Source organism: Mercenaria mercenaria, chromosome 10 (assembly GCF_021730395.1).
Source record: "Mercenaria mercenaria strain notata chromosome 10, MADL_Memer_1, whole genome shotgun sequence".
Lineage (NCBI taxonomy): Eukaryota > Metazoa > Mollusca > Bivalvia > Venerida > Veneridae > Mercenaria > Mercenaria mercenaria.
Window position 1 is genome coordinate 42,054,908 of NC_069370.1, and position 72,089 is coordinate 42,126,996.

Consider the following 72,089-nt stretch of genomic DNA (forward strand, 5'->3'; position numbering starts at 1 on the left):
AACAAAAGGAAGACGTCACAGGGACATGATGGTGAAAACAATATTTCAGTTAAAGCTGCAGATAAAACCAGCGTGCGTTTTTTTCTTTAAACAATGAACAAGTTTAACTTTGACGGACTAAATATATCTCAAGGTAAGCTGGTCAAGGATGACTTCCAAGGAAAGTTCTTGGAGCTGGTACAACCTCAAAGAATATGGCAGCATTTCAGGGACGAGTCACAGCTGTAGCTAAAACCACGAAGGCATATACTTCATTTTTCCTTCTGTGTATTTGACTCACTCATTGTCTTCTCCGGATTGCCTTGAAGTAAAGTTTGAGCTGGTACAACATACAACAGTAAGGCGACATTTCGCGGACGCTTCAAGATCAAGAGACAAAACCCCGGAAGAACCACAGCTGTATATAAAACCAAGGAGGCTCAATATTTCCTCTTTTCTCCTCGCAGAAAAATGTGCTTCAAGTGTTGTTTTTTTACGGACGTCATTTTTAAGACAGCTTATATTTGATATATGATTCATGAAAATGACTGTCCACAATTATGTGTACATAGTACCAGCGAGCATAACGATTCAACTAGCGTAGAACTTACTTCTAAAGCTACAGAATGGCACAGTTAACTGCTAAATTGGACAAGAGCATTCAGACAAAGTAGCAATGTCTTTATATATGTTTGACTTTCTGTTTTCTACAGACTTTCAAAACCACCTTATATTTGGTTTCTATGTTTATCCATCATTGTACGCAAGATAATTTCAACAAAAAGGAACAGCGGTCAACTTAGTGTTTAGCTTTTCTTATTTTCAGCGTATAGAAAACGCAAATTCTATTCCATGATAATTATTCTAGTATTAATATTCTTTATGAATCCAGAGAAGCATTTTTGTTAAGAAAATATTAATTACAAAATGAATGCAAATCTATTTCACATGTACCAAAAAATCACAGGCATATAGGTCGAGGTATTTAGTTTGACATTCAGTTGTTTTAGTGACAGTATGTTCAACTTAAACTTCTTTCTATGTTATGCTTTGCATATTGATCAGGCCAACTAACTTTTTACATATAAAATATGATGACAGTTCTAGTATCTTTACATTTTGTCTTGTTTATGTATGTATGATTTAATGTCCTCCAAAACTAAACGACTTCTATGCCGTTGTTACAAACTTTATTAATTTTGTCCCCTTGTTTTGAACAACTGGCTAGCCTAGCATACCGATATATTTGTGCCACTTTAAAGAAATCTTACTATATGCCAGTTTATATGAACATATAGAAAGGATGGGTGGTTAACCATTAAATTCTTATAGGTGGCATACATCCATTCTAGTTTTATTGCCAGTCACCATACCCTTCATTTATAACCTTTATTTCTCTTTGTTGAGGACTTTTACATGCGACATCCATCACTTTTCAGCATTACATAAAGTTAAAGAAATCCATTTCATCTGATTTAAAACACTCATTATTCAAACTTTACGCTCCCATTATCATAAATTAATCCTCATTGAGATTGTACATGTATGTGCATTTTGATTGTTATTTTGCCTTAAATGTCACTTTATTTTGTTATAGAATCTAGATATGAATTTATAATGCTTTTTGTGTCATACTTGTGTATATTTGGCTCATTCTCTAAACGTGATACCACCTTTGGCCTTTCTCTCGGTGATGCCTTATTTCTTATGATTCTGTAAGTCTTAGCCGCAACGAAGCGGTTGATTGTCCATTCAAAATCATGTAAATATTGCAATAAAATGTGTCCATTTCCTTAATTACGGACAAAACGAGATGGCATGAACCAGTAAGTTTTCCTCAACTCTCATAGGCGCTTCAGTGATTCTAAATATATCCTAAATGCGAATAAATGAACGACATGACCGAAGGGTTGTTGAAAAAAATGTTACTTTAAACGCCCGAAACACTCATGTGAAAGATGCCATTCTTTGTTATGTGTGACAGATATTAAAACTTCCAAACCATAAATGTCCGTCTGTATATTCAAACCAACAAACAGTTTACATTTTTTTTTGTGATGTTTAAGATTTAATTATGTTAGTTTTTTCATTACATCTCTAAACGTGGAACAATGGAATTATGCAGACTTCAGAAGGAAATACAAGCTTTTGGAGGGCACGTAAACGTTTCCTTAATGAACTTGCAACATATGTCGTTTTCATACAAGATTAAAGTCAACTTAATAAACTATTGGTATCACTTTTGTTTCATACATTTATGCGGGTAACATGTTTTCTGTTTTTATATGTTCATGAAAGGAATATCAATAGCGAAGTAATGAAGTTCATATTTTTTTTTATACTACATACAACTGCATTACTGTTTACAGACATTAACAAGTACACATGTAACAAATTATATCTACAATATATGTGAATTAAATGTCATGTGTTACAATATATAAGCATAAATGACACTAAAGAAGTAAAATAAAATGAGAAAATGAAATGAAATTAACAAATAAATCAAGAAATGGCCCCATAAATTTCTGCAAGTTTTCTCGTTAAACATAGCATTTTAACAAATGGAAAATTAAACTTTAAATATATTCGCATTTGCATAACATAAAACAAAGTGAACTGACAATAATCACTAAAGTTATCTGTTTTCGTAATTATAGACATTTGATGAGCCCCATTTGTTTAATTGTTAAGCAGGTATCAGCATAAGATGCATTAGCTGTATTATGCAGTAATATATGTGGATTTCATTGACATAAAATACAATGTGTAATGCAGTGAAAGCTAAAGAGACATATAAATTAGGTTTGTAAACAAGGAACATTTCTGTCGTTTTCATCTTCCATAGTCGAGCCCGTACACCAAGTTGAACTTAGCTGTTCCTCCACTGAGGAGTCAGTACACCAAGTTGAACTTAGCTGTTGCCTCTACTGAGGAGATTATTAATCATATTCGTGTAAAATATACAAAGAAAACATTTCAAAATCAATCACAATATTAGCATGAATACATCATACAATGTAAATGTACATTAGAATAGAAATAAGATCACAGTTAGAGGAGACTGGATATTGCAATGTCATAGCTCAGTGCTCCACATTTGGGAGTAATTTTCCGAAGTTCAATAGAAGTATCCAAAAATGGCAAAACTGGTTATTGATAAAGATTTGATAAAAATATCTCAGGAGACTCTATCATAAGCAAGTAATTGAGTTTCATAAAAATATAATCATTAAAACTACTACTTAAAGTAGGACTAAAAACGTCCTTCTTTTGACATTAGGTGGCGTTGTGGATACCCTGCATAAATTATTTCAAGCAAAATGTCTAGAAACAGAGCAGCTGTCTAGAAACAGAGCAAATATATCACAAGATTGCATGTAAAAACTTTTTTCTTAACTAGGCATAATGAATGATATAATTCCTGTAAAAAGTGTTTTATTCCGAAATAAAAGAGGAAAACACATTTTTTTCTTCATAACTGAGATGCGTTGTAATATTGTCCTTAAAGCAATTCGACGGAAATTTGTCATTAAGAGCACGTGTGGGGACAACGCCTTTTAATTAAAATTTGATTTGCATAGCGTAAGTATACCTATAAGCAACAATAATACCGCGGGTTGTAACGTAAAGAAACGACTGACCAGAGATAGAGACGTTTATACAGACAATGAAGATATTGGCGGTGTTATGGTGGTCGGTCTGTTTATCAAATTATCATAATGTTAGCGTGGAGGGTCTTGATCGCGTTACGAAGTCAAATGTCGCTTCATTCATGTTCACGACGTCCAAGATTTACGGGCTAAATGAGTAAGTCCCGCCGTATGTCTTATTACCTATCATTTTTACACTACCGTCAGAAAATAACGTCATCAATTAAACACTCTTTAATATGGTAGACAGAGATTGATAAGTGAATATGAATTTTATACACGTGTGCACACATACACATATATATCTGTATATTCTCATGTATCTTCCTATATGCCCCTCTTTCCGTATTAAAATGTACTGCACGTATCTATATATTAGTATTAAAACTACGTTCATTTGAAATATGTGTACGCAATGTATACTTGAGAATGTGTTACATTGGCGTTTGGAGTTTTCGGTTGTATGTAAATATTAGTCTTAACGAAATTTAACTTACGTGTAACGAAATTTAACTTGCATGTAACGAAACTTAAGTGTAACGGAACTTAATTTACATGTTACGGAATTCATCCTTATGTGTAACGGAATTTATGTGTTACGGAACTTAACTGACGTGTAACGGAACTGAACGTATATTGGTACTTATGTGTAACGGAACTTTATCTTACGTGCAACGCAGTTTTTGTATGTAAGTATATTATAACTTGTCCTTAAAGAAACGCATTCAAAACCGCACACAAATGCCAGCTGGTTGAAACCATTTGTTATTTACGAATGATGGGACAACTAGGTCAGACCATATGAAATATGTCTAGAATCATAATTTATTAAATTACTATTCATAGATAGATGGTGTATGTATTTCGTTTCCTTTAAGACATAGCTTTGTGTTTTTACCCTTGCGTTCAATGGTTGTAATTCAAATTCAACATTTGCAGCTGACACCCATTATTTTGACTGACTTCACGGAGACGCAGTATGACATGATTGTAAACTGCTTTGATAACAGTCAGATCCTGTTGTTTGTTTTCTTTGATGCCAGTTGTTGTGTTTCCAAACGCATGTATGTTTCAAATTATGAACACATATACATAATCATTATATCTGACAAAGGAAGCTGACATATCCTTTCAAGACCGCGCAGTTTAGTTCTCCAAACAGATGTCCATATATGAGAGTTCCTTATACTGCCTTCTATTACGGTCCTTAATCTTACTTTCAGTAAAACACGCAATCCAGGATGTCAAACTTATTAAATTATAAGAAAACAAGGTTCTGGCAGTGTTATACCATGCACGTGATTACCGAACAATTTCGCTTTTTTTTCTACCGGCGATCCCTTGTTCCGATTCAAAGAGACGAATTTTCCCAGCAGTGGACTGGCTTTTCTGTAATTTTCTCAGACTTGGTTTCAGTCGATCATATGCAGATAGTCAAATATAGATTGGCTTATTACTTCCATTCTTTTTATCTCTTTCAGAAAGCAATCTCGGAACTAACCCCTTTACCATTCCTCTCGTAAATCTACCCTGTCCAATTTACGTCCGACAGTGCAAAAGGTTTGGCGAGTGGCCCGAGCTTCAGTGAACAAGAATCCAATACTGGAGAAATTGATCTCCCCACTCTGCGTTCAGCTATATTTGGGATTATTTCTATCGATTTTAGACTTCCCCTTAAGACTGGTAATCAACTTAGAAACACTTAGAGATCGGCGCGCTGACCATTGCAAGAGTATAATAGCTATCTTATACTAATACAGTTAATATGTCTCTAGAGTTGGGCGGAACACACCGCAATAAGGTTTATAGGAGCTTTGGGGATAAGTTTTGTAAAACGTTTCGTGTAATAGAAGATTAAAACTTATCTCTTTGGCCAAATACGGGCTCCTCGTGTAAAGAGATAACTAGAAAATTAAGAAAGGCACAAAGTGAGGAACAAACGAAATACACGAAAGCCACGGACTACTTTCAAGTTTCCTGGTGATGAATGAGAGGTACCGGAAATTTTGGTTTCTTCCGAGGAGGATTTCTATTTAATCCTAAGCTTTATACCCGTATATACACATGTGTTTCATGCAAGCTGAATACATTGCCATGTTTATGTGTAATATATATATTTTCTCATAGAATAAGACACGTTTGGGCAATCTCCAAGACAAAAGGATAGCATGTTCTGTTCTGTTCCGGGTTTCATTAAAATTTTCCATTTCTAAGAAAAAGGCTATGTTTTGTTCTTTTCTGGTTTTTACGGATCTTTTTCTATTTAACCAGTTAAAACAGCTTTATGTTGAGATTCGATAATGACCTAGTATTTTCATTAAAAATGAAAGCAATATTTGTTAGGATGCGAATGTGCATTTTATTTAAACAGAATTATCAGTGATATGCGCGTATTATTAAACTTATTTCTAAACTGATATCAACGATTTGACATTTTGAAGCCCGATGTCAAAGGAAATAGACATTTATTGCTTATTCCGCTCCCTGAAAATAAACAGGCAGGTTGATTTAGATATCTGATTTTGAAATTTCTTGTTCTTGTCAGTCATATCCACCGTGGAAATTTTTTTTTATTCTACCGCTTTTTCAACCACGTTACATTCTGCATAAAGAGAGTATATTTATAGATATGATTTTCCTTTTTTGCATTTCTGCCCCTAACTATTCATTATTTATTGACGGAAATTCATTACGGTAACATGTTTGGTATATTCTCATAGTCTTACTTGTATTCAATTTAAAAAATGCTTCTAATTAAATAAATTGTAAATGTATTTGTAAAAGTGGAAGCAACAAAATAAAATCTCGCAATGCATATCAAAGATTTAAAATATTACAGGCATATGTGTAAAAAACAACAACACAAGACTGAAATATTAAGACTGCTTAGCCTTAAAACTGTCTTAAATGTTTAAACTTTGGCTCCAGCGAAACACTTTCTCTCAGTCCGTGACGTCTAGGCGCTCGCCTAACGTTTTTATGACAACGTACCCAAGCTATACAGGGATTCACGCTAATTTTTCGACAGTAAATGCTAGTTTTGTTTATGTCTCTTGTATAGCATGAGCGTTGAAGATTTATGCCTACATCCATCAATTTCAGTTTTATCAAGCGATGATGATAATTTTGTCGTCACATATAACGAAAACCAGGAGCTTCCGTGTGTCAAACACTGCAGCAACCACGGGGTTCGTGGAATAGAGATTTAAAGCCATATATATGCACCAATGTTATTGTTGTTCTTTGCAAATATCATTCATGAATTAAAATTTGAAATGTTACGGTACTTATATATCAAATACAATTAAATGCGGACGTATAAAATTTATGTTTGTCGAACCCTTTATATATTTATAAAGATTTTTGTTATATAAATTGGCATATTTCATTTTATTCTTTTTTTATATATAATTTTATGTAAAAAAAAATAAGACCAAAACAGTGTTCTAGTTTAGAAGTAAAATTTTAATAGGAAATATATATGTGCATTTTTTTAGGCTTGAAAGGCAATCTTATGCGAAAGGAAAAAAATAACATAATATATATCCAAAATATATAAATAATTACTCCATATATATTATAAATGAATAGCTCTTTTAAGTGCCATGAAAACAAATTTAAAAGAACTTTATGTAATTACTACCAATTAAACAAATAATGAGAAATAAAACTGCTGACTAAAAGGTTGTAACTTGCTATGTTTTTCCCTGACATTCATTTTATAAACATGATAAATCAGGATAATTTTAGGAGACAATGGGGACTATTAGAATATTATGTGATTTTAAAACTTGCGATATTTCACATTAATATGAAAACATCTAAAGTTATTAAAGCATCTATTACAACACTTTACTAGAAAAAAATATAACTAAACATTTTTGTTTAAAGTTATTTTATATGTATATGTTTATTAGTACGATACAAGAATTCAACCGTCAATAAAATAGTATATATATCTACATGCCTGTCTTACCACCAACAGATCCAGCAGGCTTACTGGAGGACAGCGGTTTTGTGCAGGTGTCAGCTCATGTCTAATTAATACTGTGAGGTATTCTTTGGTCGCAAGACGACATTACCTGTTCAGGTAAATTAAAATAAAATCAAGAAAATGTTCTTTACTTTTTTTTCCTGATATCAAATAAATATAAACATATTTTTACATTGAAATTCAGACATACGGTTAGCCGTATTTATTATATGCAGAAAGCACATTAAAACAATTTCCTGTCACTTCTAGAACTGTATATTTTATGATGTAGTTATGTATATTTCACCCTCATTAATAAAGAATCCAAAATCTTCTGAAAATCGGCAAACAAAGCTTGTTATATTTTTAATATATCTGCAAAAAAAAACACCCTAAAACAAATATAAGACAAGTCACTGGCAAAAGAAAAAAAACCACCTCCTTAGAAATAAAGGTCTAAAATCTTGATTTCATGATATTTTCTAAATACTTCTCTTAATTATAAGCCGTGTTAAAGAAATAAGTTATGATTCTAAAAAAAGACAGATAATACTCTCGTTCCTATATTTATCATTTAATGTTTTAAATCACACTGCAATGTTAATATATTCTATAGTTATTATTATCTTATTATAAGAGAATTGCAAGTTCCTACATTATCGATTCCATTGCCAGCGACTTTCTTGAAAAATCATATATTTTCATTCGTCTAAATCACCATTAAATTGATAAATCTCTTTTAAAGACAATTTGTAAGATCATAAAGAAATAAAAACAGGCTTTGCTACAAAACCTGTATAAATTCTCTAAAACAGCAATGAAAAAGGAACCTTTGCGATATAAAACTCTCTGTTCGCTTAGCGAGCTTATTTTCAGTTATAGTCGTTACCGATGTAGAAAAACTCTGTGTGCGATACGATACGCTCATAAAAGCCGAACTGTATAGCAAATACTGCGCGCTGATTGGCTGGCGCGCTACGGTTGTGACTTGTATGCAAATGATTTATACAAGCGGACAGTGGGCAAATGAACCACAAATCACCGGTTTTACTACCATTGGTATAGGTCATGTAGTCAGATATTAAAACGTATAGTAAATTTATAACAGAAAAATGAACTCTTATTATCCTGCCTCGCTTTTTGCGCAATATTCAAGTGAAAATCATCATATGGGTGGAAATGTGGGATATAGTGCTGGAAATTACGGACTCTTCGCTTCACGATTCGCGGAGCAAATAGGATACCATAACACAGGTTTTAACAGTGATCATCATCAACGAATTGCAAATACTTACCCGGCACATCAAAATCATGATTCTTCTTCAATTTACGGACGCGAACATGCTCTTCATGGGACTCCAAACGCGCACAGCGGACGTGTTCCGAGCTATCCGCCGGCCGATGACAATTCACACCCCACCCACCGTAGTTTTACAAACTGTTCAACGGCGGAAGGCACATGGAATGGTACCTCAAATTCGCCGGATTCAACACACAACAGTAACAGTCCGTATTCCTCTAACTTGGACGCACAAAACGGCAACTGTTCAGTGCTGCAAAAAGACTTAAAGGAACCTCAAAGTCCTGGTGAATCCTCGACGCCATATTATCCTTGGATGGGCATAGTAGGTAGGTAAACAAAAACTGTAATATTGACACAGTTGTGTGTGTATGTAACTTGAAGACATAATATTTAGGTTTATTTATGCTAAATTCTCGTTTAAATGCAATGTTCGTATACTATTTGATCTAGTGGTAATTGTTGTGTAGTATCGTGTTTAGCTTAGGGGTGTAATACGTTTTCAAATATATCAAAAAAAAAAAGACATTAAACTATCCTCTGAGCGTATCAACAGATGTTGACGTATTTTGAACTTTTGCTTATAATTATGCTTGTAAAAAGCATAAATGAATTGAAAAAAAAAATCTGTTACTTTTTATATATAGATATAAGCACAGTTTCATGATTTCTTCCAGTGTGTGTAATAATACAATATGCAAAATCTACATAAGTGATTAAGTGAAAGTGTATTTCTGTTTACAAAGAATCCCTGATATTTTCATGAAATAATAATTTTTAATGTTGTCACTTTATATATATAAAGACTGCGTTTTGTACTTACCAAACCTTTAAATAATCATTATCAGGTGAAATATGCACAAGCTGTTGAATGCTAATTTATACACACATCAAATTTGATACTTAAATTACTCATAACTACCAAACATTATGTTGAAATAAATGAATAATTTCATTTTTAACGGTGGGCAGGTTATAATTTATTTCTTTTTTTTGTAATGTTCATACAGTTTCCCTAAATAACCTAAATAAACGAGTTTGAAATATAATACTCCACTGTTACATAAAGCATATTGCCTCAACACATAGATTTCGTGCACGAAAAATACATTTTGTATGTTTAATGGCAAGATAATGTTTATATCCACCAGAACATAAACATCTGGGCAAAAATGATAACAAATTGTCAAGGGTTTTAGGCATATAAAAGCTCTACAACATTAATACGATTTTTATTACTTTTATTAAGACTTCAACCCTACTAATTTCTGGACATTATTACAGCCGTTCTGAAAGCCCGCATTTTGTGTAATAAGGGCAGAAGAGTTCTCATGTAACCCCGATGTACTAGGGGCTCATTTAATCCCCATGTTTTACGAGAAATTTGCTGATTTTATGTGCATCCATTTTGAAGACATAATCGCTAATTTAGCAAGGAGTCGTAAATAAGCCATAAACAATAAAAACAACATTAAGAACTCGGAATATAAGTCCGCCATTGTTGCAGCGTTATACAGTCTCTGTTTGGGTTGCTAATGATGGATTCTAGAGTTTTAATACCGAACGATGGACATAACTTTAAATCCAGAGGGCACGAAATAACGAAAAGGACATTTTCTAACGGTCAGATTTTTACCGCATGTCAGATAAAAGATTTGTACATATAAATATCATCCGATGGGAAAATGTAGACGTTTTAACGATGGCGGCGAAAATAAAAACTGTGTGATATTATAATGCAAAGTGAATAAATATATAGACTTTGTAGGAAAAGACTATTTATGCAGGTGTTGTAAGAGAAAAGAGAATGTATTTTAAGTTGACAACTAAGAAAAATAATCGGTCAAAACTGTTATTTGTTAACAGATGTATTTATCATTTATTTCTTTTAATCTGTTTGGTGTTATAAACAGACTAACAGTTAAAGCGAGTTTGTGAAAAATGCGAAACAGGTATAAATTTATGTTAATATTTTAGAGATAAAAACAATCTTTTATATGTACTTTTATATGTACTTATGAAAAACGTACATACACATTTGAATAAATTCATTCTGCACGTATAGATATATTTTATAAATAACCACAAACGGAACAAAATAGACAAGTAATGAATAATTTACAGAAGTGGTATGAATTGTAATACTATGAAATAAATTGCAAATAAGAAAATGTTTACAAAAAAAAAGAACAATTCACAATCGCTTTGGGTATAGTGTAATATGATCTTATCTAAATTTATTTTAAGTACAACCTAATCTATACAAGACAGTTAATGTAAGTTCAAAGGAAAGAGACAGAAACTATAGATAAATAGGCATTTTAATGAAAATTTGCTTGGCTATTTTCAAGTGCGCATTAGAGATAAAACTAAGCTAAACTTAATTCTAAAAATCGATATTTAGAAGAAACTTTGCGTCAGGGTCAGTTTGTTTGATTCTAATTTTAAGTCATGTGCAATTTTTTTGTCAGATTAGCTGTTAATTACGAAAATAATATTTTTTCGATTTTTATTGCTTTAAATACATTAAAATTCCTTTGTTGAATAATAAAAAATGGAATAAAACGCTATCTATTTATATTTTTATACTTATTTTTTTGTCCTCACAAAAAACAACACGTTTTTTTTTCTATATTAAACTAGCATCTTTTTCCAAAAAAATAAAATGAACATGAAAATAAATGGATAGGTCACTGAAAGATAATAGAATATATATAGGTCTTTAAAAATAATAAGCCAGGCTGTAATATTGATGTTAAAATATATATTAAAATTTGCTATTACATATTTGCTTTATCATTTTATTTCTTTTTCCCCATTTTATTCATTCATTTAAAACAGTCTATTTCAAATGAAAAATAGTATCTTATTAAAATGATAAATGTAAATAATAACCACGGCATATGTCTGTCGTTTACCCTATGCTGCCATCATACGGGGTGGAAAATTGAATCGAAAAATCAAACACGCATGCATTCGGGTGGCAATGCCGACCTAATGTAGCATGGGTGTCGATCTAGTAATGTCAACCAAATTACACCCTTGAATGTTTTAAAGTCATAAAATATTGATAAAATGTTAGTTTTATTATATCTCCGCAATATGTATTCCGTCATGTGTACCGTGTACAACATGAATTATTGAGGTAATGAAATATTTACTCATTGACTTCTCAAATATTATTACGAAGCATTTTGAAAGGCAGTATAAAAAGAAGTAGCACTTTACTTAAAAACTGTAAAATATTCGAAACAAAAATAATAATAAAAAATTCACAACAACTTCCAGGATGATTGCAGATAATGAAGTCAAGGCTGCACGTTTTTCTGTCTTATCTTAATTCCCATTTATAATTGCAATTGTGTTATTTAACCGTTAAACTATGCAGCGGAACTTCGCCCAAACACGTGTTTTACAGTGTATAATCGAATTTAATAGCTCTGATTTCAGAATCTAAACTACAGGCCGTAAAATATTTACTTTTATTACAACAAAACGTGTTCTTGTAAACGTAACACGTGCACTTTCATTAAATTTTACCCATGAAGAACACGTGCACATGCTTTAAAACAAATACTGATCCAACTGTTACCAGATATATGTATTTTTATTAACATTATTTTACGCAAAAGCATCTGTGAAAGTACAATCAGATTCACTTTTTTTCAATTTCATAAGCTATTTCTTCAGTGGTATTTCTAGTTGCTGTATTTGTTGGTATTTCCAGTTACATATCGCCTTTGAAAAAACACAACATATTTTTCTGCTTTATGTTTAATCAATACAAGGTAACACGCATTTGTTCTTCGTTATTATTTTAACGGTTGCCGTATAAGTTAATTTACATAAAAGTAAGTAACAAAAAAATCAATAAACTCGCAGAGTGAATGTTTTTGCTTTATCTATTTTCTTCCTTTTCTTTCAATATTAGATGATAAAGTCGCAGCGAATGTATTATCTGCTGTTCAAAAATTAAGAAATAAATCCTTTGAATTTTTTTTGCTCTGTCTCAGTAATGTAAAATGTTTACAAGACATAAGCGGTTTTTTTTTTGCTGTTTTCATACAATCTTGGTATGTATATGAAATTCTAGTTAGCTAAAGCTACATAAATTTGTGGGTAAATTACATGTACATCTATTACTTCAAGCATTGAACTGTTCTACGCTTATTTTTGTTCTTTTTATGTGACGCTTACTTTTTCTTCTTTTTTTTTTTAGATGAATTAGACTATATATTTAATATTTATGTTCTTAAACATGTAATATCTGTCTTTAATTCTTTTCTCACAATTCTGTATAAAAACACAGACATATAAAATTATCTCTCTGCATTTTTCTTTCTTATTATTGTTAAAAGAAGAAATAGACAGGATCATATGTGCAGAAAGCTGATATAATTTCTTACTGTTTCTTCGGAATCTTGCAAATAGCAAAAGCAATGTATATTTTCACATCTCATACCGCCTAGCTGTAAAATAAAGCCAAAAGGACCATCATAATATTCACCAAAAGTCGCAATAATATGGGGTATATGCGTTCAAATCTGAGTACTACTAAAGGAATATGGCCTTCCGTTGTTTTCGTTAATTGAAGGTGGGTTTTTTTTGTGTTTTCTGTTCTTTTACCTAAGTGAATTACCTTTTTTTTTGTAATTTGTAGTCACAAGTGTCTTTTTTACTTTTATCTGTGTAATTGCACATGCTTTTCCTTTTTGTCTATGCATTGCCTTTTGTCAGTGAATTCACATACTAAGTTTTCTTCTGTGTAGTCACATATATTTGCTATTTTGTCTACATAGCTACATATTTGCTTTCCCTTTGTCTGAATAATATATCTCGCCCTTCCGTCTATGGATTCACAAAATAACTTCTTTTTTGTGCTGTATACATGAATTGTTTTTATTATCAACATTTGTTTCTAGTTTATAATATCAAACAAACCTCAATTTTAATGTGGTTGATCGAGAAGCGCACACATACATAAATTACAGTTAAATATTCACATACAAATCATTATTATGGTTGCATGTTACTGAACAACAAGTGTGTTGATTTAGTAGGCCTACATATTATTAAATTTTATATGGCATAATATTCATCTCCAATGTAAATTAACTGAACTACACATTACAGAAATAATAAATAATACTTTAAATAATGCACTGGAAACTTGTAATTGTACGTTGTTACAACAATAGGTCACACACAGACTAATTCAACCACGGGGGCCTAAGGCACCAAAAGGACCATAAAGATGTTTTATGTGACTAGGTGACAGGCCAAGAACAGAAGGTATAAGAATTGTATGTGTCGCATATAACAACGAAGAAGCAGTTTAATATAATGATAATGTTAACACAGGAGCTGTTAGGTGTCAATAATTATGGCCATAAATTATGAAAATAAATCATATTTTGATATTTGGGTGTTGATTTTTCATCACTGGCCTGGGAAAATGTAATAGACTTTGTTAAAAATATGACACTAAAATGCCATATGATTTGACGGGTTTTGCAGTTGAAAATCTAAACATGTCAAAAATGAAAAATCATTTTGTAGCATTTATTTTGCAGCTGCTGACAAGAAAAACAAACTTGAAATTGTTTTCAGAGAATCTATATGCTCTTGATTATTAAGATTAAAAGAAGACATGTAAATAATTTATGTCAGCCATTTTTTATGTAAATTAGATGCTAAACAGTGCTTAAATACTCCATGTATGATGATTTTGTTTGACATAAACATTGGGTGATGACAGAAATTTACTGTATTAAATTCATATTTTAAGACAAAAACTAGCTAAAAATGGATGCAAAACATTCTGACAGATTTAACTTACAGTCAAAAGTAACGTTACGTGTTTGACCCATAAAAACTTGTAATGCACATATTTTTCAAAAATACAAAATTTATTAAAGAAAAATGTACTAAAAGGAATTTTCTAGTGTGTATAAAAGTTACATGACGATTTTTTTTAGTTTTAAAATATCAGAAATTGAAAAACTGCAAGAAGAAGAAGAAAATGTTAATGTTAGCACATGTAATTTCCTTACAATTGAATATTATTTTTTTTTTCAGAACATAAAGATTAGGCGTTGGGTTGTTCCACTGTAGGACTGAAATATGTTTCTCCAAGTGTACACAAAATAAAATATATTCAGGGAATGTCAAATCTGCTTTTATAAAATATGTAAAACATACAATTTTACCTTTTATTACATGTTTTTATTATTATTAATTTTACCCCCGTAACGTCACAAACAATATCATGACGTCACTATGTTAATGTTGAAGAAAGTAAACCGGTTCCTTGAAAATGTTAAGAGTTCTTTTTATATTTTAATATGGAGTGAAGGGCGTATAATATTTTATCGACATAAGAAATTTTCAATCTAACTCTGTATTGAGGTTAACTTCCGCGGTCAAAGGTAGAAATTCTATATACGTATATGATAATCGAGATATATTCCAACGTTATAATACAGTAAACCAGTGAAAGCAAAATAATAATAAAAAATAAATAAATCATAGCTCTTACTTATCATTAACATTTATAACTTCGTGTTTCACAATAATAGTTTAATAGTATGAAATGTCAACGTTCTTCAAAAGGTGCTTGTCCCAATAGTGCCCTTAACATTTCAATTTCTCATGATTAAATTGATAATTATTTCAATATTTTGAAAAAGAAGTGGAATACATAAATGTAATAAATCATAATAACAATGTAAAGATCATGCCGATAGTTTCATCGAGGTCTAAACCTTTGGAAAAGTGAAAACAAAGTGCTTTTTAAAAGGCGATCACCTTCCACCCTTGTAATTTAGTATATTTGAAAAAAGAACATAGTGCACGAACGTACAAAGGCTGCAAATAGATTATAATCTGTACAGGTCTTTTCACCATAATGAGAAAATCACAAAGGTCAACAATAATCGTGTGTAATGTCATTTCAAATGCGAAACAGCAGAACAACAGATTGCGTGCAAAGTGGAAATATTTGGCAAAAGGGATTGCTTGAAAATCGAGTAGACACCGTAGGTGTAGGAATGCAAAATGTTGATATAAAATATTTATGACGTAGCAAGGTTATAGCGAGTAGTAACTAGTGATTATTGCTTATTATTTTTGTGCAACACAATCGAAGCTATCTGGCGTAATGATAGGTTGAACAGTGGCATGCTGGGACAAGATTAGCGAGAGTCAAAAAGTCGGATATGATTTAGAAAGGAAAGAGAAATGTTCCAAATATCTTGTTAGGAAAAAGTTACAAATGAGCCGCACCATGAGAAAACCAACATAGTGCATTTGCGACCAGCATGGATCCAGACCAGCCTGCGCATCCGCGCAGTCTGGTCAGGAACCATGCTGTTCGCTAACGGTTTCTCTAATTGCAATAGGCTTTGAAAGCGAACAGCAAGCTGGTCGCAAATGCACTATGCTGGTTTTCTCATGGCGCGGCTCAAATGCCATACATGAATCAGCGTTCGAATGTTCAGCTTCATAAATACATCTTCAGCATCATGGTTGTTACATTGTTATTATTATTGTTGTTGTTATTTTGTCAGTATGGTTAAATGTAGTTAGTATAATGTGTGCCATATTGTGCACAGCATCTTCAAAGCTTAGTTTTCTTCTCGTTGTCAATATAGAAGTAATAAAATTTATTATGTGCAATACTAATTAATCATCATATACAGTGTGGTGAAAATTCAAGTGATACTGCTGGCTAAATGGAAATATTTCTATTTGTCATTAGACACTACAGTTGGAGATTGTTTCAAATCGGCCAGCATCCCTTCCTGCACCTCTTCGCATGTTTTTATGACGTCATTTGGTACGCAATATTACCAGCTTAAGGATAATAGATTGTTAAGAAACATGACTACGGTTTGTTCTCAAAAATGTTCTATTCCAGACACGAATAGCCACTTTATCATATCTTACAGGTTATCTGTGATGTAGTTAAACAAAATCAAGACCCGGTACACATTGTTTTAATGCACCCTTAAAACACTTCATTATACATCATTACACAAATGTTCTACATCCGGACATCACTGTTGGGCAACTATTTTTTTCTTCCGTCTAACATTACTTTCCCATTTTTAATAAAAAAAGTATCACTTATATGTTCAGTTTTTACTTGGTTGTGCTTTTTGTTGTGTCAGAATAACAACACTGAGCTGAGATGACAAAATGGTAGTACTTTTGTTGTTTGCCACTGGCGTAAGCCTTTTATATATGTGTAAACATTGATGAGTCAGGTATTTTTTAATGCTTTCTGTGTTTTAGATACATGATTGACGTACAAAAGATGTTTTAGGGAATACTGATTACAGTTCAACTGACCCCTTTGATTATTTTGTCTTTACTTTGTCCTTGCCGTGTAAATTCATTCACCCATTTGAAATATTCCAACACATATTTATTATTATAAAACGAAAAGTGAATGGAATGAAGACATATTAGTGTTGCTTGTACACACACATGTAATTAACACTATCAAATACACTTTGTTAAATCAAAACTAAACTTTGTGATACTTTAACCCAGTTTATGAACCAAGGAGCTGCCTAATTAAATTATTGATTTTATGCCATAGGCAAATATGTGAATAATTTACACACGTAAGGCACACGTTAAATCAACCTCTCATTAGTCAGTACACGAAACACATAAATGATAAAGATATACAAGAATTACCATGTAATGGACACAAGAAGGGAATAAGTCTAAGTGAAGCAATCTATAAATAAAACCCAGATTGTAAATCCTCTTATTGAAATCGCTCCGAACAAGACAAAGCTTGCGTGACACCAAGTCGTAAGAAGAAAGTTGAGCTCTCCGCTCGATTGACAGATTTATATTCAGTATGCACGTCTAGAAGACACATGGCAATCAAATTTCTACTTGATGCCGTGTTGAATATAATATGAACGCATAATGTGTTCTTGTAAAACGAAATGAACTGTGTTACATATAAAACTATCGATTCTTTCACTTCTAACATGAAAATCTAATTGGTTTTTATTCTACTGCGGTTTAAGAGCAATAAAAAGTCTGGACTCGTGCAGCGGGTAAGAATTTAATATGGTAATGACTCAAAGGGACGGAAATATTCAGTGGTAGAACAGAACTCAAAGGACCAGTTGTATCCTATGGTAGAACTCAAAGGTACAATAGTATTGTATGGTAGAACTCGGAGGACAAGAGTATTATACGGTACAACTCAAAGAGACAGTTGTAGAACTCATGGGGACAATAACAAAATATTGTAGAACTCAACGGGAGCATAGCATTATATAGTAGAATTCAATGGGACAAAAGTACTATATGATGGAACTCGAGGAGATCATGGTAATACTAGTATATGGTAGATTTCAAAGGGATAAAAGTATTATGTATTAGAACTTAAGGGGACAGTAGTATTATGGTAGAACTCAAGAGGACAATAGTATTACCTGATCGAACGCAAGGGGATAATAGTATTATATGGTAGAACTCAAAGGGATAATAGTATTATATGGTAGAACTCAAAGGGATAATAGTATTATATGGTAGAACTCGAAGTGACAATAGTATATAAAGGACATCAATATTAAATGGAAGAACTCTAAGGGACAATAGTGGTATAAGGTACGAACTCACAGGGACACAAGTACTACAATAATAGGCATACTTCAGTCACAAAATGTCCAATTTTCTTATCTTACCTCAGGAATTAATAGGGATCTCCAGGATGTAGATGGTTGTAGAGATATATGACCAAGATATGTCTATCATTCGCTTCAAGTGGCATTAAGTCTGGATCTGTGTCTGAACACGTTGCTTTTATTATCTTACACTTTTAATCTATTAGAGAAACAATGTCTTAGAAACATTTTCTAAACAAATGAAGAGCATATTCTAAAACATTCTTCCAGACCGCTTATCACAACAAGCAAATAGTTCTAAAGAGTCAAGAACTCCTTCATAAAATATATTGGCATGTATGTATATGGATGTTTTGTCTATCTTACATGCAAATAATGTCTGGATTTGGACAACTAAACCAATAAGTGGCGTAAACCCTTCTGCAGTTACAGATTTATTTTATTTCTAATTCTTTCAAAGACCCTGTTAAGTAATGATTCACCTCCTAGGTGTAGAACTAAATACCTACATACATTAACCAATTGAGAAAACACATTATACGTTCATTTAATGCGTTTCAACTAAATGCTATAGTCTATTTTATATAGTAGTATTTTCCTGTACTTCTTATTTTTTCTTTTACATACAATACATACAATAATAACATATGATATCACTCCTTCAAATATTGTGACAGAAACTTCATCTTAACATGTTTTGCAAGCACAGGTGTTCACCACATTTATGCATTTGAAAACTTGATATTTCACATCCATTATATCTTAATGTTCTCTATAGAGGCTTCTTTTTAAAAAAAAAAAAGCATATGGCTTACGATAGTAAAAGGCTATAACCATTATAGCGAAGCGTCAATTATAATTCATCTTTTTCATAATGTGTGTACAATTAATGTTAAGAATTTCTGAATACCTTGATGGCAAGATCACCCAGCTTGTCATACGCTTCTCTTTTTGGGTAAAATCCCTGTTCTTCTTGGCTTATCCATTTTCATCCCGGCCTAGAGTTAGGTTTTCTGTGGATAAAAATAATCAAAACCGAATATTACCTTTAACTTAACATTATATATGTAGTATTTATGTTACTTCAAAAGTAATTCAATTGTTAGTATTGTAGAAAATAAATCAGATCAAAATAAAATAAGAAACTTTTTATTGCGTTGTAGGCGAACTAGGTAGAAATGTTCTCTTCTGTGTTAGATACGCATTAAAAGCCAGACGTGTATAGTTTTTACCGAAGTAATACTGATATTTTTAGTTGTGTTCTTATGTTTTGAAAAGCTTTGTACTGTGGTGCTTATATGCAGCCTACCGATTTACCAGGATACATGTATCTATGGAGCCAAAATCAAACTTCGTGTTTTGCTTTATATGAGTCATCTACAATATAATTATCAAAGTAAATGTCTTGATTATTGCGGTGTGTTTATAACTCTTTGATCAAGGTGTATGTATACACATGGGTAATGATTTAAACACTTTCCATGATTTAAACTCTTTCCAGATAGTTTATCAATGTAAATATACACTGTAGAGTAATCAAGACTTATTTTGATACAGGTCGTGTACAGAGTGCAATGCAACAGTGTGTAATGATTTTCATTGATGTATTTACGTACGACTTTTTATATTCACAACTGAACCATAATTTATACAAAGGCTAAATGTTTTGCATTATCTATCATACAGTCAAACTATTTTAAGTTATATAGAATTATATGGTGTATAAATAGCAAATGTTTATACTTTTTATTTTTTGGTTTGTATGTTTGCATCTTCCTCCTGTGTGGTGTGTAGATTTGTTCATCCACCATTCAGTTGTGTTGAGGTACCACCGCACTGCTTTAGAACCACCTCATATTTCAAAAATAACGTCTTATATTTTAAGTTTTGAATTCAGATCTAATTTTGCATGATAATGAAAACGGTCATGTATTCTCCTAATTTTCCTGATTTTGCTTTTACATTCTGATAGATCTTAACACCTACTGTTACGACCTTAAAATGAACATGATCCAGACTTTGAATTTGTGCTCTTATGACTGAATGGTGGCATTCTGATTGAAGTTTATGTCACAGTTGTACCACTGAGTTCCATAAGCTGGCTTCCATACCTGAAGAAGAAGAAAATCATTTACGTTGTCGAATGGCTATTTTGTTAGATCTGGAAAAGTCTTCTTTCTACTGAATCCTTTAGATAGTATTGCTTGAAAACCACAAACAGATGAAATATGTTAACATTAGAAGTGGAAATTTTGTTTGCCACCTAAGGAACAAGCCGGGATAACGCCAGTCACGTTCTTTTCACGTTGTAAACACACCCTCAAATAAGATGAAATAAACACAAAAACAAAGGTTGATTTATTTACATGTCTAAGCGAGTAATTAAGATCAAAATTAATTAAAACATAACTGATTATTTGCCAGTGTAATGAGACAGATAACCTAATACGTTGCCATCCCTTGATAATTTAACATCAATGTTATTGAAAGATGTGGACAAGGTATTATATTGAAACAAGGGAAAAGCTGTGTCATGAAAAATGTGTTTCTTACATGCCGGAGTAGATAGTAAAGCCCTAGAACTATTCAAAAGTCATTTTGCTGGTTTTGATGTTTAATAATTAATCATTCTTTCAACGTCACAAACCAAAAAACAAAATTAAGCATAAATTGTTTTCAAATGGGTTTTTAAAACACGTCTAATTATATCACACGACTCGATGAGCGTTTTTCAAACTCATTGATGCAAAATACCGCCCAACAATGTTATCAGTAGTTGAAAAAATGTAAAAATCCTTATTCAAACCAATCGTTGCAATTAATTATTTCCTGAACATACTCAATAAGCGAAATGTGAAACCAAATTATCTATTGAATATCTAGGAATTACAAATGCATGCTGAACGGTGACATTCCCAGGCTGTTTATACAGCATGCTGTTTCATTGCAGTTCATAATCGCTATATACATGTTTTTGCACTTTTATGTGCATATATATGTGCATTGTATTTGAATTCAGTCTTTTTTTTTTATTTTTCTTTAAACATGGTTCAAACAGAACGGAACGACTGTTTTAATTGAATTGAATTGAATTGGTAAATATGTCGTCCATAAATTGTTTCAGTCTTTCCTTCATAAAAAGTATGACATTCTTCACTGAAAAGGGACAAAACTATTTGTTATTACCTATTTAATCATATATATGGTCCTTACTAAAACAACACACACACATGTACAAGGGGTTCGCCTGTTGTTTGATTTTGACCTTTAAAGCATGCACCTAAACGTAAAATTTGAATACATCAAAATTTGCCAAGCAACCCGTTCACAAATTTTAGGTACAGGTCAAGCGACTGATCTTTGGTTCAGACCCCATCAAGAAGTATAGCTGCTTTTTGTCTTTCGGAGGACGTTTAATTGAGGGACTGTATACATGGATGCTTTACATCTTGCACGTGAAAAAAAAAAACAGAGGAAACCTTTGGAACAAGTGCGTCTTCTGTATTTTGCACTATACTTCACACATAACTAATATTCATCGCATTGAATCACGTCTCTGCGCATCCGAGTTCCCCATTACTAAACTTACATACAGACAAATAAACTCTCAATATTTGTTAAATTTGTGAAAATGAACTTAAGCAAAATTGTGAAAGTGGACTTTAGGAAAGTCATCATTATCAAAGATTTTTTCAAGATGTAAACAAATTACACCGCCTTTCACATTATGTCTCTATGTCATTATATATACTTAATACGACACTAGCATGATTCCGTATATATCCAACTTTGAGTAAATGAAAAAATATTCAGTTCTTTCCCCCAGTATATTTAATATAATACAGTCAGTATGTTTTGCAAATAAGTGCCTTCGTTCTTTGAAGTTGGATCCATTTTTACAGACTAATTAAAGATGCCCTTATTCATTATGCATGATTTAAGACTTTGTTTGTTTATTTGTAAATTTAAAACACACATAATTTTCTACGTCACCACTTTGCGCGTTCCATGTTTGCAATTAGTGTTGTATTACGTTTTGTTACATCTCTGTCGTGAATGGAATGAGCATTTCTATATAAAGAATAATTACTAGTGTTCATCGTAAATAATTCAGCTAGAGTCAATTATATCGACATTTGAAATAAATCAGGTTGCGTGAAATCAATATTACATCCTATGTACTGGAAACCAGAAATGATTCAGAAAGTCAACTTGAAAGAAAGTAATCTTGAACTGGCGACACCAGACATAATGAAAACATAGCATAACAGTTGAATTTGAGGTTTCATAGAAATCGTATAAATGGAACAAATAAGGAAATGCGCTTTGAACAAGGACGTAGTTTAAACAAAGACATTACACTCTCTTGGGTACATATGGTTCAGTTTGATTTTGTATTATTCTTATAGTTTATATAATGTGAAATTAGGAATGACCTTTCACAAGGAACTGGGCCTTCTACAATATATAATATACAAAATGAACTGAAAGGGTCTTGTCCGGACGCTACTTTTCGTCTTTCAGTGAACCAGCTAGCAAGCGCAACCTTTGTTCAAGTTTATATCAGTTTATTCCAAAACAATAGTAGAGGAGGTTTATCAAAAGTAAGTGGACATTTTACAATATATAATATACAAAATGAACTGAAAGGGTCTTGTCCGGACGCTACTTTTCGTCTTTCAGTGAACCAGCTAGCAAGCGCAACCTTTGTTCAAGTTTATATCAGTTTATTCCAAAACAATAGTAGAGGAGGTTTATCAAAAGTAAGTGGACATTTTACAATATATAATATACAAAAACAACTGAAAAGGTCTTGTTGTGGCACAATTTTGCGCCTTTCAGTCAACCATCTAACAAGCTAAACGTTTGTTCCAGTTAAGTGTCTATCAGTTTATTCCAAAACTATAGCAAAGGAAGGGTTTATACTGGCTGATACTTTATATTAACAGTTGATGACTCGTTTCATAGATTTTACCATGAAATGTAAACATTTAATATTACAAAAGATGATTTGATAAATCAAACACAACCACTAAATAAAGCTGAAAGTGTACAATTGATCCTATTTACGAGTGGACAAATGTTCTCATATGGAAATACAATGGGTTTAACAACCTCAGTCGAGATGATGCCACGCACGGTAAAACATATCGTGTCATGACACCGAGGTCCATTCCCAATGGCGTGTAAGGTTTAGCTTTTGACGTGATCACTAGTTTGACATTATAGGATTAGCTTACAGGTCAAGTGTACCCTAAACGAAGAAAAAAGGCATAATTTGTAAATATATATATATAAAAAAAACGACTGGAAATGAAAGCACCTCAAATGTGCGTATAAAAAGTGCTACCCACTGCAAGTAAATGGTTTGTGGCCAAAAGAACATAATTATGGACTATATTGAAAGTTCAGTATTTTAGATAAATCAGCTTAGCCTTTTTAGATAAAAGACTTTTTAAGGTTTTAAACGCCGGGTCCTACCTGGCTGATATTGCGGTGGTAAAGCCATTAAGCATATTTAGAGAGTAGGCTGGGCTTATCTGACAGATGATGGGTGATAACACTGAAACTATCTCTAGTAAACAGAGCCACGTGTGCTTTTGTATATTTTTCAGATCTGAATAAATTGTAGTAAATACTCATCTACAAATTAAAAAGCCTATGTATCTACAAGGGTATCTACAAATATTTTTCATTGTTGAAATACTAATAATTTACATGACTGGATGAAGTTAAGAAGTTTAAACTTAACTTTGCTTTTGTATCAGTATCAGAGCAATGGTACACAGGAATTAGCATTTCATGTAATAAATATTAAAATGTGGAAATATTTATGCTTACTTACACAATTCTTTGAAACATATTCCATAGAATTTTTGAATCTCTCAAAGTTATAACAATATATGTCAGTATGTGTATTACATAATGAATGTTTGAATATTTGTTTTTACATCTCCCAGAAATTGAATTTTGAAACTACTGGCTCTGATATCCATATTTAATATGCATGTAAATTCTAACAAGCTGCACTAAAAACATACACCTGGTGACTAAGTATCCTAGGAATGTTTTAGTTCAGCTTATCACAGTGACCAGAATACCCCCATTTTATAAAGTAGGGTACTTAGAGTAATCAGACCTGCTAATTTTACTAGTACTTATTTCAGTATACCAAAAATACTCATCTGGTTGAAAGAGCTATATATTTTAACTGTAACAGTTTCAAATTATACAGTTACTGTTCATTTGTTTGAAGTAGGTCAATACTCAAGGAAGTCAAATTACCTTCTAACCTAATGGGTCAACCAATGTTTTGGGAACTAGATATAAATCACTTTTATCTACAGCTTTCAGGTGGCGTAGCTAATTACTGTGATGTGCGCAATACAGGGATGCTGGGGATTATTTTGAAGGTTAAATCAGAAAGTGAATTATCATTTATGGAGTAAATCTAGCTTGTTTATAGAAAAAGCAGAAGATTTTATTTCTTTTCTTTATCTAAATGCTGAATGGAGTTATTTTTTCATCTCCCGCCATCTGTCAGATAAAGATGTTACTCATGTAAACTTCCCTATTCTGTTATTGGCTGAAAGGGAGGTCATAACCTTTATGTGGGCTGGCTTTAGCAAGTAGAGGTAAATTTGAATTTCTAGCAGACAACAAAAAACTTTTTTTCAGAAAGGCAGTAATTACTTGATAAAAATTTACAAAATTTTACACACTGAATTCTGTCATACTAGAGAACATATGTTCCAAATTTCAGAAAATAAAGTTCACTAAAAGCAGAGATATTTAGAAAAAATATATCAGTTTTCTGTTGTTCACAGCACTGTGTTCAGCTGAAAAGTAGACATTTTCTGAGCTTGTCTGCCTTTTATACTTTTACCCTGGTGTTTAAAGGCGATCTTGGAGACAAGTTATGTAGTACGTTTGTCATAAACGATTCAGTATACTTTCGGCAAACTGAAAACAAAGGTATGGTTAGAATTATTGTGAGCAAATAGTAAGGTTGGCAAATAACGTTGGCAAAACTTTCTACTTGGCTCAGTCAACATTTTAATAAAAATAACTGTATGCTGAACATTATCTATTTTTTGGAACTGAAGTTTAGGCAGACTAGAAATGCTTGGCTGGATAACTGGAAATAACTTTTAGTAGAACCTAAACGGGATATTGCTAAGTTGAAATATTACTTCTTTTGAACATACTTCGTCTTTAAAGAAATAGAACCCGGGTTTTTCAAAGTAACTTAGTAGATAGTTTGAATGTAGCGTACAAAAGCTAGCTTTTTAATTTTGAGCAAGATATTGAACTCTGCTGATGCGAAACATGTATACCAGAAAGCAGTCTTGAGAATATTATAGACATTTTCTATCAATCTATCTTAGTAAGGATATTGAATCAAAAGGTTTTTAACAGGTTTTTATTATACAAGAGAAAAGTATGAAATAGGCATATTGCACTGATTTCCTTGCAGTGAACATAGTGGATGGGAAACAGATTTCAGTGATATATAAGCCTAGCTGAAACGATATAATATACTGAACAAAAAGTTCGGTAGGTCATACACAAAAACAGTTTAACACACTACAGGTCTTGAATAAATGGGGTGGTGAACAGGTTTCAATCGCATAACATTGAATACTTTATTCCTAGATATCGGATATGAGCCGGGCTGAAGCTATATAGTCAGAAAAAGTACACAGAACAGGCATGTAAAAAAACTGATTTTTCAGTGCGACACAAGTGGGGCGAAGTAGATGTATTGAACATAGCGGAATCTCAGAGGACACATGTGGACAATTAGTTCAGCAAGCCGATTGATCTTGTATCGTATAACAAATTTAAAACCATACATGCCACACATGACCTGTTGTGGATAGGTTAGCCGAGGTATAATAGGGGTTAAGAATATTTGTACCTTTTAATCGAAATTGAACATAAGAAATTTGTGCCTTAACCTATACTTAAAATTCATATGAGACAAGTTGGGAGGGGACGTTTGGTCAAAAAGATCACGCAATGGTCTTTTCTGCTCATACTGAATTTGTATTTTGATATTACTGTGGCTTAATATCATGTTCATATTCTACGCTCACTGACTAATTTGCGGGAGGAATCATTTTCCATTTTCAACCACCTGTTGAATCTTATTTTATACTGAAAAAGAAATCAAGTATGTTATGTGAAAGTACTAACTTAAACGTCTATATTTCAATGTATTATTGAATGCTAGGTATGGTGGGCATAAAAAAACAGGACGAGTTGTTCAAGTGATAAGCTATTCTGTCTTTTTTTTTGTTTGACATGTATTGATGTAAATGCTCATAAAACCAAACTATTGAATATGAGCTTTTTAAATAGAAAATCAAACGGAGTCTAGAATAAAAACAATTTAAAAAATCTGAAAATTTCGTGGAGCATAAACATCAAATTTAAAAATAAGCTGAAATTTAATATAAGTTTTAAATGGTTGTACGAATCGGAAGTAGATGATATAGAAGCATAATAGGGTTGATCCATGTTCAAATATAGATAAAGCATGGATTATCTAATTGACAACGCTGTAAAGGCCAAGATATGACGAGAAAAGATAATTTAGTTCGTTACAATTTTCACCTTCATATTTGTACCAAAGAACACTTTTGTAACGTTAGCACCTTACTTAAAAGGCCATCAATTTACACGTATTTGAGCTTCTAAATGAAGACAACCTGAGTGAGGTCTTTCATGTACAAGTATAGCAACAACAACAACAAAACAGGAGGTACATTTGGCAAAAGCGATTATAAAAATGCATTTGGCTAATGAACAGAAAAAGTGTTTCATATCTTAATTTTAGCGTGCAGATATAAGAAAATATTTAACTTTACATGTAGCTTATACTGACATAATTAGCATATACATGTAAATATATACAGTTAAACATAGACCACTTTACAGTCACAGGGTTTTTGGACTAACAGACCCTGTAATTGTGGATTTCAAGATATCTTAAAGTCCTACTTGTGAGATTTATGTGCATGTTTCATTTTCTTCTTCACAGAAGTTTGTTTTAATAGTATTATTGACGAAAAGTTATAAAACTAAATAAGCTATCCATCAAATTACACCGTTTTCGTTCATCTCTTGTGCATAGACAAAACACGAGAAAACAAAAAATGACTGCTCACAGAAAGCTGTTTTGTCTCACAAATCTACCTTTTTGTTTTATATCACAAGTGATCTAAACTTCATGATGATAAGTCAAATTTGACTTTTGAATGCTTGTTTTTGTTCACATAACACACTAAAATATTGTGATGATAACTGTTTTAAAATTAACATATCTTTTTTAAAAGTGAAAGATTTGAAAGGAAAGGACGATTTCCGTCCAGAAATAGAATTTAAGCCAAACGTTGGAGAAGAACACACATTTTACGAACATTCGACAACGAAAAAGATAATCGAACAAGCCGTGTGGTCAGCAATATTGCGAAGGCACTACAATGTTATTCTATTTTCAATGGTTTTAACTTCAAAGCAGTTGTGGATATATGACACACGATACATAAATCATCTTAACACATACACGGGGGGCCGTAATAATCGCATTTAAACTAAGCATAGTCATAAACAATGTGCAAATGGGTTACCTTTTAACTTCGTATTTGTTTTGTTGAAGTTTGCATTGATCTACGGATTAGGTTCGCGTGTTTTGACCAGATATGGCTAGGGTCTATGATCCTTTGTCAATAGAGCAAGAGTACCGCCACACTAATCAAAGTAGAGGAATATTTGATATATCAGATTAGACACGACCTCGAAATTGGATCCACTATTTTTTATACATATTAAGTCACAGCGATAATATATGTCTTTTTTTTCTATTCCGTTGATTTTTGTAGACCTGGTGAAAACATTTTAGCATTGGATTGTCGTAATGTGACTCAAATTTCGTGTACGAAAAATCTGCTTTATAATCAAAATACTGTATAGAACGCCGTTACTGTCGCTGGACAGAAGTATACAATGAGGAGTAAGCATGACAATACGAATAGTATCATGTGAACCTGTTCTAATTATTGTTCGAAAACTTTTCAGACTTTTTATTGAAGCAGTTAGTCATAATAATATAACTTATAGATTTAATGTTTAATCTATTAATAGATATACGTGTACATCAAAACCTATTTTGAAGTTTGAATTGTATTATTGGCTGCCAACTTCACGCACATTATTATTTATGTGTGATGTTTTAATTGCACCGAGTGGAGCAGAATTGCCCCTGTGTAAATTACAAGTACAAAATATTAATTAAAATCTAACACGATTTAATGTTTGAACCACTAATGAGAAAAAAAATGTCATGATGTAATGAATCTGCAGTATCTGCACGTGAAGTCTTTCTGCTCGTGAAGTCTTTGAACGTTGTGGTTGTTCTGTGAGTTTGCACTTTAGTAACGCAACTAGGGACCACTTTAGATCCTACAATTATAACGTTAATTTGTACGAATTCCCAGGTTACAACTCGTTCATTTGAACTTGTCAATTAATAACATAATGGTCACGTGGTTGGTATAGATTTCATAACCACGCGAGTTCAATATTCAAACATAAAATGCTGTTTATTAAAGAAATAAGCTTATACGATTTTACTCTATTTATCAGTAAAATGACAAAAGAATTTATTTGTGGTGGTGTGTATGTTGGGGTGGTGGGTACATTTATTAAAAAAATTGCAAAGTTAAGTTTATGCAAAAAATACGTCGATCAACACTGAGCATCGCTGACAAATACTTATTATGAGCGCAAATATGTGTCTTCCAAACATAATGAGTAAAATCTATGATATGTAGATAAAAAACATTAAGGCTAATGTAATCACCTCATGTAAATTTTCATTTTTTAATAAGAAACGTCATGGACCATTATTGTAACTTATATATCCCAAATTGTTCTTTAGGAGAAGTAACCACTTTCCTGAAGAGCTTGTTGTGTTTTGTATAATATTCATATCAATTGGCCAACTAGCATCAAACTTATTTTTCCAAAATATCATTTCAATATATTTTCAACTAATTTATGACATATATATTTCTGTAGGTGCTTCTGGTTATTGAGATATTAAAAGTCATGTACATGTAAAACAATTCCAAACATTTTAAAGTTGGTTATATAGCAGAATTGTCAGAATTACAAAATGCTGCTATTTTTTTAACCAAACACCCTAGATGAACCTTAAATAAAACAAATGAACACAACACATTTTTCATTCAAACAAACCTACATATATATTTTCTCTATATTTTCAGGTCCAAATTCCGCACAAAGACGGCGTGGTCGACAAACATATAGTCGTTACCAGACGTTAGAACTGGAAAAAGAATTTCAATTCAATCACTACCTCACTAGAAAAAGAAGAATAGAAGTGGCACATTCTCTATGCTTGACTGAAAGACAAATAAAAATCTGGTTTCAAAATCGCAGAATGAAAATGAAGAAAGAAAGACAAGCTATTAAAGAACTAAATGATAATGGCACACCCAAACCTAAGAACAGTAGCAGTAAAGGGTCCGACAAGGGAGATGACGATAAAAGTATAGAAAGTGACGATTCATCATAAAAACCACGAGTCTCGGGGAGAGAAAAATAATTACTGTCAGTCATAAAACACACCGGTAGTGGATAGTTTCATTGATGGAATTATCAGTGGTAGAAGTGAATGTTTTCGTTAGAAAACGAAAAGGATTATCGAGAAGTTACTGGGAAAACGAGAAGTAGGTGACCAGTAGAAAAGATACCCTTCGTGACGAGAAGAAAATTGTGTCACATGGTAAGACACATGACTAGTTAAAACGATTCTCGCGTGAAAAACGCGTGAAAATAAATATGGAGGAGTAAATGAATTGGATGGAATATGTTTGGTTTTTGACGATGTGATAAAAAAAGGGTGTGTTTCTGTTTTTACTGTGCACTGGAACTAGAAAGGGTAAAATTATACAACAGCCATGACCCCTATTCATTACACAACTTGTCCGTGATATTGCGTTCTTTTATAGCCTGTGTTCATACGAACACATGAGATGAGCACATATTTTAAGTAGTTTTTTTAAATAATTTTGAATGAACTGATGTGATTTAAGATCACATCTTATATGTATACCCAACACGAGAAAAAATGTCTATTTGGCAATTCAGCCAAATGTAGTACATGTATTTTACATTGCAAGACCTATTTACGCTAACCGAACTGTGTATAGAATTAATTTCTAATTCTCAGTCTGAAGTTCCTTTGTTAGCATTTATTGTTAACCAAATATGGCATGGCCTGTCTTACTTTTTCATTTTAATAAAAGGTCATTGTATCAATATTTGTACATGAAGAACCTGAGATACCGGTTATATTAAAATAGTAATTAGCTGAAGCGGAATTTTATCTAAACTTTCTTTCCGATAGAACCATGTGTATCATAACAATATTTTAATTACTGCCTTCATAGAAAGTACTAACTTAAGATCTCGTAACGATAGACTTTGGTCCTTTACAGATTTGTAAAATTTTCTTTAAAGCACATGTGCCGTTGTAGAAGATAAAACTAAACACAGTCAAACCCGAGCGAAAGACCATTCATAAACAGACACCGTCTGGCACTTGACATCACAAGTTTCTTGAAAAAATTCTGTGATTATTTTGAAATTATTATAAAGATCACTTTTCATACAGACCGCTTTTTGGCTCGCCAAAGCTAAGCTTTATATACACGTCTGATTGAAATGCAATGCATTTAAATTGTTCAGACTGCAAGCCGTTCCATTATAAGGATCATGGATGTGACTGGTTTGGCAACCGACTAGATAGTCATTTGTAAACATTTTTTTCTTAATTTCCAATTTTTCAGTTTCAATAGTATATGGTCTGAATTCATACTAGAATGGGCCGTCAGATTATTACACTCTATAAACAGAACAGACAGGTGAAAATATACATTACGTAAATTCCGTTTGTATCTTTTTAAATTTAGGAGTCATTACTACATTTAGAGTAAAATTTGAGGAATTGTTTATATTTTTGAAGCTTTTCATCAATACTTTGAATAACAAGGAATCAGCACAAGATGTGTTAAGACATCAACGTTATAAGATCCTGACTGACTGAATAACGAATTGTTAGTCAACTTAAGTTCAGCTGACAAATAAAACAGCGTTTCAGAATGCTTCCCTAGGCCCCAGAAAATATAATAGCTAAAGGAACTTCAAATTGAGGGTCAGAACATAAATCCCTCCACAATATTTTACTTTAAAGTGCTACTAATGACTTCCCTGCTTTTCACTGCCACTTCTTCAAGCTTTACGATCTCCTATATATGGGCAATATCATTTTGATTTTTTTTTTCATGTGAGAAAATACATGTATACTTTTTTCACATTCAAGCAATCATTGGTTTGACGAAATGGAAATTATTAAAATTAAAGGCGTGCATATATCAATTGGACATTTGTGCACGTGTTGTCTATGTTTTCGCAGTACCAAAATAAAAAAAGGAAGTAAAATGTTGGTCGACGGTAAAAGTGGCATTATTTCAATATTTGTTTTGTCCAATTCAGAAGATCAATTTTCGATATTGGCAGTTTTTACAATGATAAAAGATATATGTCAGATCGTAAATGTTAATGCAAAATTAAGACAGAATTGAAATATTCGACTAAAACTAACATAGCGTTCGGATATGCCCTGTGAAAATTGCCATAAATCTATTTCTCTCTCTTGCAATTTCATCGCTTTTCATTTAACATTATGTTTGCATTCCTTCGTTCGAGCTTACCTGTGTATATATGTAGTTTTGTTCCGGAAAAGCTTATAATCGGGTGTAAAACATTAAAAGTGCAATATATAATATGTATTCCCTTCTGTCCGTCATTTCACTTCAGTTTGAATGAGCGCAACATGTCTAATAACCATACGCAGTCATCTAATTTAAAATATTAATGACGACGTTTATTGAATGAAAAGTTGCATGTTCACTTTTAAAAAAGGCTTTCAAAAGAAAAGCGCCTTTGGATAATTTTAATTATCTGTCACATTTTCATATTTTGCTGTAACCTAAAGTATAAGTTTTGTCATGAAGCCACCAATGAATGAAATTCGAGAACTCACAAATCCTAAGAAGAATTAATAATAAACATGATATGTTACAAAAAGTAGGTTAGATTTGATCAATAGAAAATTAAGACTTTCTCAGAAAACCATGACGTGCTTAGAAATTGATACTACACTGTCTGTTTTGCACATGTTGCGAACTTTTGATATTGCATGTAGTAACAGCTATAATTATAATAACTTAGAAAATCATTTTAGTGATGAGCGAAACACTGAAGATTCATAAATGCAGCTAAGCTATTATTTCGCTCGCTAAGATAGTAATTAAGTAACGACAAGAAGCTGAAGTGTGTTCAAGCTTTTTTCACACAAATGGGAATATCATTGTTTTGATTACCGTAATTTTCACATATATGTGAATTATGCGGACCGTGAAGAATGCGGTTCCACATATCCTGCTGTAGCACTTCTGAAATTTATGCTAGTGCAAGCTTGTTTATCCGTTTTCAACTTTGCTTTTTTCTCTGGCCAGTATTATACAACATAATTATTGCTTAAAATTGCTCCTACACAACTAGGTTGACAAATTGCAATATCTTCATTTACACAGAGTTTAATGTAATATGTGGTGTTGTGTTAAGTCATCTTTCAGCTTATTGATTCAGTCGGGTAATGTTGGAAAGGCAAACAGAAGATACGTTAACGTATATTGCCTAACGTTATTACGGGTCCGTTACGTTAAATTAATAGAGCCGCGTCATGAGAAAACCAACATAGAGGGTTTGCGACCAGCATGGATCCAGGCCAGCCTGCACATCCGCGCAGTCTGGTCAGGATCCATGCTGTTCGCTTTTAAAGCGTATTGCAATTGGAGAATCTGTTAGCGAACAGCATGGATCCTGACCAGACTGCGCGGATGCGCAGGCTGGTCTGGATCCATGCTGATCGCAAAGCCACTATGTTGGTTTTCTCATGGCACGGCTCAATTACTTTTTTAGTCTGTAAAAGCAACAGCAGAATTCTTTGTGCTTCAGTTTTATCATAGGCAAGACATGTACACCATAGAAAAGACGAAAATGTGAAAAAGTGTAAATTGAATATTTTAAATATTTTAGGGTTTGTTTTTTTTATATACAAAAATGTATATGATATTGTTTAACTTGCTGTATAGTCAGTTGCTTTTCTTTGGAGAAATATAAGAAATACAAAACGGGTATAGATATAGTGTTGTAGATAGGCTGAAAAAAAATGATTTATTGTTTATTGTCCCCTGAACATTCAAAATACTTCTTTGTTTCATAAACTGCTTTATTTAATTCTGTTTCCGATATTTTAAATGCTTTATATCATTAAAAAAATGAGACACCTTACGAACAATAATTTTATATGGTATTTTATATGGATTAAAATAGATTTTAAAATGATGTCATTTCAGAACAAGGCGCACCTATTATTGAAATCGAAGCGCAAGGAATAGTTGCTAGGTGGCACGTTAACAGTCTCTTTTTTTTTTCAACCTATATTTTTTTTTTAATTTGTGCATTTTGCGACTATGACATGTGATGAAATATAAAAAGAGGGTAAATTGAATTATAGATAATCTTGGAGATGATTAAAACTTATACGAACAGCTGAGAGTATCTCGGCATATCGTTTGAGACATGATTTTTTATTTAAATTTATGTATAGGTGCAATCTCATTAGAAAGCAAAACAATTTCATTAAATGCCACATGTATTTCTTAAACGGCGGTAAAATAATCGAGACAGTTGAAATAGAATTAATTTGTTTCTTAAAGAATTATACTCTTCTGAGATTTCACATCGATTGCTGGTTTCTAAATTTCAAACTGTCAGTTTAAGAGAAGAAGAAAGTGCTGTATTTATATCAAACAGTTTTCATTGGTTACCAAAAACCTTAAAAACCAGATACTTATATAATTATTAACATACATGATAATCTTTTTTTTTAAAAAAATAAACAACAAATTATGCATAATCTATAATGGTACAGAGCTTTTCTATTTCTATTGCTTCTCTCATGCTAAGCATAAAATATGCAAATTCAAACACTTAAAGGGACGTGCTTCCTGTTAAACGTTATAGTATGAATAGTTTATACACCACAGATTCGTCCATACAATACACAAAACAGCCAATAGGAATTTGACATTTCATTAATGTGGAAAATTTTATTCACATGGTAATCGAGCCATTCTTTTTTGCTTTGCGACGGTTTTCTTTATATTTTAAAAGACTGCACGAATTTTTCGATATAAATGGACACGTTCATTTTTCTAACTAAAATAGTCCCATGGTACTTACTTTTCACTTCACAAATACTAACCACTGAAAAGGCTTTTTATGTCCTAATCTGGAAAGAGAACATTTATCTGGTGGCATGCCCCTTTAAAATCTAAAAAACCAATGTCAGAATTCACATGAAAAAAATAAAAGTGAAGACGTACCGTGAAATAGCGTTCTTACGATAATATATTAAATTTACATTTTGAAAATTTGGAAATCTGTTTTTATTTGTTTTCCGAATTTCCCCAACACGACATTTTTGTCTGCAAGGTAAATAAAAAAAACGTGTCACAAAAGTGATATTATTGATTTTATTTTGATATATTTCTCAAAATTTTATTCTTCACATAAGCTAGTACACAAAAGACAACTCGAAAATGTACAACAATCAATTTTTATTTCTGTGTTGCTGCTGAGAAAAGGCATTTCTATTTCAGCTGTGACGTCGGTCAATATAAATGACATCACTATGACATAAGACACTTTTAATTGTGACATGTTTGAAAAACAAGCACCCTGTAGCTTCCTACTTTAAAGGCGTTATCATGCTGTTATAAAAAAGCAAAATCATTTCACCTATTTACTTACAACTGCCTGCTTTTTTTGTGCTGTCTTAAATAGCAATATGCTATAAACTAGAGAAAAAAAACTCGTGCTCTACCATGATGGGGCCCTTCAAGTATTCTTTTAATACAGCAAGTAGCTGTTTATAATTAATAAAACTACACTGTGCAATATAATTCTTTTCGAATTGCTACCCAGGCCGAAATTAGAAAATGGAAGACATATTAAACTTACTTTCCAAGACGTTCGTGTTTTTTCAGGCTTCGTCGTGGACAAATTAACTTCAGAAACTATGGTTATTGTAATGTCTTTAATGCTTTTTAAGTAGGATTCTATGGGGACTTGCACTGATTTATAGTTCATATGTATTGATGAGTGATTTTAAATGTTTATATAAATATATATATTGTTGTCTATATATATGTCAGTTGTAAACTGTATCATGTGTTTACTTTGGTTGTTATTCGTATTTTGTGCTATTGAACGAAACGAGAATTGAGAAATGTTATTGACTTTTGTAGAAATAAAGTAAAAGTGTTACATAATATCTTATTTTCTTTGTTCTTATACCATTCTTATAATATGTTCAATATACATTGTCCAATATTTGATCAGACATATAAATAGGTAAGTAGCTTAAGACAGATATACTGATAACTCAGTGAAATAAAACATTGCTAAGCAAAAGAAACTGTTATTTTCAACAGGAATATTGCATTGACCGGTATAAAAGTGGTTACGTCATTATTGTCAGAAGGCTAAATATACCCAGTAGTCCGGAAGTGCGTGAAATAACTCTCTCCGTGACGTATTGCCTCAATTGTTTACATTTTATTTAGCGGGTTTTCAAACCATCAGGCAGTCACCTAAATGGTGTAGTGCAGAAAGATACAAAAAGGTATTTATCGAACTGAGAGTAAATACCTCATAAGCCCATCAGAGATACCCAGTTATTGCATTGTTCAAATAATTTCCCTGTGCGCATTTTACGTTGAAAATGGCGGTAACATTTTACAAACTAGGTCATGTATCAACAAGAGGGTCCTAATGTATTTGATGGGGAGGAGTCCACATTTCTCTACCGCGTCCAAACAATCAATTACTACAAGCAAAAACAAAAGATTTCTTGTATTTTTACATTTCTGCTGACAGTATATTGGTAATTAAACTGTCGAAGCAATATTGTTTGAACATCACTTTTTGCTGATAAAATATCAGTTACGGGAACTATTATATGCCGTGAGCATATTTAATGTGTAATAAATAGTTAACACAACAAAAGTCACGTGCCGGTAGCGTCTTTATTTCCTGTATGTCAAAAAGTACAAGTTTCGGTTTGACAAATTTTGACAATTTTATTAGTTTTACCCTTAGGTACATGAAATGGCATTTACAGTTTTTTTTCTTACGTTTGGCTACTCGTAAAAGATAATATTTTACAGTATGATGTCGACGTGTGGAGGCTCGTTAGCAGAAAATCATCTTGTTTTTGAATAAGGTCCGTAGGCTTTCATGGTTTATTTAAGGAGTCCCAAATAGATCATTATACCTGTGTGTGGCATCTTTTGTCGTATGCTGACTGCATTCTGCTGAACACGAGTCGTGTCATGTTTATTTTAAATGTTTACAAAACCGAAAATAAGACTTAGTGTTTAGTGTGTGGAAACTATCGAAAGTATCTCTGACACTATCTGATGAGCAATAACTTACATTTCAGCACAAACTCTACCTGAATGTTTTGTTTGTTTGTTTTGGGTTTAACGCCGTTTTTCAACAGTATTTCAGTCATGTAACGGCGAGCAGTTAACCTAACCAGTGTTCCTGGATTCTGTACCAGTACAAGCCTGTTCTCCGCAAGTAACTGCCAACTTCCTCACATGAATTATCAGAGGTGGAGGACGAATGATTTCAGACACAATGTCTTGTATCTAATCGTCACGGAGAACATACGCCACGCCCGGGGATCGAACTCGCGACCCCACGAACCGTAGACCAACGTTTTTTCCCTACTGAGCTAAGCGGGCGGTCTTTATCAGATCTACGAAGATATAAGACATGTAATAATTATTCATGATTCTTATTAATTTTTATGATGTGATTAGTTTTTTAGAATAGAATAGAATAACTTTTATTTCCAATTTCGGGCATGACAATTTTGATATGCACACAAAGTTCCAAAATAGGTATCGCTAACACTACAGATCAATAGAGAAAATAGAAATAATATGATATAAAGCAATGCCTCAATCGGGAATCGTTACAGTCCATCAGCTTGCCCAGAAATATTCGTTTGTATCAATTTAAAGGTAGATTTTGGAATACAAAAAAAAAACAAAAACAAAAACAATACTACACATATTTATACTGGTGTGCAAGATGTTGCGGTTCGGACAAGTTATGTGGACGCTTATTACGCACAAGGAAAAAGCATATTCTTCCAAAAAATCCGAAGTCAGACGCTCTGTGCACGTGCCGGAAGACCATATTTAATTCGATAGTATATCTCATTCGGTATGTATCGCATGTTACCGTAGAGGGATCGATCCCAAAGCGACGAAAACCGGTAGGATCGATTCCCTAATAAACAACAATAAGTAAACAAACATGCCAGTAAATACAAGTAAATACTACTGGTGTAACAAGCAAGAAAAAAACAACAACAAAAATGGTGGACTAGATTAGACAATATGTCAAACAAAACATCCTCTCGGTCAATGTATTCAAAGTGACATTTTATTTCGAAAACTCGAACTCCAATTCATTCACCCACCATCCGTCACCTTGAAAGAAGTCTCTATGATAACAATTTATCAATAGAAAAAACTTGTTTGTCCAATGTTGTTGAGTTAAAATTGTTGAAATAGTGTTTATAAAAGGTATAACTTGTCTTGAAATGATAACTATCCATAGCAGACTTACTGACAGATATACTAGATATTTTGACAAGCAGTTTCATGTCCTTTTTCGTTGGCAGAGTTACGATGTTCCTTTACATTACTGTTTGTTTGGAAATAACCCGTTACACAATAACTTTTTTTCCGGCAATCTAGCTGATATAGTTCAATCACAATAATTAATTATTTATTTCTACGCAAGTGTCGTTTACTGAAATAGACTATGATTTATATTCTAAATATATAATTTAGTTTATAGCTACTTTCTATGATTGATTATTCTAACTCTCTTAAGGTTCAAGAAAAGTGTTTTGATACCTCTCCATGAAATAGAGACGGTTGCTGTACTTTATGCCATAATCATAAAATATTGACATAATAAGGCAGATTAAATATTTTAAATACTAAACCGACTTTTTCATGCTTTAAAAATTATGATATTCGTCAACGGTTATCTGAAGGCAATTACCTTTCAAAATAAATAAACCGTAGTCGTTATGGAGAAATATTATTACTGGTTGAGAATGCTGCATGCGCGGATACGAAAAGAGCCGATAATGACTCGAAACATGAGTTCTTACCACAGGTACTCTGCGGCCCGTGTTGACTACCCGCCGTGATTTGCCCGCTATTACATATATAGTCAGCAAATAACCCGCGGCTTTCAACTTAAATGCTTCTTTAAAATATTTCAAATAGCAGAAAACGGCGGCGACATGTCAAGCCGTAGAGTACCTGTGATTCTGACTGCCCCAGTGTAATTTCATGACATGAAGAACTTAAAAAACAAATACTGCATCATGGGTAAATAACAGAACAATAGTAGACTTTCGTTTCGGACAAACTGTTCCGGTCAGTCGGTCGTTTTATTGACCTCAATATAAGCTTTTTATACCAATCTTTTTTTTCTAAAAATAAGGATCTGGTAGAGTTTTTGGCGACACGCTTAACATTAAGATTTATATTTAAACTATCATTCCCTTTACTAGTCGCCAGTAAAAGGTGATTCTGCAATGCAAGCAATTTCTTACTTTTCATATAGTACTCCCTTTATATATAAGTTGGTTGTATTTGTTTTTATTTCTAAAATTAATGCATAATAATTAAACGAATATGATGGTGACATATGAGTGTTAAATGTCTGTACCAGAACAACCGTTAAATACATCACATACATGTACATATTAATTCCGTATACAAGTATTCTATCTTTTAACGAATAAATGTCAGAGACCTTTCCTCTGTTGTCATAACGGGCTCCAGTTTGACTTATCATGGACACATAATAATGCGTATTTGAAACTTGCGGGCACACATTCCACACTTGAAAAAAAAGCAATAAATTCTTGTAAGTTCTTGAAATAATGTTCTTAATAAGATCTAACTTACTTGATCATCAACGCAGTGTAACAACAATAGTACTTTAAGAAACACATATTAAGAATTTAAAGCTCAATACCTGGCATGAAAACAAAATGTTCGACAAACTGGTGCTCACGTTTTTAATAAACGGGTGCCCACATTGTTATAAACCTATGCCAATGCATCTTCTTAGGTCATTTTTTGTATGCAGAAATTATTAAAAATGCAAGCTATGTTTGATGAATGAATAATGTGATGAATATCACGCAATGTTTCAACAGCCGCTTGGTACGCCGCCGGCTGATTTATTGAACTTTTTGCAACTGACATTTTTAAACTTTCTTTTTCTTTCGAATGATAATATCAGGAACTCCATTAACCGCAATTAGTACCAATTAGCGCAAATCAAAATGTATGCTGAAGTGCAGCTATATCGAGCATGATTTATGGACAAAGTATAAATCATCAACGACTTCTCAGACTATTCTAAATTATGCAAAAGGGACATAGAAGACCATCACAACAAAACATGTAACTTGGTTCCAAATTCTAATATGCGAAACGTTCAAAACAAGATGAATATAGAAACAATATACAATTTATTCTGTTTCATTAACTGGTAAGGGAGACAACCATTATTATACACATAATGATGATGTCTACTTCGTGATGTCACTCAAAAAAATAATGATGACAGGTTTATTTATATCTATTACGAAAGTTACGTTGAATTTGTACCAAAGCCGCAATGATTTTTCTTGAACGTCGTAGCATGATTACCTTGACCTGCGTAGCCGAATGGTTAAAGTACCTGACCCTAAGGATCATACACTTACTGCTTATGCCTTAAATTCCGTTTGGGGTAAAGGGTTCTCTTTGAGGGGAAGCTTTTATGTTTACTTTTTGAAGACCGTAGGTTCCACCAAAGTGTTCGGCCGTGTCTGAAATCTTGCTCCGTCATTAAATCTCGAAAGTCGCCAGTATTACAAGATTGTTCTGGTGTGACTTAAACCTCAATACAACAAACAAAAATAGATAAACTGAAGATCAAACACCTGTATTATCAAGACCATGATCTTCCTTCCAAAAATAGCACATGAAGGTTGCATTAATTCCATATTAAGAACTCACTACGCACTTGGAAAGAAATCCTTTGATTTAGAGCTAAACAGATCTCGGCTGTGAATGTGATTTATACTGGCCTATCTAGCTGTCTGGCTCTCGAGGAGTGTAGCACAATTCACCTACAAACTTCAAAATATGTTGTAAATAATACAAACTAATATTATGTTATAATGTCTTTATAAAAAATCTGTTTTGCAAAACAAGAGCGTATTGTCTTTCAAATTTGTTACAGAAAAGTACATTATCACATTTCATAATATATTTTACGACATAAGCATAATTAAAATTAGCAACAACTCCTACAAACCTGACTTGAAGCATACAATGTCATATATCAAACTTGTAAGGTGTAGCATTTAAACGTATACTTTACAGGGAAAAAACGCGAAGAAAATAATGAAATGCATTTCAAAAGCAAACAGCATCCATTATGGAGAGAGAGAATTGAGTCTCAAGTAACAACCCACCCATTACAAATCAATTCCAGAAATTTTAATTCGCTGGCTATAAACTTAACAAGGGTGCAATTAATGTGTATTCAAAATTATAGGTTGGGTTGAGAGTCATTCGGATACACTATCATTACTAGGCGCAACGAGATCAGTATATCATGCTTTGATTACACAATGCGCATGGCAAAACAGGCCTTCAAAGACACTATGTTAATGAAAAGGTCGAGGGAAGGAAATAAATTCATCAAAACGTTAAACATCTTCGGAAATGGAGTCATATACACCTGTGTATGCCTAACGTCTTAAAGGAAGAGAAGATACGAAACGGAAAACATATCCCGAGAATTAAGTTACGGTGTTAATTATACATATTCTGAATATGTGCAGCTGTGTTAACTATTGACATATGGGTCTTCATATTTTGTAAGCAGCAATGATATCTGTGTTAACTGTTGACAAAACGGGCGGTATATATTTAACCCGCAATGACACCTGTGTTAACTGTCGACATATGGGTTGGCATATTCTTTAACAAGTAATGATGCCTGTGTTAACAGTCGACATATCTAACTAGCCATTTGTAGCATAATGTTATATTTCAATAGTTATATTTCAGTAAAATGAATTGTATTTATTCATATTAACAGCCTTCTTCTATATGACTTTAGTTCGAAGTCATCGCAGCTACTGGACAATGTAGGAACCTAGAATGATGTCAAAAGACCATATTTTCATGTATAATATAGTATTTCTTTTCCAGGAATGTTCTGTTAGTTATTAGTGACCGGGCTGTAATCGTTACTTGCTGCATCGTTTTCCAGAAAAAGAACACAAGACCGACCATGATCTGGTTAAGAACAACTGCGATACAGAATTGCTAATGAAACCACGTCAGTCCGAGGTACACACAGCATGACCCCACACATTGCTATTCTACTCGCCAGTATGCAGTTTACACTGTTGTCATACATAGTCTTATTTCAACTACCACATTCTTAAAAAAAACTGTTCGGTGACCCACCCTACCGATCGACATTCAGTTAAAATCAATGACTTTTAATACATAAATTTCAGACAAATCTAGACAATTGACTAGAACAGATAAACTCCAAGTTACTTACATCAAAATGCAATTAATACTAGTTTTGCGTATATCAATGACTTTATGAAAATATCTTTGTTAAGTATATAAAATAAATAAAACTTATAACGATTTTGATGATAGCGATATTTAGAGCTCTTGATCAATGTATCATAATACTTCTGTTGTTGACGACAATAATTGCATACTTTTCCTGATATTAATTAGATTTATATCAGATTCTATATTAAACATTTTCTATTTTACTCCAGTATAAATATCATACAAAAACAAATATTTCACGTCAGTGAAGAGAATTCGCGTGTTTATCACATCACAAAAAATCAGTAACACCTGATATCTAATAATTATAAGTACAAATATCATATATCTGTTGCTATAATCGCGTGAAAATGAACATTCAATATGTTATGTGTGAGCAAAAACAACATTTGTTAAGTTTGCATAAAATTAGACACAATTTCTTAAGAATATGGTTTCGTTGATTTCATCATTTTCAAAGATGAAAGGAGCAGTGCTTATTCTACCTTCGACCAGATTTAATTTCGTGAACTGACGCAACAACGAAATTTGGAAAAAATAGTCCCCCCAAGAAATTTAAGGAATTCACAGTATTTCTCATGTAGCAATGAATAATGTACATAATGGAATGAATTATGCTTTGTATTCTATATTGACACACTGCTATGCAAAACTAACAAAAATTTAATGCTTAACGATGAGTGTATACATTACGTATTTAACCTATTTCATATTCGCTGTTCATTATGATGGCGGGATGTATAGAAAATATAAATAAAAAGTAAATAATAAACAAGCGAAAATTGAAATACATAGATATGTAAATAAAGAATTTCAACACGAATCGCTTTTTTCTTTTAATTAAACAAATAATACTGAAAAAGTGTGTGTTATTTTGCAACAAAACACCGTTTGTACGTCACAATTATAACGCCATAGTTATCTGCCCTTGTGATATGATAATACGCGTCTGAACGACAAACAATGATTTTCTCAAACATCAATTCTTTGTTTGGGATATATTATGTCTTAAATAAATAAAAAATAGAGAAAATTGAAAAAAAAGGACCGATTACTAAAATGTATTTTCAGCATACTTTGGGGGACTGTGGGAAGATAAGCCTTGGCTAGGATTTTTTCCAAAGTAATTTAAGTTTTCTAACACAGAAATTGAATTTGTAATTAATAATAGTATCCTTTCATCCGTGTACATGTATTTGTATGTTCCTAAACTAGCAATTCCATCTCATTTTACCCTTACCCTGCTGAATTCCTAAAATGGTCCATCATTCAATTGGGGCATAACCATTTATTATTTGAATGGGTGTTCACTGGAAATTGACTGATTGAATTGTGAACAATGCAGACCATGACCAGCCTGCACGGACGTGCAGGCTGATCTTGGTCTGTCCGTGCAGGTCGCAAATGCAGAATCACTTGCCGCCAGCAGGCTAAAGTTTAAAGGAGAAAGGGAGTAGGATTTTTTTTCAAATCTTGTAAATGGAACCGTCATAACGTTATTCATTATAATGTATACTAATTTGACATTGTAGCAAGGGCGTTTGTCAAACAATTATTACTTTTTATTATATACGTTACTGTAAATGATAACAAAAAGCCGTTTAAAACGGTCATTACGGCCTCATGGACGAATCCATAATGGCACAGTGTGCCCCACGCGCCATAATCATAATGGCCCCGGGTAACCGGAACGTTGGCGCGTTCTGACGTCGGCGTCATGTAACAACGTCATTATGGCGGATGAAAGGGTGCTGAATCATTTTCAGATCGATTGGCAAATATTGATGGCACTGTTGATGATGAAAAAAAATCAGTACAAACGATGCTTAGGCCCTATAAGTTTGTAGAAAAAATACGTAAAATGAAAATACCAAGATGAATATGAATTCAAGGTATATAACAAAAAGGTCAATAAACGGCTGGTTATGCCTTCTATCCATAATGGCACACCTAGTGTCATAATGACCCTCGGGCAATTATGACACTAGATGTGCCATCATGGCAAGAAGGCACAACCAAGCTGTATATTAACCTCTTAATAATGCATAGCCGCGTTTAGATTTAATAATATTAGAGATTGTGATCATATAAATTAAATAAATTTATTTCTGGTGTTAAAGACAATTACTTCGCTATTGATTACATCACAGCCACTGGTCTAGTGTAAACTTTTTTCACACAAATGTACTGTTTGTACGTTAGTCAAATGAAAAAAAAACATCGACGACAAAAATCAGGTCACTTAGTATCATGTATCATAACAATGTATATGATACTGCGACAGGGTTTTTTGGTCATCGATTTTTTTCGTTTGACTAACGTATAAACAATACATTTGTGTGACAAAAGACATTTTTGAAAAAAAAATATACCAGACCAGTTCCTGTGGATTAGATTTGCGAATAGCATGGTTATTATATTTGACTTACTGGTGTGTTGTGGTTTTCTCATTGTTATTTAAAAGGCTTCTCAAGATGGAACAAAGATTTACTATGATTTTAGATATCTTATTATCATATTGACAGATGTGTCTGGGTATAAGTTTACTTCAATTTTAGATAGGACTGGAAAGTTACTGTGTGAGTTCGACATAGCAAAAATGAATTTATTCAGTTTTATATATACCAATTTGACATATGAAAATTGTAATTGTTTTGTATGTAATTCAGTTAAATCTAGTCACAATTTGATAATATTGAAGCACTCTATATTTTGCTATCATTAGAGATCGTACAATTTATCATCATTATATAAACGTACAATGTAATAAATAATATAATTCTGTTGTTAACGACATGGATTGGATTTGAGTATAGCAATAAATGATGGAATTTGATTGAATAAGATAAATGGTTTGTCATTTCACTGTTGCTGTTGACAACGGACAAACTGCAGAACAATACCAAAATGCATGCGATGTACATGACCGTATAATACGAGCCTTTGTAATGGTGCATTACGCTCAATAGATAAATACAATGATAGATAAAAAGTAAATAATAAACAAGTTAACCAGATAATGCAAACATGTATAATGAAGAAACTAGAAATTAAAGAATGGCAAGGATGGGGTCTTAAAAGACATTGCGTCTCTGTGGACATCTGTGACTAGACAAATGTTTCTATAGAAGACGAATCAAGTCTTTTATGTTACGCTGTACAAGAATGCCTGTATGTTACTACAACTAGTACTTTTAAGGGTGTCTCTGACTGTAACTAGATCCAGGCTACATTTTCAATAGAGCAAAAATAAATGTATTCAATTCAATATAATATTGTGCCGCACCATGAGAAAACCAACATTGTGCATTTGCGACCAGCATGGATCCAGACCAGCCTGCGCATCCGCACAGTCTGGTCAGGATACATACTGTTCGCTAACAGTTTCTCTAATTGCAATAGGCTTTGAAAGCGAACAGTATGGATCCTGACCAGACTGTACGATGCGCAGGCTGGTCTGGATCCATTCTGGTCGCAAATGCACCATGTTGGTTTTCTCATGGTGCGGCTCATTAATTTATTATTTCTAATGATGTAGGTATTTCAACAATACCACGCGTATATAAGTTTTGCCTATAGTAATTTATCGCATCAACGTTTCGGCTAACGCCTTCATCAGGAATTTCACATACATATTTTTTTCTTTTACATTACATGTATTTCTAAGGCCTATAGGACTTCATGATGACTATTATTGTTTAGTATGTTAGATAAGCTAAAGCTAGTAATCTGATAATGTCGAAACCATTTCCAATGTAATGGTATTGAGAGATCGTGTTCAATTAATCATAATGCAAAAAAATAACGAAAACACTTCTGTTGATAACGACAATAATTTCATACTTGTAATAGTAATGATAGCAATTAAATATTCCCCAAACACAAAAGAAAGATCTAATATCAGTGGAGAAAATTCACCTGCTTATCAAATTAAGATTTTTTTTTCTCTCTTAACGCCTGATATTTAATCATGCTCATTGCAAATATCATATATATTGCATTTATTACGTGAAAAAAATCAACATTCTATATGTTTGATTTCAGCAAAAACAATACCTTTCTCATGCATAGCATAATGGAATCAAATTGGATCATAATTATGTCTTTTAATTTCCTTCTATGTTTTAGAGACTTTACGTACTTTGATTCTGGAAATATAGGCTGTTATTTATACTAGCACCGGTTACAATGGGCCTTATAACAGTAACATTCAATTTTAGCCAAGATACTGGTTAAGGTTACAACACACTAAATAGCTGTTCTTCTTTATTCTATATAAAATCGACATATTTCCAACGACCGCAGCACACATCAGGACCCATTTTAAATGTCTGTAACTTACATTTTCTTGAAGAATATTGCCAGTGCTGAATAAAAATTAAAAAGAAAAGTGGGGGTCTTGTTTGATGCAAGAAAAATATTTCCAGTCAAACACACAAACTGCAAAATCAGCTAAAAATGAGACCCCAAATTGTAGTAGTGGTGTATAATCTAAGTTTCATTGACATATTCTATTATGTTATTATTTCATTATGAAAATGCTACCTGCATGTCAAGCATAGATTTGCCATGTGATTTTAGCAAAAAAAAAATGCAAAGAAAATAAGGAAAATAGCTCTACAGGGCAGACAAACTAAGTTCTATTTGAATCCGCCATTTTTCGCGCCATTTTTCTATTTAGTGTCTGTATGCCTTAAAAGCAAGTGCTAATGAAATTGTGTTTATTCGTCAGGGCTTAAATATTTGAAGTCCATTGCAACATGTATATTTGCAAGGAATGGGACTGATCCATTGTTATATATTTTTAGCAAATGTTATATATCAATGAAATTGCACAAATTGCTTAGCAAACGGGATGATCACTGTTGAAACGAAATACAACCAAATAGAAAAATCAAATATATTATGCCCTTTTAATGTCGGTTTGCTCTACATGTCCAAGAAGAGTTACAGTTCCTTGGTGACAAAACAATCCGATCGAGTACTCACAGCTATGCATAATTTTGTTAAAAAATATTGTAAACGTATTTAATTTTGAGAAATATGAGGTCATTTGCATGTATTTCAAAACTTCATACGTATGTTTCGAAAAATAAAGTAACGATCCTATATATAAGGAAACGCTATTGTTGACAATAGACAAAATAATGAACATCATCAATGAAACAAAAAGTGAAAGCAGAATGTAAATATATAACCTTAAAATGAGATCGCTATTTTCCGTTTATTGTAATAGCGATTTCTGTTCAGAAAAGGAATAAATAAAAAGAAAGTTAATAAATCATACGTAAGATAAATTATATGAATGTGTAAATAATCGAGATAATAAAGAAAGAACAGAAAATGATATGATTCTCGTAGAAAGATTAGAAACTGCACATAGTTATTGCATCAACAATCTTATAGGTTGGTGGTTTTCTCAAAATGATTTTAAAGGCAATGAAGGCAGAACAATTTACTCTAATAAATGTGTTATTAGTTGCTTCAGATATTCTGGAGAAATATATCTGCACACATTACTAAACTTATAGTTTTACAGCATTTTCAGACAGTATTGACTAGAATGTGGCTGACTCTCTCACCACTAAAGCAAAAAGTGATTTTATTAAATTTTATGTGCCACAGACATTATAAAAAAAGTGCATTTCAAATCGTTATGAAAATTGTATCTGTTTTGTATGTGAAATCTAGTTACAATTTAATAATATCGAAACACCGTCTGCTTTAATATTATTAAAATATCATCATATCATCGTATTATATAAATTTAATAAATATATAATTTTTATTGCTTATGACAATATTTTCATTCCCATATTGATTATAATTAGATTTATATGAATCAAATGAGCCGCGCCATGAGAAAACCAACATAGTGGCTTTGTGGCCAGCATGGATCCAGACCAGCCTGCGCATCCGCGCAGTCTGGTCAGGATCCATGCTGTTCACTAACGGTTTCTTTAATTGTAATATGCTTTGAAAGCGAACAGCATGGATCCTGACCAGACTGCGCGGATGCGCAGGCTGGTCTGGATCCATGCTGATCGCAAAGCCACTATGTTGGTTTTCTCATGGCTCGGCTCAATTATTCTCTGTATGACTCCTGAGTCTCGCGCACAAAAGGAATATCTAATATCAGTGCGGAGAATTCACCTGCTTATCAAATAAAGAATTATTTCCTCTGTAAACACCTGATATTTAATATGATCAGTTCAGATGTCATATATCTTGCTTTTACAGTGTGAAAATTGAACATTCTCTACGTTACGGATGCGCAAAAACAATAAATTTCTCAAGTAGCACTGAATAATGGAATAAGATTAAATAAGGTATGCGTTTTGTCATTTCATTCTATACTGGCTTGTTGCCATTGACAATGCACAAAAAAATTAACAGTATTAAGGAAAAGAAGAATGAAAGAACATGCATAGCCTTATAACAGGTTCGCTATTTTATGTTTATTTTAATGGCGGATAACGTACAATGGAACCATTAAATGGTAAAAAGAAAACAAAAGAATAAACATACTTAAACAAGTGACGAATACATAAATAAATTAATAAATAAATAAATGAATGAATAATGAAGGCAGAATGATGAGATACAAGACATTGTCGGGAATTTCTAGGGACAAAATGAGGGTTTTCTCAAAATAAGTTAAAGATGAAGAAGTTACGTTATTCGAGATAAATATGAAATGTTTGATTACGTTTGTCTTAGTAAGACCTCGGTGCAAATGATTCTGTTTAGTCATATCTTATTGTTTCAAATTTCAATACAAACTCACGATATGTACACCGGTATGAGGCCATGCCTTCTTTCTATGACACCAGTACAGGCTTTTTTCCAGGAAGCGGAATCGAGAGTGACTCAAAACAGTTACTACAAAACAGTCTCAAGACAGTTCAAACATATTTCAAATAATAATTCTATCTGAGCGTGACTAGACATGTGTAAATATGTGAAAAAAAGTTATGCTGTGTAGGTGGATGGTGGCAACATTACTTTACCTTTTGCATCACAATTTAACAAATAATGCAAGTTTTAACAAAACAGTTCTATCAGAGATTTGGAACAGTTTTTGAAAAGATACAATATTGCGTGTTCTTAGATCTCTTGGGATGTATTTTTTTTCTTTCGGGAATAAAGTGTACACAACAAAAATAAAATGGAACTCATCCCATACAGAGTTGTTATTGCACAACTGACAAGTTCTCTGACTAAGATCAATGTCATATCTTACACCCTTTTCTACTGGTAATTTATTGTTACGACATCTAAAATGACAAAATGACAAAGCCAAGTCTTTTTGAAGTAAATTAAACTAATTTTCAAAAGTGAAGTATGTTTTAAATATTCTGTAGTTAATACATTTGCTAGATGACTGTAACTGCTCATTCCATTTCTGCATAAACTGATCTTTAATTCTTTGCTTAATAAATATGGTGTTTCCGGCTCAGGGCCGATGAAATCTCAGGAGAAGCCATCCAACCTTGTTCGAAGGTGGTGTTCACCCAGGTGCAATCGTGATGAATAAGTCTGAGTGAACCTGGCTTCCTCACATAATGGAAGTCGCCATTGACCTATCATGTCGTCATGTTTAAACTATAAAATTCTACATACATAATTCAATAAAATAATTCTACTAAAATGTTTTGGTTAGGAGCCGACTGATTATCCAAAACAGCATAACCCAATTGTGTAATGATTCATTGACATTTGTAACATTAAACTAGTCTGTATATAACCTATACATAATAAATGATTCTGTCCTCTTACTTAACAATTACTACTCAGTAATTCAAAACCCTACCTTAACAACTGCATTAATGTAAAACACCTACTCAACAAGTACCAATAACTAGGCGTAATTTCTTGATATTAGTAACAATTTAGAAACTTCATCTGAAAAGTGCATACAAACTAAGCTTCAAGCCCCAACTTCATTACCATACAACAAAATAGGACTAACCATTGTTTCAAATAAATGTAAAATCAAATCAATTCCTAACTGTAATTTACGGCATTTCTTAAGTAAGCTAAACATTGCTTTTCTAAACTATCATTGTTATTAAATTTTACTCCTAAGTAACTAAAGTCATCAACAATTTCCAGTTCATTGTTATTATAAGTAAAAGATGGCTTATTTCTATTTTTTCCTCGAGAGAATACAACCACTTTAGTTTTGTTTATGTTCACTTCTAGCTTCCACACGTAACAATAATCTGACACCGAATCTAAAGCACTTTCCGACCAAATTACTGACCATTTATACTGGTTAGCCATATTGTCTTAAATAGAGTAACACATCACATTGTTATGCCATCGAAGGTTCATGACGTCACTGGGGAAGGTCGATACGTGGTTTTGGCTCTGCCAACGAGTCAATGCAAATTTTCATCATTATTTTCGTGACTGTATTTAAGCCAATAGAAAGGACTATATTTATAGATAGATAGATAGATAGATAGATTTGATACTGATATTGGAGATCGTAGCCAATCTATCATATAATATAAATTTAAAACATATATTTCTGGATTCAATATCATCTGCATTATTTCTGTATCTGCTACACAAAAATAGATCCAGTATCATTGCGGAGAATTCATCTTATGCTTTTTATGTCTTTTACACCTGATGTTTAGTAATACTCAATGAAAATATGATGGTTCATGCTTTAATAGTGTGGAAATTAACATTCTGTATGTTATGGCAAAACAACATATTTCTCACGTAGCTAAAGACTGAGTTAGATATATTGTTCTGTCATTTCATTCTTTATTTACACGTTGCTGTTGGCAATATCAAGGTAATCAATATGCTCTAGAACGGTTATTACCATGAAACTCATTTATGTTATATAATGTCTAGTTTTAAAATATTGCCTCTCAAGTTTAAGACATTTCTTTGAAATCCTATATTCGATGGAAAGAATAAGAAAATTGTTTAATAACAATTTGCTCAGTCATGGTTTAAATTGATAAGTCAGTACTCGGTTGCAATTCCTCATACCTTATTCTTATATGATTCAACTTGCATGATGGAAGCTTGTTTAATTGGGCAGTGTCTACTAGTATAGTTCGACTTGACCCCTTTTCCGTCTTTGGAAAATGCAATTCATTGAAAAAGTGGAAGACTGTTCAATAATGGCATATAATTTTGATTTGAGCTTTACATGCACAGTTAGTTTATATATTTAACCAAACTGAATATATTTAATGAGAAGATTTTAAATCAATATCTAATGATAGAAAAGCATTATACACCTTTAATAGATAGTCATACTTTTTATTAATACTACAATACCATTTTAAACGCGCTGCACAAAAAACATATGCACGTCCATTTTCACCTATTAACCCTTATAATGCTGAACACGATTGAGTCTGCCTTAGCGACCAGTGTAGATCATGATCAGCCTGTACATTCGTGCAGTCTTATCATGATCTGCACTGTTCGCCATTCAGTTGGTATCTTTTTGGTAATCACCCCTTTCAACAGTTAATGGTACTGTCCTAATTGACAGATGGACAAGTTCATTACAGAAATTTAGCAGGGTAAGGGTTAAGGTAGCACATCCATAATGACAGTCGACAAATTGCACATTCTCCGTATCCGATTTCGGCATTTTCCGGCTTTTACGGAAAGCCATGTGCACGCGAGTCATATTTTAAGTCCGAAGAATGCCGAATTGCAATAAACACATGGAAATCGCCGAGTCTCATAACTGGTACACTGTCTTAATGACATGGTTTAAAGAAATAAAATTTACTTGGAGGCAGGCTTGATGAACAGAAAAAGATATTTTATCAGTAATATCTTATCGTATTGGTTCTTAGTTATATGACTCAGTTAATGCTTTTATACGTGTTCATGTTGAAATGTAACTTAACAGTAAAATGTGACTTAAATATAAGTATTATAATGTAATGTGAAGTGTTACAATTGCTTATAATGCAACATTCTAAAATTTAAGACGTTTTTGAAAAAGTTTACGTGCAAAACTAAGATGTTTAATAAAAAAACAAACATCTGAGCACTTGCAACATTTTAGAATAAACCCTCTTGAGGAGGAAAGACAATCACTGCATGTTCTGTTGCCATAAGTTATATCCGGGGTAACTAAGTGCACACTTTAATTTCAAATCGTATTTGAAGTAACAGACAAATAAATTAATCCCTGTATTCTTATATACTCCTATTCATACCGGCACAACCCCGGAAAACAATAAAACTATTGTTTTTTGTGTGTTTTTTTACTTAGAAAGCTAACGGCACGAAGGAACTATGTAGTTCTGCGCGTTCGGGTCAAAATTTTGTTTACAAAGTAGAATTTGATAAAACCCTGATTTTTTTTAAAACTTAAGGATACACTTATAAAATACGACAAATAAAATTGATAGAGTCGTGTGTTTGGTTTAAACATATTTATTTATCAAGATATACATGACCTATAACATTCATACAATACAAATATCAAGAAAAGTAGATTGAATTGAAAGCTGCTAGAGCTTACAGAAATTTTCTCCACAGTCGTGCGTTTGAGTTAATGCTAGACTGATTTTAAATATTTAGACTTGACACATATTTCATAATGGGAGTCAATGGGAAAATACATTTTCGCGAATATTTTTTTTTCTACAATGTAGATTACATAAACTTCTCTTAAATCAACAATGGGCTATAATATAGAGAAACAAAATGTTTTGATCTCATGAATGCTTGTTTTTGAGATATTTGCCCACGAGTAAAGAGATCTGAATGTTTCAAGCTGGTTTCAAGACATGATATGAAATAATTTGATGTATCAAACTTTTTTATAATCAAATGTTCATATTTTTTTTATCTAACGTTGCTGTTTTAAATGATTTTTCATTAGCGGGTCAAGCCTTTCTTCTGCTTTATCTCGTTACGCCATTACATCCAGTTTATCAAACGTTCATAACTACCTTACTTTATGTCTATATAATAGCGCGAAAAAGTTTTAGCTTATATATTTCAATTTTCTTTATAAATTTACGGAATATATCAGATTATATGTAATAAATCTATAGACATAACTAAGGAGTATTGATTCACATGACATTAAGAGGTTTTCAGAATATCAAACCTAAAATGCAAGAACTGGGAAAAGATATATATAAAAATAGCGTAAATTAGATAGTTGAAGAAAAATTTCTTTGATAATTATGACTGTATCCTTGAATTTCATAAAGTAAACTATTGTTGTTGTTTTTTTTTTTTCGTACGAAAGATACAATTTTACTCAGCCATAATCTGCCTTGCTCCATCTCTATCTAAGATTATAAAACAGACAAAATCATGAATTTTTCTTTTTTGAAAAAATGAATACAATTGAATTAAAATGTAATCGTTTAGCAAAAAGCCCCAGACGTATAGCCAATTTGACCACACTCGAACAATATGACCTTAGCCGCCCACTAATAACTTAGTTATATAAATAAACACGACGAATGTCGACTCCTCGAAATATCAAAGCTTAACCTGACGTTTTGATCTCAATTTATGTTTTTCTCTTGTATTTTAATGTTTATTTTTCTGCGGATGCCGTTCCTTTCCAGCGCTGTGTGCAACCACCGAAATACATTAGCCACCCATGCGTTAGATGGGCTGGTTTTCAAGTCAAGAGAGTACCCCATCACTAATACTTGTGATACAATATGTTTCAAATTGCTGTTTGAATGCGTCTTACAATATGTTTTGATTGAAGCCATTTATCTAAACGCACGGAGCAGTGGAATAGACATTAAAATGATAAATGGTCTGGTTGTTTTTGTGGGTACTCTTTATCTCTTCAGAGCTTTTACTACATCCCGACCAAACATTATGGTTCGCGGCACATTTTCACATAATTGCGAATTAAAAGCGTTTATTTCTCAAAAGGTCGGGTCGGAAGCTGTGTGTTAGAGCCTCTCAAAATGTCATAGTTGAATAGCCAGTAAAAGCATTTGATTTGGCGTAATTTGTCGGCATGGAATTTTAACCACTGATGTGAAAAAAACTAACACTCGTTGCTGGATGAAAGCGACAATGTTGTACCTTGATTGATAATAAAGACTGAAATGATGTCATTTTGTAATTACCCTGTTCGAGTTGCATATTCATGATTCGCACTATACGGGTAGCGGGATTTAAAGCAGAAACCCATTAACCGCCGTGAATTAATGGTCTAAGAGAACGTTCTCTAGATAAATACGATATAGAATCGAAAGCTTTTTAGATAGTCACAGGTGTTAAGTATTCGGCGTTCAATTTCTGTGATAAATCGACTTTATTCTTGAATTTCATAATAACCATAATTGTGCATTTGCATTATAGGAAGAAGAAGTAAAGAGGCTAGCATGAGTTTCTCACATTAAGAATTTTTATTACTATTGATATGAAATGTTTTGAAAGAGTTCCTTTAAATTATTCAGAAATACGAACATTCGCTTCGTAAGATTTAATGTTTGTATAGGAGAGTTTACGTTATATTCTATGTGGTTTAATGTAGACTTCCTTTATCACTGTAGATGATATTATCAAACTCTTTAATTGAATATAATATATCTTAAGATCTTTGAGAAATCGGAAGTTTACGGAGCATGCAGAACAATGTAAATGTTATGGTACTAAAAAGAGCCAGTCGTTCAGAACAAACTAACAGTGCAGCACTAGTAATTCTAGGGGACATTTTGAGATATCATTCTGTGAGACTAGTGCCACTTTTTTTCGTGGTCAGAGCTTTTGACAAAAAAGCTAGCTTTTCGAACTCCTTTCATAAAGACCATGGATTTATTGGAACCAGTCCATATATAATTTCAAGCTAGCTGAGATATATGCCTAGCGGTGGGTTGGCCTGTAACGATGTTAAGAGACTTGCTATGAGAAAAGAAAAGAAAACACACACAAAAAATAGTTAAAATATGCTATAGAACATTTTCCAGTCTGTAAAATGAACACAATTTTATATCGCCAATGGTTCTTGTTTAAAACTTAGTGTTCTCTTGCCCAGCTTGATTTTATTTCGTCCACGAAAACGTAATTTCCAGATTTTTAACCTTCGTGTTAATTAATATGAGCATGCACTTAATTTACGGGTTTAATCCAATGTGAACTACGCTTTAAATTTAAAATTATAAAGTGCGGATGGGTGTGTAAAATGAAGTTGCAAGTCATATACTTTACTATTATTATGTTATTTCAGTTGACTTGCTTTCGTCAAATATCTTTAAAGTAGAACACACACGCATCACGACATTTAACATCACCGAAAACACGCAAGTCCTTGTTTGACCTTCAGTTTTTACGTTTAAACGGATTCCATGTTTCATTTAACTAACCCCAAGTTGCGGAAACGTGTCATATTGACTTAAAACGAACCCAACGATTCTTTTTGAGGAGTTGTACCACTCAAAATTAACCGGGAAGCCACACATTGCGATGACAACAGGTAAGTTCATTCCCTTTGACAAAAAACATGTTTGACAACTAGAAAAATTGGAAAGACTTAAGAAAGGAAAAGGTTACGACCCAAAGCATGTTAAATAGGAGTTCATTCTGGTGCAAGACATTTCCAAGGGAGCTAATTCTGTCTTTAATGTGGTTGATAATGATAATAGTCTGAAACGAAAAGTGTCAGAATACAATTTAAATAAATTTAATTGTTTAAATTATCAGATTAATCAAACTTTAAACCTGAGCTTTTATATTAAATAACAATAAACTTACATGAACTTTTACAAGTTTTTTACAATATTAATATTTAATAAAAGTTAATAAATCCTAAGCAGTGATTTGTCATTGAATAAAATATTGTCTGGCGGTCAGATGTGAAGGAATTATATATAATTATACGCATCTGAACGGCATACTGTGATTTTATTCAAGAGCAAATCACTGTTTGAGATATATTACTTCGATTCTAACATGTTAATCAAGGGTTTTATTATCTACATCTTTGAAGATTTTGTATTTTGTGTGGTTTTCTTTTCCTGCTGGCCACCTATATGTTACGTTATGACGTAATGATTGTGACGTACAAACAGTGCATATCTTGCATAATAACATACAGTTTCAGATTTCTTTGTTTAATAGAGAAATAAATCTGGCCATGTTAGAATATACAATATATTTCCACCTTTCTTGTAAGTAGAAGACGTTTTGCCCTATTTTGTTTTGATCGAAATATAGAATTTATTTATTTATTTGGGTTTTACGGCGCACCAACACAATATAGGTTATATGGCGCCAAAGGGGCCTCAGTGGCCGATTGGTTAAGGTCGTTGATAAATCATTTTCTTCTCTTCTGTGAGTTTGAATCTTTGGTTGAGGTGTGGAATACTTTCTTGTGCATGTGAGGAAGCCATCTAGCTTACTGTAGGTTGGGGGTTCTACCCAGATGCCCGCTTGTGCCTAAAATAATAGTCGAAGGGGCACCTGGAGTCTTCCAGCACCACCTAAACCCGGGAAGTCGCCATATGACGTCTAGTTGCATTTATATTGCCAGGGAAGTCGCCATATGATCTGTGCCTGTGTAACGTCTTTTACAATAAGAATATCGAACATACAATAAGAATAACGACATATAGAATAACAATGGTAACACTTAGAACATGAATGACACGACATTGAATAACAATATCAAAGATACAATAAGAATAACGAAATATAAAATAAAAATAATGACTTTTACCATAAGAATATCGAACATACAATAAGAATAACGACACATACAATAACAATGGTAAGACTTAGAATATGAATGACACGACATTGAATAACAATATCAAAGATACAATAACAATAACGAAACATAGAATAACAATAATGACTTTTACCATAAGAATATCGAACATACCATAAGAATAACGACATATACAATAAAAATAGCAAATTTTAGAATATGAATGACTCGACATTGAATAACAATAACAAACATACAATAATAATAACATACATATATAATTTAGCAACGTTTGACATGCCATAGTAGGAATTGAAACGTTTCGAATATTTTAGAAAAGATTTTTAAATTTTGTTGATATTTTCTTCACTTCGTCCAAAGTTTAGACAAATTGACAGTGTAATATAATCGGATTTGAAAAATACACACGAACTCTAAGAATACTTGAACGAACCAAAGCAATATAAATGCAACTAGACGTCATTTTGAACATGTATCTGTATTAAATGACATATAAAGAATTCACATATATGTTTGGTTAATGTCTTGCACACGGAATATGTTTTCAATATTTTAACATGTCATCTCAAGGCTCCCGTGCTTTTTCAACTTTTTGATCTTGATAAAAGTTTTCGAGATTCTGAACAAGCAAACCCGCAAAGGATCAAAAAGGCATAGTTCGTACACATCCAGTTCAAACTGGTTGTTCATACACCTTGCACCAAATACAGCCTCGCTTGAACATGATCTTGACGCTATCAATCAATATTATGTCGACCTCTCAGTGTTCCCGTACATCTACATGCTGGAAACGGAAGCACCGAATCGCCGCAGCAGTTTCAATAAATAAGTAAACACATAATACATATTGATAATGTTTTGTTTCTTTCTGTAAATAAAAGAAATGTAATTGATCATGATCATGATGATTGGTTTAGTTCAATAACTACCGGTTAGTGCGTTTGTTATGCACTAATGCATACAGCTATACATAACAACTGTTCTACACGATGCATATCGTATCTATCGTATCTTCACCAGAACCGCCGAGACGTTCACGTCGTTGTGAGGGAACATATGTCACTTGCCGAAGATAGTTCATGCCACCGAGTTATCGCTGTTGACTCCGCATTCTGTTACCGGGCATTAACATTTGAACTCCTTGTATAGACGTCGGCCGGCTTTTATCAGCTTTTACCAGATTCTATCCGACCGGGGTCGATCGTATATTGTCAGAAACGATCTGGATGTGGGAGTTCGAGAACGGGTGTTCCGGCATGGGGAGTTGATGTTACATGACGGCGTGTGCATCACGGGCCATAGACGGTGAGCAGGATGGATTGGCAAAGGAGGCATCTACGAAGGCATGGAGTTTAATCGGTCAGCGCGTTTTAGGATCAAGTAACGGCGGCGAGGCAACACTTAAATCAGAATTGAAGCAAACAAGTCATCAAAAGTCGGACAACAACGATTGTGCCGTGAGGTCACGAGGATATAATTACGAACTTCATGTGAGAAACAACCAACGTTAGAAGACGGACAACTACAGACAACTCAACTTAAGACGATAACTTTAGAAGATGTAAAACTTAGAACTACAGAACTTAGAAAATGCTCGCCCAGATGGCAACAGCCGGCGGCGAGGATAAACAAACGTATACACACACACACGCATATCGTACGTATTGTTTGTTTTGTTGGGCTTAACGTCACACCGACACAATTATAGGTCATTTGGCGACTTCCTGCTTTTGACTCTGGAGGAAGACCCCAGGTGCCCCTCCGTGCATTATTTCATCACGAGAGGTAGAAACCTGGGTAGAAACACCGACCTTTCTTAAGCCAGCAGGATGGCTTCATCGCATGAAAAATTCAACGCCCCGAGAGAGGTTCGAACCTACATAGGTGAGGGGCAAGTGAAAGTAAGTGACCTTAACAACTCGGCTACGGAGGCCCCCATCGTGTGTATTGTTGAGTAACAGTGTTACAGTGTCAAGCCTTGAGTAATGGTACCTACTCAACTGGCAAAGCAATTACTCTCCGTGAGGACAGGACAAAAATAAGTAGCCCCTGACTGTGCAGGTATTTTGCGGGTAAAATCAGTTAGTATTCTAGAACATGTTGTAAATAAAAAAAGGATTTAACCAGCTGACCAGGGCAGTTATCAAACATGCCTTTAATAAAATACAACAAGATATAAATTTACACTGTTCTGTTTTAGCTCAACTGTATAAAGAAGATACCATACTACGTAAGTTCTTGACAACGTACAGTCATTCTCGCACAGTGTCAGTTTGCTTCCTTTCTCTGATGTCCTTAATAGTGATTTGTCCGAGATCTCTTTTATTGTCTTTCGTCCTGCGAAATCAATTCCTGTACATCATCACTGTATATTATTATCGCCTCAGTAAGCGCCAGTTTCGAGTGCGTGGGTGCGCTCCCTGGTTTGCGTCATTCCAGAGACGTGAAAAATAGTACCAATAGCTTCCCCGCATGACGCTCAGCAATACGAGGATAGTTCTAGGACTGGTCAGCCCAGTGTCAGTATAATGTAACTGGGTGGGGTATCATATCCTGTGTCTACGGCGTGATATTCCAGTGAGGCAGCATTCTATGGTTTGGCATTGTGAACAATGACGCTAAATTCGAAAATACTCATACTACATATCACTGTTATATATTTTTTGGCACATGGGTTTATGGGTTTTCCGAAAAGAATTACTCGAATAATCTGCAGATATATCAATCAGAACTAACGTAGCATTTGCTAAGGGTGCATCAATAATTCATTACATATTGTCTGAGCTGACATGGGACTTGACACTTGCACGCTTTATTTGTTCATGTAAGGCATTATTTTAATCTTACAGAATAATTTTATTAGGCATATGTCTGAATGCGTCTGTCGGTAAAAGTCTGCTTTAATCATAATTTGTCCTATACATATTTTACGTTTTGGTCTAAAGATTTATTGATGTAGGTAAGGAATTGAATGACATCACCTTCGTTTGTACAGACTTTGTTTGAGGTCTGTCAGTGAATGTCCAGATTTTCATTTGTCTTGATTTCACGTTCCATATATATTTCTATCAAACTACACGTACTTAAGTCATTAAGCTGCGCTTATACTGCTTATATTTGCTCGACTAAAGGCAGGCTTGCAATTTATTTGAATTTAAACATGAAATTAAATAAATCAAACCGTTCTTTATTTCCCAGTAAATCTTGCAATAGCTCTTAATGCATCCTTACTCTCTTTATTTTCATTTCAAATACTGTCCATTTACTTCATTTTCCTTATTGCATTGCTGTACACTCGCTTCGTCCAATTTTGTCTTCGCTGTCCAATTTTTATTCCAAGTAGTCTTGCATGGTCATTCAGAACTTATAACGTATGAATATTTGTCGCCATGTTATAGACAATGTCTATTTACTTCATTTCTCTCATTGTACTTACTGATTTGTCCGGTGTCTCTAAGGCACGGAATTAATGCATGTAGATGATCACTTTATAGCAGTTTATCACTTGTTGCACTTTTTTGGCACTTGAATTTTAAGGTATCAGGTCAACATTTCAAATGAGCTGCAGGTATGCTAATCAGAACTGAGACTTGTGTAACGCATTAGTCTTTATGGATACATCAATAATCTATCACATATTATTTGAGCTAACAGATGTTACATATTACACATTATGTAATATATTACATATATATTATCTAAGCTAACACATGCAATCTATTACATATATATTATCTAAGGTAACATATGTATTCTTATACACATTATCTGAGCTAACACATGTGATCTATTACATTTTATATGTGCTAACTCATGTAATCTATTACACATTTTCTCAGCTAAAACATGTAATCTATTACATGTATAATATCTAAACTTACACATGTAATTTATTAAATATCATCTGAGGTAACACATGCAGTCTGTTACACATTATCTAAGCTAACACATGTAAGCTATTACATATATATTTTTTAAGCTAACACATTTGACCTATTGCATATTATCTAGGCTAACATATGTAACCTTTGATATATTGTCTAAGTTAACACATATAATCTATTACATATCATCTGAGCTAACACATGTAATCTATTACATATTATCTACGCTAACACAACTAATCTGGTACATATCATCTGAGCTAACACATGTAATCTATTACATATTATCTACGCTAACACAACTAATCTATTACATATCATCTGAGCTAACACATGACCTCTCATTTGCCCGCTTCACATGTTACATTATGCGCAGTGTATTTTCATGAGCCATATGTCTGAACGATACCAATGTTTTATGGTTTCTGTTAAATATTGATTTCGGGCCAAACCGACAGAACTTGGATCTATTACACAGCCACTATGAAAGAAAACATATGTTTGTTAATATTACAAAGTTCATGCTTTTCAGTAGTTTACGGAAGTAAAAAGGTAGATTATATCCTACTTAATTTACCTTTCATTTACTTTGTAGTGTAAGGGCACAGATAATAACGGATTCACATGTTCTATGATTAGTCAAAACTAACTTCATATAAATATATTCTTTGTTTCACATATTTTCTAAAAACTGCAGAAAGATATACGCCATTCTCCCTGAAATACCAAAATACATGTACTAATTTCATATTCCTTACTTTTTAAATTAAAAACAAAACTGTCTTACAATTCACACATTAACATTGTGACGTCATGACGTTACACGTTGCGTTGCTTTGTTAGAAATAAGATACAGTTATTGAAAAGCCAGTAAATAAGACATTCTTCTTTCTTGGCACATTAAATACTCGACATGTTTTCTACGTATTTCTCTTTGCCGATGTTGACATTCTCTTCAGCGTTTTATTGTGTGGCACATTAAATGCTCAAGATGGTCTCACCTACGTTATATTATTCCCCTCTTGAAATTCTTTTGAGCGCTTTACTTTTTGGCGCGTTAAATACTTTACATGGCCTCATCTTTGCCACTGTTGACATTGTCTTGAGCTTTTTATTGTTTTCCGCATTAAACTCTCTATACGATCTATATGCATCACTCTTGTCGCTGTTAGCATTACTACTCTGTGTATTATTTTTGCCACTGTTGACACTCTCTTGTGTACTTAATTGTGTTCTATATTAATTCTCTACAAGGTCGTCATGTACTACTCTAGTCGCTCTTACTATTCTTTTGTGTCCTTCAATGCTTACCATGTTAAATTGTCTATTATTTCTGTATTTAGTATAATTGTTACTGTTGAGGTTCTCTTGTGTACTTAATTAATTGGTATATTAAATGCTTCACGTGATTTGTGTGTGTTACTTTGTCACTAGTAACACTCCCCTGTGTCTTATATTATTTTCCGTATACTAGTAATATGCTTGGCATGATCTCTATATATAACCTTGTTCTCATTTTCTTGTGAAATGTATTGTTTGTCTCTAGATACATTTGATTTCATTTTCTGGTCATATTAAGAGCTCTTCATAATTTATGTGTATCATTCCTGTGTATGATTTCTGCTATGTATGATTTTCATGTAAATCTCATTACACATATGCTATTCTCTTATTGGAACATAAACGATCTCCTATTCCTCACATTCTGCTGCATACAATTTTCTTTGACATAATTATGAAGTCCTCTACATGATTTGTGTAGCTAAATCTCTTTACACATGACATTCTTTTATTGGAACATTTACTTTTCCACATGATCTCTATATATTACTCTTACCATTGTTTACATTCCCTTATGCACTATATTGATGCTACATTAAATACTCTATATTAATCCCTACGGGTTAGGCTTGTTAATGTTAACATTGTCCTGTACATTTATGTGTTTGCCACATGCATTTTTTTAATGACAGTAGTTATTTTTATTTTTCCGTCACCTGATAAACAGCAAATACGCCTATCATCAGGGACAGCAACTGATGTCCCTTGCCTATTTCTGTTCTTGACCAGTCTTCAGTAAAGTCACATATCTCTTTTTTCAATAGATCGTTAAGGCATTCTGCTTTGGAATTGATGTTAGGCTAACTGGCAAGTAGAATTCTTTAGAAATCTGATGGTTGTTCTATATATAGTGAACATGGTTGGAATGACCGGCAGATATATTAATCAGAACTCACCTAAACTACATCTATTATTCATACAGTGCTCACGTAAGACATGACGCTTTCGCACTCAACTTGTTCACATAAGGTAATTTTTTTATCTAATTCTATTTCGGTAGGTTAGAAGTCTGAATAATAAAGTTTCGCTCTACTTCATGGTATTTCAACTTCTGTGATGGGAAAATCTTTATCCATGTTCGTTTGTCTTATAATGTTTTCCATTTCATTGTCCATGTTTTTTTTAAATTTTTGTTGTTAGCATCTCAGTTCTTGGCGATAATATCATTACGTCCGTAACTGAAATAAAGACGGTTCTATCTGTTATATTTGTTGGGTCTTTTGCGGTGATGTAGTTTGCATTCGTCTTTATTTTGTTGTTGGGCTTCTAACAGAGGCTCTGATGATGTTTATGACTACAGCTTGTTGTTTCATGGAAGTCTTCTTTCCTTTGACAATTAAATATATAAACTATACTGAAACAGAACTTTGAAATGAATCAAATGTTAACAAATGACAGTTCTACTTATCTGGCTTACCTCATGAAAACAGTATAAAAGGCTAGGTTATTCATAATTAATTGTGTATATCTATCCATTAACAATACAAATTAAAATAAAAAACAATGGTGTAGGGATCAAAGACATCGCGTATAGCAAATAACAAACAACGGATCGCAGCGCCTAACGACGGTCAATTATAATGAAATGGGGTACTGAGTGTATATATTCGATTTATCGTTATCCAACCTCACGTCTGACCTTTTAGGAATCTAATGGTCGAGACAATGTGAATGGGCTCCCAACGCTAAGATAAATTCAAAACGATTAGTAACAGATTAAGCGGTGATTCAAAACAAAAGATAGACGTGTGTCGGGTTGACATTGATCGTTGTGTCAACTCAATAATCATGTTCAACGAGATTGGTTGTATTATCCAATAGCGCATGAAACTAAATAAACCGAACTCTTCCTTCTTTTGTTTGTATGGTCGTTTGTGTTTAAATTAAAGATAAAATCGGAGAATATAAGGAAATACATTGAAAATGTGAATGGATTTTTCCTTGTGTTACATTTTCGGGAACTTTTATATCATGAAGTCTATTCAATGTATGTGCTTCATAGAATTATGCTTAAGCCGGTGTTAGAGGGTGTGAGGGGTGTTGCCCAATTTATAACCTCCCATGAACAAACCCTTTCAAACTGAGTCTGTTGTTATTTTGCTTTGTTACGTTCTATAAGTCCTTGGAAACTTGTCAGAGCTGTTATCAAATATATTCATGTCTAATAGAATTTAAGTTTTATTATATGAAACGTATAACCTTTTCACAGAATTGTGAAACTTGAAATGTTGTTTATCATTACATACTCGTTTCTATTCCCCGTCGAAGTTACAATGGAACCGGAAACGTCAATATTTTTCCATTACTGACGCCTGAATTTTATATCGGGTGCGTGACGTAATTCAATGTGCATTAATTCTTTTATTTAGTTCGGTATTGTCAATCTTATTCAAGCTGTTGAACAAATTCATAATATTTACAATACAGTTGTACGTGTAGATATGTATGTAATAAAAATGGTATTATCTTTGCATCAGGAAACAATATGCACTCGTTCTTTAGTAGAAGAATATTGCGCTCCTAAAGTCGCGCAATATTTCCGCTGCAGAACTCGTGCATATTTTCCGATACAAAACTAATAAACTACAATTATTATTTATTCCCAACCTTGTGATAGACGTTAAAAGTTGAAGGATTATACTGTTAAGCCTGGGAAGTCGTTGATACGTAATGTTTTGTCCATAATACATACTTTGTACCGCTGCATTAAACAGACCTCTTAACTGGTTCTAATTAGTATAATTTCGCGTTGATTTAGTTTGTTATATTTCGAGAAAAACAAAACAAAACGAAAGTTAAAATTGTGACTCGCCGGATTCCACAGTCCTCATGTTTTCATAAAACATTTTTAGTCTCAGATGAATTTTATAATGAAACTTGTCATTTATATTAAAATTGCATGTTTAAAAATGTTAAAATTAATGACTGTTTCAAGTGAGTACTCAGTATTAATTGCCAGTTTCAACTGAAGTTTAACTTTTCAAGGTCTAGTAAACTTTGCTTTTAAAATTTTAGTCTCAAACCCAGCTGAGGCCGAAAAAAGATTTTTTATGAACATGGTGTCAGGCTATCCTTTATATCGAAACATACTTTACGAAAAGACAGATATAACTCAAGTTATATGTGTATGATACATGTTTGAAATGTTGTACTACACAAATGTAATTTAGAACTCGTGTCTTTATGTCATATCGATCGCTATAAATATTGCATTTGGCATTTCTTTAACGAGCTTGTCCTGTTCCAATTCTACAAAGCTTGTATTACGTGCTGTAAGTGAAAGATAAGGCAGTTAATGCAATTAACACATTAAATATCCTTCTGTTATATTTTCAGAACTACTTTAAGTTCGATTCCATGTTTCTCATTTTTGAAATTACTCCGCCATGAGATAATATGACGTATTTGCGCATTACAATTTTTAGGATTGTTGAAATGCTTATCATTTCTATTTGCAACTTTTGTGAGATGTTTTCTCATTGATGTTTTAGTGCATTCTCATAAATTAGATGTAACTAATCAAGCAAGAAAACACATTTCTGATTTTTAATACCGCGCCTAATTGGTAATTCAGTTCGTGAACATTTTTGCACGTGTAATCGCAGATACGCAAGCCATTATTTAAGGGTATTCACTTGCATGCTGGTGTGAAATGCATTCCAAATGTGTTTCGTTTTATTGTAAAACTTTTTTGCTTTTTCACTTTGAAGTGACGCTATTTCGAGTAATTTCGAGTAAAATTTTAACATTATTGCGGACAAAATTTCAAAATTAATGGAAATGATACTTCCATGATTGGATTGGATATTGCGGACAAATGACTTTAGATGTAATGACTTCTGTAGAAAATAACTTCAAAGGGGGACACAGTCCGGAGGGAAAGGGGTCTCTACTGCAAAATCTCTTTGCTGTGTAACTTGGGCCTAGTAAAATAATTCATACACCATCAAAACATACTGCCATCTTCCTGACATCAGCATATCAAGTATTTTGATAAAAGATTTCCTCTTTCGGTCGAATAGACATTACACAAGCATTAAATATAAACACTTCACGAAAGTATCTAACACATAATAAAAAAAGAAACAATAAGAAAGAAGAAAACGGGACTGGATATATTATTCAATATTGATAGAGCTGTTGCTAGAGAATACTCTTGATTGTAGTCAAATACTCTTGATGCAATTGTTTAAAGCAAAGCATACAAAACACACTGTGGCTCCAAGACCGGAACATAGTGTCTGCAGAATCGCTTAGCGGTATCTAATGTAATCGCTGACGTATGTAATACTAAGCCAAAGGCTGTTGCTGAAAGCCATATAAATGATTTGCTTTTCAGATGCCTGCTCGCCTCTATGTCTTCGAGTGGGAAACAAGTGTCGGGAATTATTTGCGTATCTTATGGTCCATAAAATTTGTGAAATATAATAAAATAACCATTAAACCTCACACGTGAACTGTGTGGATATTCGGGGAATCTCTATGACTGTTATTGGTACACATGTAGGTGCCAGTTTATATGTTATAAATGTCCTTAATGAATAATGTCAATGACTTTAAGGGAAATTTATTACATGATTCCTTACATGCAAATCGCCGGTCCATAGTTTGTACTATTTACCGGTTTATAGTTTAACAATAAGTTTTGCTGGTCTTAAGTCAAACTTTGACTAAAAACCTGAAATTCTATTTCTGATGTCATGTAATAAAACTATTAATTGTCTTGCCGGTCAATAGTCAAAACTACTGAACAATTTTCGAACCCATTCATCAAGTATATAATAGTATATACTTTAATACAATGAAAACTATTAGAGCTATATTCAAAATATGTAATTTTATTTCGAAACAAATGCTGTTTGTGTAGCAACACAATATAAATGCACAGATGTCTTCATTATGGCAATTTTCACGCAAACATTTCTTAAAACAAAGCTTTATTGCATATATTATTCAAATGGAATGAGGGCAAACAAGATGGTCGCTATTACGTGACGGCTCACAGTTATTGATACTATCATCCAACATTTTGTTTGATGTTGCAAAATGGACGAACGATACTAAAAAATTGAATGTTTCCCTCGCAGCCATATTGTTTATGGTCTTATCGAAGATATGCGAATGATATCAGGCTATAAACAAAACTGATATGAAATTTATTTATAGCCAATAAAAAGAAACATAGATTTATGTAATTGAGAGCTGTTTGCAGATTGAAACGTAAATTATTTCCCACAAGTTCTTAATTGTTCGTGTTTGCATAACCATTCAAATCGAAGTGGGCTGTTGTAATTAATTTCTCTGTTTACGCATTCGTACTTAGTTGCATCCTTGGTGCACATGTGAAGGAATTTGGAGGTTTCAAATTTTGAACAGTTTTAAATTAAATAAACTAAGATATAGATAGCGGAAGTCAAAAGGCCAGACACCACGTGGCTGTAGAATGCGATGTCTCGTTTTATCTCGAATTATCTCCCCTTTGCTTCAAGCTCTGAACTGCTGTAGAGATTTCAGCAATTTGTTAATTTGCCGAGGCTAAGAAAGACGTATAGCACTGAAATTGCAAACATAGATACATCATTTTTGTTTTATTCTAAACCATCAGTGTTATCTGCGTTGTATATATAGCTGTGATAAATGACGTTTTAATGCATAATAGCATTTTAAACAGTTTTGGGTGCGAAGATTCCGCTCTGATCACACAACGTCTGCGAGAGGAAGAAACTCGGCTCCAGAAAACCAGCGACTTCGGCTCCGTAAATTCTGTAGACAAGGTGGATCGCAATCTTGCGTCAGCAGTAGACGTAGCGTGACACGATCTCGATGAAAGGAAGAAAGTGCCGGTGATTTATTGTACAATGTTTTTATCATCTACCTCGAGAAATGAGCCTTTTAAGCGGGCTGATTTGTTTGTTTAAATACATATCTCCCAACGAACTTCTTTCATCTATGATATTGCTATAATCGAGTCAATTTACCCTGTCACGCGAGCTAGTTCGCCTAGAGACAAATCACTAATAGGGAATTTAGAAAAGAAGAAAGTTGAAAATCCATGCTTTAGAAAAAGATTACACTTTCTTACAAAATTTAATAATGCGGATTTCGGTATCTCCGAATTGAAGAGCTTATTATCCGAAAGATGGCCATCAAACAGTAGTATATACAAAATTTATTGAAAAATAGTCATTTAATGGAGGATTGGGGGTTTTGTAGACAAATGTTCAAAGGAAAAACATCTTACAAGTAACCAGGAAAGAAGAAAACCCTTTCGTGTCTTATCAGAGCGGCCTTATTTAAGTTCTTTTAAGGAAGATATGAAACATTACGTAACTCGAGTTTCCTGTATTTGATATGCAGGCGATTTTTTTTTCACAAAGAGAGAACAATTTCTGAATTCACTTAGATTTGAATAGCTTTTTTAAAACATTTTATATAAGTCAATACCAGCTGTGGTTTCTTTTTCTGACTAAAACAAGCCTTTTCTTTTATCGATTTCTGTTTACTTTTAATACTGTAAATGCTAGATAGGGACGGTCAACATCATTACACTGTATTTATTATTTAATATGAGCCGCGCCATGAGAAAACCAACATAGTGGCTTTGCGACCAGCATGGATCCAGACCAGCCTGCGCATCCGCGCAGTCTGGTCAGGATCCATGCTGTTCGCTAACAGTTTCTCTAATTGCAATAGGCTTTGAAAGCGAACAGTATGGATCCTGGCCAGACTGCACGGATGCGCAGGCTTGTCTGGATCCATGCTGGTCGCAAAGCCACTATGTTGGTTTTCTCATGGTGCGGCTCATTATGCTTTTGTTTGTGTAAAATGTCATATGTAAACAACTGCTATATTCCCCCCTACAAACTACTAAATGCAGAAAAATAGAAACGGTTGTTTTCGTGTCATAAATTTCCAATTCTTAATTTTGTTCCATGTTCTTTTTTCAGCTCTGAATTATAATATACTTGTATATAGATAATTATAGCCAGTATAAATATAAGTTTTATGTCCAGCCTCAGAATTCAACGTTGTCATTGGCCAAGGCTTACAAACGAAACAGTGGGTGTGTGGATAAAGGGTTGGAATGAAATAAAGAAATAAAATACAGTAAGTTTTCGTAAAATTCAAATAGTACTGATGAAGGAAACGAATGCTATCCTGTGACTAAACTTCAAAAATGCGGAAGGCAAACGAAGACTTACAAATAAAGTATGTTTTTTTCCTCATCAATTGAATGCCCAGAAATATACATAATTTATGTTAATTGTTTTGACATGCAATGTCAAAGGAATCAGTGATTGTCTAAATACCACAGATGCGGTCAAATAATAAGATGGTTTCTCTCAATCAATGCAATATTTTTCAAAATTATTCATTTTAGACTTCATAAAAGATATAATTTTATAAATTTATTGCTTTTTATATACTAGACTAAAAGCTTTGTTACTAGAATAAAAAAAATTGTATGAAAGTAGTATATGTAACCCACAGCATTATTATTACATGCGGAAATCATCAAAATATAATACATCAGCTTCCATATAAAAATATTTGGCAGACAACATTTTCGTTAAACTTATTTCGCAAACGTCACCAATCAGTTCGCACGTTTTCGAATTTTGCTTCTTTTTAGCAACATTTTACGACAATGTTAATATTTCCCATGATCCTTAGCTAATTAATGATGGTGATGAAACTCCCAGGATGCAATTCTTCTGTTAACACAGTCGTTATCATGATGCAACCACTGCATTCTATACAATGATAACATACAAACTTTGATCTTTTCCTAATATATCATTGTAGCTGAGATGTTACTAAGAGAATATGGAATCGTTGCTTTGGAAATAACAGTAAAAAAGTCAAAAAACTACTGGTTTAGATTATTTCATATAATTATGCAAATATTTCTGTTTTCACGGAGCATTCTTGCCGCTTATATAAAGAAAGAAACAAAAAAAAACACAAGAAATAAGGTAGAGACGGCAGTCAAATATAAAAATCTTGATCAATTATTTCAGTTGATATTTTATGAGAATATTTATAAAATTACGCTTAAGTTCATTCTATTTAACAAGTGCTTACTGTGTATTCAGCACAGTGGACGTTATATTGACTGAACGAATAGAAGTAACAAATGAATGCACACTGCGAATGAGACATATATATGCAAATAATATGCAGAAGCTGTCCGTTATTTATTTGCTGCATTTCATTTTCTAGTGAGACTCCCGTGAAATAGGTAAGGAGTGTTAATAAGGAGAAAAAAAACTCTCTTTTTTCATTTTTTAAAAATAATTTTTAAGAAATAAATTATCTTAAACAGTGTTTTATGTCGTTTGGAGTTCAGATGCGACGAACATCATCTTTGACGACATCCACCAAATAGATTTTGTGTGGCTTTCCTTTCCAGCGAGCCGCTATGACGTCTGACGCACTTTCGTAATAATTGGGAGATCCTTAGAACGGCATTAAATTAAATGAAGTTGTTAACCAAGTATTTACGAGTAAGGTCCTTAAGCAATCATATACATGATGAAGGTTAAACATTTGTATTTATGGCCGTAGTTGCTTGACACTTTTTAGACAGAGAGAGAAAAGCGAACAACGTTAGGTTTCGGCACGTTTCACATGTAGGTCTGTACAAGATAATTTGATTTCAAGCACTGTCATTAAAGTGTCATTGTAAATTTAACAGATTTTATGTCATCAAGCTGTAAATTATTGCGTTCTGTAATTCTAATTTCGATCAAAATAATGGTCATTTTATTACCTCCCCTGGCCAATCTTCATTCAAAAAGGTGGTCATAAAAATGTTCCCCATTGATAGAAGCGACTGTGATCCGTTATTTTGAAATGCAATGTCAACGGGGTATATTTTATATACAACCACACTGATATATGCTTTAGTTAGAAAGAATGTGCATGAATGGGACGGATGTGTGTCGTCCCCAATTTTGAAGTTTTAATGTCCGTTTGAGACACGTAAATCATTTAATTAGAGACCATGTGACAAGTGAACCATTGCGGACTAAATACTTGATGTTTTGTGCTTCTCTAGGTTTATTAGGGCAAATCGCCTTTTAGGTACCTATTTCTGTCTTAGTCTCAACAGTTCTTTCAACCCCTACAGGAAAAAATGTTGATGTAATGTTTAATTTATGTGCTGAGATATCAGCGTTGATTTTATGGCATTCTCAACAGAGTTTAGGTACCCGATTGCTACTAAGAGAAATAGTAAGACCAACTACCAGGGAACATAATTATCGTCCTAAAACAACATAATAAAACCAGATGATGCAGAGTTCTTTGAATTCATCAATACTATCATCATCATCATTATCATCATCATCATCATCATCATCATTATTATTATTATTATTATTATTATTATTTAAACAACAGAGAGGAAACAGATTCATGAAAGTTCCTTTAAACTACTTAATACAATGTGATTTATTGCATATCTTTATATACAGATCTTTCAAATTATTGTCAATTAAATACATTGATTTAATTATTATTATCATCATCATCATCATCGTTATCATTATTATTATTATCATTACTACTATCATTGTCATTATTTTTATTTTTATTTTTGTTATTATTATTATAATGAGTAGTAGTTGTAGTAGTAGTAGTAGTAGTAGTAGTAGTAGTAGT

The 72,089-nt window shown here is 32.9% G+C and overlaps 1 protein-coding gene across 1 annotated transcript; it reads left to right on the forward strand.

Moving 5' to 3' along the window:
• Positions 1-8,481: 8,481 nt before the first annotated feature.
• LOC123561808 (homeobox protein Hox-A7-like) lies at positions 8,482-36,056 on the forward strand. Its single transcript, XM_045354411.2, has 2 exons — positions 8,482-9,234; positions 29,856-36,056. The coding sequence occupies exons 1-2, from the start codon at positions 8,718-8,720 to the stop codon at positions 30,164-30,166; spliced, it is 828 nt and encodes a 275-aa protein (XP_045210346.1). The 5' UTR covers positions 8,482-8,717; the 3' UTR covers positions 30,167-36,056.
• The last annotated feature ends 36,033 nt before the right edge of the window (positions 36,057-72,089 follow it).

Coding starts and splice junctions, on each gene's coding strand:
- LOC123561808 (XM_045354411.2), top strand. CDS start 8,718: ATGAACTCTTATTATCCTGCCTCGCTTTTTGCGCAATATTCAAGTGAA. Junction 9,235..29,855: donor TCCTTGGATGGGCATAGTAG/GTAGGTAAACAA, acceptor CTATATTTTCAG/GTCCAAATTCCGCACAAAGA.